The sequence below is a fragment of the Lycorma delicatula genome, chromosome 4 (assembly GCF_047948215.1).
Source record: "Lycorma delicatula isolate Av1 chromosome 4, ASM4794821v1, whole genome shotgun sequence".
Taxonomy (NCBI): domain Eukaryota; kingdom Metazoa; phylum Arthropoda; class Insecta; order Hemiptera; family Fulgoridae; genus Lycorma; species Lycorma delicatula.
The window spans coordinates 189,398,383-189,470,471 of record NC_134458.1 but is presented as its reverse complement, the minus strand read 5'-3'; the positions used below and the strand labels follow the sequence as shown (position 1 = coordinate 189,470,471).

Below are 72,089 nucleotides of genomic sequence, written 5' to 3'. Positions count from 1 at the left end.
AAACTTAAGTTGTTATTTATTGTAGAAGTAGTTATTTTATTTAACTGACTTCATATGTTTTTTATATATGATTGTAGTTTTAATTTTCTATTATGTTTGATATGTAATTTTATTTAATTGTATTATATAAAACTGATATGCAGGATCCTGCAAAAAGGCTTTTGGAATAAAAAATAAAATGTTATTTCATTTACTTTGTAATTCTTTACTTGGGTTGTTGAAGTTGGTTTTTTATTATAAAAATACCATATATTGGTACAGAAGAATATGACGTTTTACTATAATCTACAGAGTGTCCAGTCTAAAAGTACAGCTTAAAATTAAGAGAACCAGTTAACATAACTTGGCAACTTTTTTTAAAATAAACATCAACTCTCGCAATGTTTTAATGTAAATTTGTCTACTTCAGTGTATGCACCTTTTGTTGCTCTTCAGATGCCTGGAAAATAATCTAACTCCTGCCAGGTGTTGAAGAGCATCAGCTTCATTATTAGACCTACACCTTCAATTTTTTTATTTTAAATCGTCCAAATCTCAAACTTTCTTTTGTTACAACTTTTAATGAAATTTCAAGCAAAAAAGTTAGAGGAGTGATATCTGAGAGATCTAGCTGTCCATGCAGTCCCTACTTCATCAGATCTTACATCTGGGAAAGTGTTGTTCAGTTTTGATTACTGCATGGAGTTTTAAGTACATTAAATTTGACAGTGTCTTTAACTATCCTGCACATATGAAAAGTTGTCTCACCACTAAATAAGATATCTAACTATAAATAAGAGTTGTAACTTGTATTCTTGCAAACTGAGTGCTTATGGTAATGTTGTGAACAGTAGAAAGAGATATTTGCAGTCCATAACTAGGTCGCCTAATAAAGTTAATGGGACGGGCAGTGAATGCGTAGCTTATTCGATCCATAGCCTCATCACAACTGTAACCTTTGATGATTTCTGTCTCTTAAAGTCGTACCTTTGAGGACGTTAAACTTTGACGTAAAAGAATTGATATTCCATTCAGTTTGTACAAGCTGTTAAACATATGTACATGATTGAAACTCCATTAACTAAAACATGCACTGAATGGTTTTTGTGGGATCCACATCTTGATGGACTACAATCACATTGGAGTCAGCTTGTCTGCACATCATACGCATATTCTACTGACTATTGAAAGTACCCTGAACAATTCTTGGAGATTTATGCTATCATTTGAGTCTACTAAGAAGTTAGAACTGATTTCCTAAATATAGGCCATTTGTTTTGGATACCTTTAGCCCAGACAATCTGTAAAGTTTCAGCTATGTGTATAGATATGCAATAGGATAAGTAAAGTTTGTTATTACATTAAACTTTACTTGTGAATCATTAAATAGTATTCCAAACGATGTTTATTTTGAATATATGTTTAAAATACTCAGTTTTTTATCCATATTTTGCGACTTTTTACAAAATAGAATAATGTTATTGTAATGGAAATAATTTTATATTAATTCATAATTACCTTTTAATTGTTGGTTTAATTTTACAGGTTATTATTGATAAATTAACCATCAAAGGAAGTACCAAGAATAATTGTAAGAGTAGTGTAAATAATTCTAACTTTTGTCAAAAGTCTGTTATTCCAGAAAATAATTTAAAAACACAACTTATTAAGCATAACGAAGAGAAGAATTATGTTTGTACCATTTGTCAGAAGACTTTTAATCAAAGTTCTGAATTAAAATCACATTTAAACGTTCATACGAAAGAGAAAATTTATTATGTTTGCAAAATCTGCCATAAGGTTTTTAACTGTAATTTTAATTTAAAGCAACATCTTAACATTCATACAAAAGAGAAGAATTATATTTGTAACTTTTGTCAAAAGTCATTTAATCGCAAAAGCAGTTTAAAAATGCATCTTAATATTCATACAAAAGAGAAGAATTATATTTGTAACTTTTGTCAAAAGTCATTTAATCAGAAACGCAGTTTAAAATTACATCTTAATATTCATACAAAAGAGAAGAATTATATTTGTAACTTTTGTCAAAAGTCATTTAATCAGAAACGCAGTTTAAAATTACATCTTAATATTCATACAAAAGAGAAAAATTATATTTGTAACTTTTGTCAAAAGTCATTTAATCAGAAACGCAGTTTAAAATTACATCTTAATATTCATACAAAAGAGAAGAATTATATTTGTAACTTTTGTCAAAAGTCATTTAATCAGAAAGGCAGTTTAAAATTACATCTTAATATTCATACAAAAGAGAAAAATTATATTTGTAACTTTTGTCAAAAGTCATTTAATCTGAAACGCAGTTTAAAATTACATCTTAATATTCATACAAAAGAGAAGAATTATATTTGTAACTTTTGTCAAAAGTCATTTAATCAGAAACACAGTTTAAAATTACATCTTAATATTCATACAAAAGAGAAGAATTATATTTGTAACTTTTGTCAAAAGTCATTTAATCAGAAACGCAGTTTAAAATTACATCTTAATATTCATACAAAAGAGAAGAATTATATTTGTAACTTTTGTCAAAAGTCATTTAATCAGAAAGGCAGTTTAAAATTACATCTTAATATTCATACAAAAGAGAACAATTATATTTGTAACTTTTGTCAAAAGTCATTTAATCACAAAAGCAGTTTAAAAATGCATCTTAATATTCATACAAAAGAGAAGAATTATATTTGTAACTTTTGTCAAAAGTCATTTAATCGCAAAAGCAGTTTAAGAATGCATCTTAATATTCATACAAAAGAGAAGAATTATTTTTGTAACTTTTGTCAAAAGTCATTTAATCGCAAAGACAGTTTAAAATTACATCTTAATATTCATTCAAAAGAGAAAAATTATTTTTGTAAATTCTGCAAAAAGGATTTTTATTGCCTTTCTAATTTAAAGCGACATCTTAATATTCATAACTAATTTCAACCATTTCTTATGAAGTTATTTTACTTGCATACATGGTCTCAGACTCACTACAGACGTTGAGATGTTCGTTGTCATTGATTGATGGGCACATATGACATCGCCTGTGTTTTTTCTGTAGCAATTCAGGTTCGATTTTTCCTTTTTTTTTTTAATACATTTCTAATATTAAAGTCAGCGATGTTGGAAGTCTGGATTCTTCAAGTCGTCGTCTCATATGAGTTAAGGCAAATGATTTCCTTAAATATGTGTCCATATTTTCAGGGCTTATTTTTCATGAACATTTAAAAGGTGCATAGATCCTGAAAACTGATAAGCATCTTGTCTGCAATTAGATACTTGGAGGGAGAATAATTGAACTGGCAATTGAGAGGAACATTTTAAATAATTTGAAAATATGAGCAGTTTTGTCACCATCTAGTATACTGGAGTGTACTTTAGTGCCGTTAAAACTAACAGAAATACAAACCGCTGAAGGGACGTGGTTTCCCTGAATATAACACTTCCAGTTCAATCACTTTCTGTAGATTCCTCACATCTTCTTTACTAGAATTAAATATACCAAATAAATACAGTAGTCCATTAAAGCTTTTAATTCAATATTATCAGTGTGATTAACAAAGGAAGTTGTGGAGCAGTAGTTTTAGTGATAATTTAATAATTTTATGTTCTAATTAAAACAGTAATTCCCAATAATAAATTGAATTAATAGAGATTCAAGTTTTTAGCAGTTTCTTTTATTTGAGAAAGATGAGTCCTAATAACATTAGTTCAGTACTCCATTTATAACAATTTTTTTCATAGACAGACTTTCGTCTAATTTCCTCTTCAACAATTCATCTGATACACTCATCGCGTTTTTGTTTTTAATTTCACATACATTGTCAGGACTTTCTATGTCACATTCACTATAGCTATCATATTCACTAAATATAGATTCACTGTCCTACAGATCATCAGTTCATTAAGATATCTTCAATTTCATTTTCATTCAAGCTTTACTACATTCACAAGAGGTACTTTTACTCAGTAAACTCATAATTTGATAAAAATGTAAAAAATACAATGACGATTTTATTACCAAAAAAAAAAGTAACATTGCTACTATCATCGGATTGATTGTGAACACTCGTAAAAGGTAAACCAATAAGTTTCATTGTACATGGCACTATAGCTGACCTTGAAACACCCTTGGATTCAGTGGACAATGAAAATCTGGGAAGTAGCAACTGTCATTGCAACATAACCAACAAAAATATACCTCTCAGGTCAAAAATGACCAAACGGCAACAATTAAGAGTTAAATTTGTATAACTTTGCAATTATTTTGAATTTATGCTTGTAAATTTACCAAAATATTTTTCAAAATATATAATATCAGTAAATGTAAAAAAAAATTACATTTTTTTAACACCTAAAAAAATAAGAATCTTTAAGATTAGACCATACTTTGTTGCTACTGGTATATCCCGATACATCTATTTAGGAAATATATTTCAGCAACTACATTTAGCATTTCTATTTGAATCTTGCCCGATCTTTTGTAAAGACAAAAAAATCTCCTCTTTAGTATTTATTTTTTCCACACAGCATCTTCCCTTTCTAAACCACCCTGATATATTTCCCAATTTGTTTATTGATGTGCTCTTCTCTTCTTTGTATTCTCTACAAGTTTTATAAGATTTTAAATGTTACTGAAAGGAGAGACATTCCACTGTAAATTTTGTCTCCTCTTTTGTGTCAAGGATGAATTGGGGCAGAGTGGCCATTCTGGCAGGATTTTTTTTGTCTTCCAAATATTTTCTGTAATAGATCATTGATTAATTAGCTAATAATCATAATTTTAAAAATTACAAAGTTATTGGGTCCTCGCCCGGATGCTTTATTATTTTTTTGAGATCAAATTATTCTTTATTTCTTGTTTATTCAGGGGACTTGAGTTTTCTAGTTTAGATACTGGTTACAAACAGTTGATCTTTTTTCTGGATTTTTTAGCAGATTCAACAGTTTTTCAAAATTATTGACTAAAATTTTACTATCGCAAAATAATATTTTTTATTAAATTTTATATGTATTCAATTTTTTATAAAATAAATTTCTTTATGAAATAGAGTATTATTGTAATAAAAAAATTAGTTTATTATATTTCAGTTTTAGAAATGTTTATAATATATAAATTGCGATTATTATGTGATGTTAAGAAATAATATTTTGTTCACAAAGTAAAAGATTTCAGAATTATATAGTCTGATTTTACAATATGTATGTGAAATGAAAACTTAATCTTCCACTTAAATATTTAAGTGGATTAAACTATATTTATATACTCTTATTATTTAAAAATTATGTTTTTGATTAATTTTCATATGTACATTCAAAGTTATTTATTTTTTTAATCAAATAAAGTTCTACAAAAAACAGATTGCTTTTTTATTTAAAATGTACATGATTCCTTTTCGTAAGAACAGTTTGTTGTATTATATTATGACCAGATGCATTTATCCTGTACCAGTTAGATAATTAAAACTAAATTAAAGCTACCCCCTCTTTGCCTGATCTACGTTGTGAATCTGCATAGTCTTAACTTTTCCGTTTAAATTTTTTAGTGTCCCAGCCATGGGGGTTTAAATGCGGTGGCCTCACATCAAAAAGTAGATTATTTTGAGGTTGTTTCATTTATAAAAATCTCATTTTTCTACATTTAATGGTATGTCATTGTTATAATGTTAGGCAATATGGACAATGTTAATCATAATTTTTTGCAGCATTTTTTTTTTTTTTGTTTTAACTGATTTTCTCTCTCTCTTCTCCAGTCTATTTCTTTCCAGACCATCTTCTTTTTCTATTTTCCAACTCGTGATTGAAAATTAACTTTCTAAACAGATCTTGTTTTAAAAATGTTTCAACAATTCCTACGTCTTAGAGAACCTTTTTAATCGCTTCAGTCTAATTTATTTTGTTTTTCTTTCTGCAGAAATCTATTAATTTTTTACAGTATTTTATTATTACTTTTTAAATGGATGAGACAAAAGAAACAGTTGTATACCCTTTTTAATTAAATTTTACTCTGCTTCGGTTTTTTATAACTTTACTTGTTCCTATTCGGGTTAAGTTGTTTCGACTTTCTTGAACCTCTTTGTTTTTTACTCTAAATTACAGCCTCTCCTAGTTTAGTTCCTCCTAGGTTATTGTTTAAATCCTACTACAGTTTTTATAACAGAACTCTTCAGTGTTTTCTTTTTGGTGCTTTTGTGTACCCTTTTTAATTAAATTTTACTCTGTTAGATTTTCGTACAACTTTACTTGTTAAAAGTTCCTCTTCGGTTTAAGTTGTTTTTACTTTCTTCAACCTCTTTGTTTTTTACACTTAACGAGTTTTCTTTACCTTGTAGTTTTTATTTTTTTTTACGCTAAAATAAAATCTCTCCTTTTGTATATCGTTTTAGGTGCTTGTTTAAGTCGTATTAGATTCTATATAATAGAAGTCTTCGGTGTTGCCTTTTTTGTTTTTTAAAACTTAATGGATTTTTTTGTTTTTTACTGTAAAATTTTTTCTCCTTGTGTTTAACGGTTTTATTATATAGTTATTTTTTCTCTTGTACTAGTGATTTAGTGAAGCTCACTAAATACACTTAGATGTGAACCTTTTTCCTTCTCTGTTTACCCTATTTAATCTCTTACTTTTCTTAATATAGTCAATAAAGTATTTTTCTTCTATCTAATCTCTATTGATAAGTTGAGCTGTTGTTGTTTATTTTATATTAAAAAATTGATTAGCTTAAATCTTTTTATGTAAGCGTTATGATGTAGCAAAACTTAAAGTAATATACTTCTACATGAAATGCTAATAAAATTAAATTTGAAATAAATTGATCATTGTTCAGTTATTAATTAATCATTGTTAAATATAACTGACTTTTTTTAGTTTTACTGGCAGTAACTGCTAAGGTCATTAGCCCAATGGAAAATATAGCATATGAAAAATTTCATACCTGACTTCTTAATTTTTTTACATGATTTAGGTAGATTTCATAATAAAGTTAGTGATTCTAAAGGGTACAATGATTCAATTTCTGGAAAATTTCTACACATCTTCGCGTTTCACGTCCCCCCAGACCCCAAAACCACCATCAGCTCTAAAGTTTATATATATATATATTTATATCACTTTCAAATTGTTCCTTAAAAATAACTTGACAAAATCTCAGTTAAGTTCATTAATGTTCAAAATCAGAAAAGGGGGGTGCATTTTCGAAATAACAAAATATCACTATAACTTAATTATTAAGAAAAATATAGAATTCATTTATAGTTGTTACTACTCTATGGATAAGGGCCTAAAACTTATATAAGTAAAGTTTTTTGATATCGCCAACCATTGCCCCAGGGTGTGTAAAAATCTAGTTTTGAAGATAAAAAGTTATACTCTCCCTAGGCACAGTCGGCAATCGACTGTCCCTAGGCACAGTAGGCAATCGGTTTAAATTAGTTGTTAGTGCTCTAAACATTACCTAAAACTTCTGTTCTTTAACAATTTTTGATATGAACTACCCTTACGACAAGGGATGACCAAAATGCTCCTGAAGTTGTAAAAAGATAAGGGGCATGTTATATGCTAAACATGTGCAACTATTGTCATATTGAGTAAATTTGAAGTTTTTCTTAACTTTAAGGTGGAAATCTTTTTTTTAACACTGATGAAATCTACCACTGCCTTCCAGCGTGGGGAAGGGATTTTTTTTTATTCAAATATTTATTTAAACATTATAAATGGTCTGATATTTTACATTATTTATGCATGTGAAACATGCGAGGTGTTTACATGTGCAGTATTCATTCAACCCAGATGTAAGGTTTTTTGAAAACATTTTTTTTTTCAGATGGCTTAGGATTTTTTTAAATGTATTCAGGTTGTTAGGTGGATTTCCCCCAATCAGCATACTACACAATCTCTTTCTGGACATGGTGCTTCACCATGTGTAGGGCCATTGATGATGTGCACCGTGTTTTATAGTTTGATCCAGGTACAAATCTGAACATACTAAAGCAGTTAGAAAGCTTGCGAGAATAAATTTTGTTTTTGATCTGCAACTAAATTGGAAGACCAAAAGGCAGTGGAACATAGTTGCTGGCTTCCTTAGATTCTTAGCCCTGCAGAGGATGGCTGAGGGTGTCTGATGCTATTATAGAATAGCAACCTGTGTAGCTAGGGGCCTGCCTGGGTGCTTACTACCTACCAAGGTAGGTGTTTTGGCATGACGTCCCAGTAAGCTTAGATATTTGCTGTTAGGATGAGAATGGATCTTTGGATAAATGTGTGATGAAGCTGCAATATGGGAGGGTGTAGGCATTTACCCTGCTTCTGAACGCAGACCAGAGCAGAGAAAAATAGGGTAAGTTTTCATTAGAAGCTTATTAAAATTTGTGAATCTGTTTCTTGATTATTGAATAAACAAGAGGACTTTGAGTAAATTGAATTACAAGACAGAATTATTGTTGCAATCAACATTTTATTTTATAACAAAACGTAATTGGTGTGAGAGTAGTACTTTTGGTTTCTAAAGACTCAACCAAGTAATGATCTGAGTGCACATTCTAATTGAAGTTAGGTAAGGGAAGAATTTTTGTGTGAAACTTTCAGTGTTAGAGGAAGGCATGGGGATCACACTTCTGCAAATCGGTTTATATGATTTAGAGTTTAAATTATGTTAGGTGTATCATGGCTGGAAGAAAAAAAAATAAATAAATGACTGACAAATGAAACACAATATTGAAATATATATAGTAAACAGAATGGCAAACAGAGAACTAACACTTCTGTTAGCCATTAAGTCACAAGGAAAAATCAATATAATCGGTTACAGATCTTAAAATAAAATTAATCACGTACATTTAATTTGGTTTAAAAATTAATTTTATTTCATTTCTAATTTTTACATTTTTCATATGTAAAAAAAAAACTGGTAAAATAACTGTGGTGTATGAATAATAGAAACACATTTTTTGTGGAAATACAGTACTATGCTGTACATTTCTATAAATATAAATAATATTCTGATTTTTATAATAGCTGTTAAAAAACATGTAACAAAATAAATAAATGTTGCTGCAATGCACCAGTTCACATATAAACATAACATAGATTTTTAACATACATACATTTTAAAATTACCCTCTATGAATCATGAGACCTTGCCGTTGGTGAGGGGGCTTGAGTGCTCATTGATTCAGAGTAGCTGGACTGAAGGTGCAGCTGTATCGGAGAGGTATCTGTTGAGAGCCAGATTAAAGAATGATTAATGAAAGAAGGCAGCAGCTCTTTCAGTAGTTGTTAACGGCATAGGTCGGGAGGACTTACGGCCATAGCAACAACAGTTAATCTTCAGTACTGCGCAGCTGAAAGCAATGGAAAACCACAGCTGCTTTTTTTTTGCAAGAAAATGTAACTCTCTGCATATTCATATATAGTAAAGATGAAGGCGCCTACCTTAATAAAATATTAAAAAAGAACATTTTATGAGTCGTAGTGTGGAATGTTAGAAGTCTAAAAAAGGTTGGTAGGTTAGAAAATTTAAAGAGGTAAATGAATAGATTTAATGTAGATGTAGCAGGAATTAGCAAGGTTTGGTAAGAAGAGGAAAACGACTTTTGGTCAGGTGATTTTAGAATAATTAACACAGCTTCAAATAAAGGGCAGGCAAGGAGTAGGTTTAGTATTGAACAAGAAGATAGGGAAGAGAGTAGATCTGATTGAGATCCTTTTACAAATATAATTGATTTACTTCTATATTGTTTTATTGACATAAATTAATTGAACTGTCTTTGTATAGGTGAACACTAGACTGAACAATTATCAAAACTGTAACTGAGCTTGTAATTTATTAAAGGATAAAACAAACTCATACAAATCACATTTAACATTTTATTATATGTTTTTTAGTTACTTTAAAGAAACTTGTTTTTTTGTAAATTGTGTTCTTTGTAGAATCAGAAGTTTACATCCCTGAATGTAAAATTAATAGATTTCAAATTAATTCTGTTGAATTAAATATAAAAAATATACATACTGACGTTATTAATTAATTCCTTTTTTGAGCTTAGCGATCCCAAAACAAGAAGATGAATCTTTGGCATTATTTTGAATGTAAAAATGGATTTAATTTTTAAATTTCCTGATAATTTTAATTTTATGAAACTGAGTTTTAAAGGATAGAGAAATATGGTACAAATAAGAATCCAATACCTACTTGGTGAGCTCTTAATCAAAAATTTATATTGTTTTCACGTTTAATCATCTCAGTCATTCCAGAAGTTTCTACATAATGCTTCATGCATTGCCACTCAAACCCTCTTTCGTAATCTAGTACTCGAATGATGATTTAATATGAATAAATAGAGAATAATGAACTTTTATTTGCATTTGAAGTAATAAAATGATCCCATTAAATTTAAAAATAAATAAATTACAAAACATGAATTCTACTCTCAGAATGACAAAGCTCAATATTTTAAAAGAAAACAGATAAAAATTAAAATACAACTGAATATATGGAGAAAGGAATAAAGCAGACGAAATCTATTTTTAAATAAAGTAGATTGGCTACATAATAACAATAACATTAATAATTCATTTGATTGAATGAAAACACATCAACACAACCCATGCGAGGTACTCCTACTCGCCATTTTTTGCCTTTCTTCCACGCACAAAGCTTCAACCATGGCAGTTTTACTCCGCTACACTGCTTCCGAGGCAAGCATCTTAGGGACTACATTCCCGACCCTTAACTCCCCAAACTCATCCACTACTGGGCGCCTTACATCATGCCACCGCCCACACCATAGCACATGTTATGGGGAGTCAACGACCCTACAATACTGACATAGAGCAGAAGCCCAATTCCCAATCCTATGAAGATATGCCCCAAAGCACCCGTGGTTACTCAAAAACTGTGTCAGCTCATAAGAACGTCCTCCTCACCCAGACAATTATTTCTGCGATGAGGGGTATGGTCATTCACCCGTTCTCGACTCTCTCCATCTCTCCTGCCACTGGTTGATAAGCCATGTACACGCGTCACCGGCCGCCGTACCCCGCTCATCTGCTACGAGACTCAAGAGTGGAACTTCGATAATGAAAAACACCGCCTCATTGGATACAGTCCTGTATGCACAAGCAATCTGCAAGGCAAGCATTCTCTGCAGCCCATCCAGGTGCTCCCTGGCCCGCCTGGTGCTAAGGGCTGTAATCCATACGGAGCCCTATACAAACACACTTACTACGCCACAGAGGCGAGGAGTCTCCTTTTGCTGGTAGATGGGCCGCCAAGAATTCTCATTAGCTTCGCTAGGGCACTAATTCGTCTTCCTTGCTAACCACCTCCCGAGTGTGGTCAAGAAAAGTCCTCCGCCTGTCCAACCAAACACCAAGGTACTTAGCCTTGGTGGACGTCGCAACATCAGTTTCACCGACTCAGAAAACGATGGGGGTCAAGCCTTCTGCCAGCCAATACCACTGCTACCGTCTTCCGTTCTGCTAATTTAAGGCCATTTGACTCGAGCCACTTCTTTGCCATGCGAATTTCTACATTGCCACACTTCTTGTTGTACTACCAGGGCCAGGTCATCTGCAAAAACTACAGCCGTGACCCCTTTCGGATACCCGATTCTCAACACAACATCATATGCGACGTTCCATAGCAGAAGACCGAGAACTGAGCCCTGCGACACATCACCCTCCAACTTATGGGTAATTTGCATTACTTCAGAGTTGGCGACTACGTACCTACGGAACAGGTACAAATTTACGATCCGCCGGAGTACGCACTTGCACCATGTCTCTACATTTCATCATGAGTCACTCGCCAGGGCAGGCTATAGCAAGCGTTTTCAACAACCGGAATAATCCTGATACGCCAGGATCCAGCAGCAGCCTCATCGACCAGCTTCATTACTCGGTTGAGAGAATGCACTGTGAACCTACCTTTGTGAAAACCATACTACCTACCCTAACATGCAACTCGGTCGTCAATCTACCCACAAGAAGCCGCTCGAATAGCTTACCAAGTGTACTCGGTAGGCACAAAGGACGGTAGCCAGTGACATTAACATCCTTATCCCTACCCTTTTCCAATAGCACCAACCGAGCAACCTTCCAAGCATCTGGCACAAAGTCATGTGTTAAGCAGTAGTTGGCATCATCTTGTAGCTTTTGCCGGACCACATTGACCAGGACCTGGACTGCATCAATAGATGGACTAGATAGTGATGCCATCTAGTCCAGGGCCCTTCCTCTGCCTAACGCGCATGGCGGCAGCTGTTACTTCATCCCGGTTAAAGACAGGCAGTGAAACTTCCAGAGCGATTTCCCGCCAAGGCACTCTATAGCCTTTGGGAATAGTTTTTCCAAACAATCCACCAGGTACTCTCATGCCAGAACGGGGAGGGAACAACCAAACTTCTTCATTACTATCTTGTAGCTGCTGCCCCACATGTCACCATCAACCTCACTGAGCTGGTCAGCCCGCTTATCTCTCAGCCCGATTAATATCTGTCCTACACAGACGGCTGACTTCATTAAGTATCCCTCTAGCATGAAAGATGCCTGGGTGGTCACCACGTCTTAACAACCTCTGCAGTCGCCTTGTGCTCTGAGGCATCCACTATGTAGCTTCTCCACCTCCTCGCACCATCAGTAGACTCCCTTGCTTCTGGCAGTGCTTTCTGTCTGATGCTCATCAAGCACCTCCTGCATTATTGAAGTTACCTCTTCTGGCATAGTAGCATTTCTTAGCCCGTCATATGAAAAATAACTGGGACTTGAATTCAGAACCTTCCATATGAATAGGAGAGATTTTTTCTTACTGTTCTTTCTCAAATTGATAACTAAAAGAAAAGAATCAGAGTAAGAGAAAAAACGTTCAGTGAACACATGAAACAGAGAATATTATTTTTCTTAATTTTAAAACAATGACTTTATTAAAGGATTCTATTATAAATATTTTATTAAAAATTAATCCAAAGATGAAAAAATAAAAACATTAAACTTCTCAAGAATTTTTTTTAGTATATTTAATAATTATATTATTGTAACCTCAAACAGTCAGACATTAATTAACTCTTGGAACACTTTGTTTTTATCAAATAAACTCATCAGCGGTTACGCTAAAACTTAATTTACGCTTAAATATTTATTAACAACATGAATAATGTACAAAAAAACCCGTTACCTATTATTTTAAGTAAACACATAATATATTGTTATAGTTAGTGTTAATTTTTATAAATATTAGTGTAGCTAGCATGTAAATGTTAGTAGTTAGCAATTAGTATATTAATTGTTAGTAACATTTATTTTGTACGTACATATTAATGTTGCTATATTTCAGCAAGCGTTAACATAATGATAATATATGTTATTCTTTTAAGACATTATAAATTTAATCTGCTCAGAAGGTTGACATAATAATTATTATTACATATGTGCCTATCAATTAATTATAGCAAACCAAGAATGGGTTGATATAATCATAAATATTGAAAGAATTGATATGAAGACAATAAAAATATTAATTATTTAGAAAATTTCTTTTTAAATTTAATGTATATAAAGGGTTGACAGGATATTTGTTTATTAAAATATTAAATGAAACAAGAAATCTAAAGTATTGTGAAAATAAAAGTTTGTGTTATATCTGACCGTGAAATAATTAATATAAAGAAATGTAAAAATAAAATTATTGATATAAACATAAAAACGATTATTTACAATTCAGCTAAGGGTAAATAAAGAATGAAATCATATAGATGTGTATGTAAAAGACAACTTAAAAATTAATCCATGTTCCTCAAGGATATGGGGGTGGTAATCCATGAAAGGATGGTTGAAAATTTGTGTTGCTACAAAGTAAACTGCTAACGTTTCCACATTAATTTTAGGGTTGATTAGGTCAAGATAGGACAAGATTAACTTTTTAACTGTGATTTGGGTTACAGCCACCTCTGAGACAATATGGCCTGCAATAAAAAAAGGTACCAATATATATAATTTTTTTACGTTCTAATTTTTTAATAATTTTGTAAAACAAATTTTTATTAAGAGGATGAATACAAGGTGAGCGAGTAGTGGAAGTAGTTGGACTGAGGTTATCCTAGAACAGTCATTCTTTTCACGGAAGATAAAAATAATAGCAGAAAATTTTAATTGTCACACTGAGGAAGGGGAATAAAAACCAGTAATTACTAGCTGTATTTTTAGTAAATTATTTAGTATTTGTGAATAAAAAAGCAATTACTACTTCAGTTAATATTATCAGTATTTATTGAAATACTATTTACCAATACTACTAAGTAAATACTGAAATTTGGGGGAATAAAACATTTCATTTACTTAAATTTATCAGTAATTACTAGCTCGTTGACTGATAGTAGTAACCATAGCAAAAACATTTACAGTTTACTAAAATGGCCGCATTTATAAGCATTTGTAATGTAAAAACAGTAGTAAGTGGTGTAAGAACAATCACTGGTGATCAGTACAAGAAGATTTGTGTTTGTGAAAGAATCGGTTGATTTTTTGACAAGGTTCTATAAGTATCTTCCAAATTTAAAGTAAAATTACACTAACAAGTTGCTCTTCCTAACTTTTAATCTTTTTTTTATACAAGAAAAATGTACAATCTCATTATAGACATGTTTGCAGACTGAAACAAAACACAGTGACATGACAAACAAAGTTTTATTTCTAAAAACAAAGTAGGATTCTTTAAAAATAATATTTAATTTGTTTGTAATGACACACCACCACTAGTGAAATAATGAATAGGCAAATATGATGATATGGAATATCAAATGTTGGTTTCTTTCTGGATGACCTTGTAATTACAATTACTACATGCACAGCGGGCATCAAGTTAAAACCCATGAAATACCTTGGAGAAGACAGATTCAAAGATAAAGGTACAGAATGATGGTCCGGTCTTCAAGAGTTATTTGTGGGGGAGGGAGTTTAGATGATAGGAGCCTACACCATAAAAAACGACTACTAAATTCTTATAATATATCTGGAGTACGTATTTAAAAAAAAAAGATAATAAATTTGTTTCGGTTTGTTGTTACGGAAGTATGTGTTTTTAAATTAATATAATCTCTGACCGTCATCGACAAAAAGCTATGAAGTAATTAAAAATGATTACTTGTTGTTTAAGTTATTAAGGACAATGTTATTTGAACTTTTATGTTCAACTACTACATTTTCGTATTACTTTTATATATAACGAAAACATTATTATTATCTTTTCATCTCAGAGATAATTCACATCCGGAACTCCAGTACGAGAGGCCATTGAGGCCTCATTTAGTGATGTGGTACATTTAACACAGTCTGTACAATCCTACACTTCTCCAGAATTACCGATCTTTTGAAATTTTGAGTTTAGGATCCAGGGCAACCTTTTCTATCAGCTTCTTCGAATTTTTATTAATCAATCAAGTTGCTGTTATCACAACGGGAATGACTTTACTGAGTTCAGTCTGTAAATTTCCTTATACTCTATTGCCAGAGGGTTGTACTTGGTTATTTTATCTTCTCAGCCTTATTAATATTGTGATCAGTTGGATGAGTGACATCAATGAGAAGAGCAGTCTTTTCTTTAATGTTGTGGAGAACCATGTCTGGTCTCTTCGCAGCAATAATTTTATCAGTATTTACCGAGAGATCTAACACAGTCTATAGTGCTCATTTTCCAGCAAAGGCCTTATATTCATAAAAAGGACACTGCTCCCTGTCATCTACGAGTCTAATTTCAACGCCAACGCCTAATGAACAGTGTTTAATGTAAGATCGTGGTAATGCAGATTTCCTTGTCAGCCAGACTGGCGCACTCAGTTAACAAATGATCAATTGTCTCCGATAATTGGTGACACATCCGGCACTCATCACTGATGTCCTGATTTTCTATGAACTTCTTGTAATTGTTCATCGCAACGACCTGATCCTGGATGGCACGTACAAAACCTTCAGTTTCTCTAAATAGAAATTCTTCCCTCAGCTAACGCGTAAATGCGTCGTTATCAGCATTTTCGTGGGAATGGAGAAATCTACCGTGGAGCGCCTTAGATTTCCATGCTTGGATCCTATCCCTAGTTGTAATGATACAGGAGTACAAATTGATCACTAAATGTGAGTGCTATCATATCCTTATTGATGCTAGGAGACTTGAGGGGTTGGTCACCTCACTTTAATTAAAGTAATTATAATGTATTATTAAATTTAAAATTTACTATAAAATATATATATATACACACACAAACATATAATTTGAAATGTATGGCATGATGTAGAACAAAGATGTGTGTAAACAAAGATTTACAAACCAATATTATGAACCTATTTTACCGACATATAATAAAAAGAACTTCAGTGAACCTGTGCTTATTGACATTTATATATTTAAACCAGCTTGCATTGTTTTTTGAATTCTGCTATCATTAATGCTAAGTTAGTATTTTTCCCTTTTTTTGGTAACCTTTATTATTGTGGGCATGTTGAAAAAAATAAGTATTCTAAAATGGGGCGTACAAATTAGAAAAAGTTTTTAGATAACAAGAGTGTGGGCTGGTGGTTCAGCTTATAATGGGATTTATTAATATCTTTTTAGTGGGGGGTTCCTCCATTAAATCCAAAATGGCAGCTTCCAACTCGTGATGTTTTGTAGTAAACTGTAATTAAACATATTTATTAAATAAGTAATTTATAAGTAAATAAGTATTTTAGAATTACCCTCTTTTTCCCTAAGTGAAATTGGTGGAATACTTGACACCAGATGATATTCTTAGTCCTTGGAGTCTGAAGTAAAGTTAAAGTAACATCTTACAATGCCTTCTGACACAAGAACATATTTATGGTAGTTTCTAATACCATAATTTTTATGGAAGTGATACACCCAAAATGCTACAACCAGCATCCAATTGTTCAATTTTGTGATGTGGGGCAATATATTGCTCTTGGTTTTTACATTCGTGTAGATCTTTGTTCTGCTGAGAAAAAATACTTTTGAAACAGTTAACAGAAAAAGACTTTCCAGGTACTAAATTTAAATTTGGAAAAATGTGTTCTTTTAGAGCTTGCTCTAATGTTATTTGTCAAGGTTTTCTTAACTGGTTTTTTTTATGAGTTCTCAAAGGGTTGCAACAGAACTGTCAATGCAGGTGACTGAATGTTGACAAAAACATTTTCATGATATTTACAAACACTAGTGACATCTGAATTAACTTGTAAAAAAATAAGGTGATTTGTTTTCATCAGTAAATTCACAAATTTTAATGAGTTCTTTTGGCACTGTACCAGTACTATGTTTTGACACTCTTCATTTACATAAATTCCTATGGGACATTGTTCTTTCATTGTTATACTTGAAAAATAATGTAAAAGTTTAAATAATTAAAAAATTTGCTAATATAATAATGAAAACTTATTTATTTAATAAACACTTTCAAAAACAGGATAAAATTTGTGACACTTGGTAAAGATGTGAACAGGTCACTGACTAATGTCAGACACACCAGTCTGTAACTGCAAAGCTAAATGATGCAACATGCATAAATGAGCATGTTGCAGCATGAATTTTCCTGATGACTAAATGAATTCAAGCGCCTGTTATAAGATGAGCACTGCAATTGAATGGTTCAAACAAGTCTATTTCAACTGTAGTATTAAGTATAAAAATATTAAATCGCCAAGAAGACAATAAATCCCTTTTATTAAGTCAAAATTGTATTGCTTGTAGCAAGTTTTTCATGATTTTTGAGAAGTTATAATTTTTTTATTGGCACAGTACACAAGAAACTATTTTATTTTCCATAAGCATCTACAAAAACACTGCAAGCGGTGCAAATTTGAAATTTTTATTACCAGCCCGTCAAAATTATTTGAAGCCAAAACTTAAATCATGTAAAAAGATTAGTTTTCAAAAATGTAGGGTTAAGTATTATATCACTATTGATATTATTTGTGGTAAAACTACTAACAATACCTACATGTAAAAAAATAATTCAAACTGTACTACTACCCTACCACTACAATAATTATTGTAGTTAGTTATGTAGTTAATTTTATCAAATTTTAACTTTTTTTAATCCCATGTTCCTGTATTTATTTTATGTTAACCATTCATTTTTAATTGAGCACGATAGATAATTTTTATGTGTGTAAACATGTAAATTTTGCTGTTATGTGATTGTATTTTTGTTATACCGTATTGATGTTTTTATGAAAAATTTTAAGTGATTTATGTATACTATAATATGTGGTAGTTTTTCATATTTATAAAATAAGAATTAGTTTGATTATTTAATATTCCAGTCCGAAATCATATCATTGTATACAAAGAGATTTTTGTTCATCTTGTACATATGAAAAGATAATTTCTAAATTATCATGTAATCAGTACAGATTCATTAAGGTGTGAAAAAATAATTATTTAAATGAATTATCATAAATCTCTGTATGCATGCACCAAACATATTATACAAAGGTTTTACTGGTTATTTGTTTTTAGCATACACACATAATGTATACTGCAGGTTATCTTATTATTATAGATAACACTGAGATAGTATTTAAGTGTTCATGTCAAAAATTGTAATAAATATTAATTTATTGTTTTAATAATTAGTTTATGATTATAAAAAAAATATTAAAATTAATAGATTGCACCCAAGATTTTATATAGATATATATATTTACATGTGTACACATATATGTATGAATGAATTAAGTACTTCATGTTTACAAGTTATTGATAATTAAATGATTTTTTTTTTTTAATTTTCATTGTTACTGATGAGCAGTTTAAAATTTATTTAATTATAATAGTTTTGTACTGAATAAAACATGGAGATATAAATTTCTTTTTAATAATAATCAGTATACGCTGATTTTGTATGGTTTTGATGCACGAAAAAACCGAGATCCTCATCAAGTTGATTTCTCTGAGAGTAATTTTATTACACAGCCAACGTTTATCGATAAACAAAGTGATCAGTCGCTGTGTGGAATACACCTGTCTTCATTTCATTCTCCTTTGTAAAGCTGTTAATTAGATATATAGCCATTTCTAAGAATGGCTGTATTAGGTTGTTAAACAAAAATAATAGAAACTTTGGGACATATACAGAACTTTTACTTTGAGTTACTACTTAATAGATTTTAGATTCTTAAAAAATAAAAACTACATAGGGAGTAATTTAGTGACCCACTGGGTTGGTCTAGCAGGTGAACTCTTCATCGCAAATCAGCTGATTTTGAAGTTGAGCGTTCTAAGGTTCAAATCCTAGTAAAGGCAGGTTACTTTTATAAGGATTTGAATACTAGGTCATGGATATCAGTGTTCTTTGGTGGTTGGGTTTCAGTTAACCATACAAATCAGGAATGGTTGATCTTAGATTGTACAAGACTAACTTCATTTACATTCATACATATCATCCTGAGAAGTAATATCTTATGGTGGTTATGAAGACTAAACAGAAAATAATGATGGGGTAATTTAGTACCTTTCGTTGATAAACAACATAACCTTTCTACAGTAATACGGGCTGTACTACTGTACCAAACTGGCAAGACTTAATTCCAGGAACACTTGACTTTGTATCTGCTCTCACATAGAAACCTCAAGCTGGGGTCACTGTGACTTAGTCTTTTGATGGAGGCCTCCTTCTATCTGTCTCCTTAATCCTGTCTTCCTACGTCGTGTGTTATGGGGAATTGGCTTTCTCCTAACAGTCTTCCAAGCATCCATTCCTCTTCTTTGTTTGAAGAACAGTGTATATATAGCTTACAACTGCCATCCAATTTTCTCTGTAATGCAGCATCTTCTCGATAACGCCATCAGGACTGAAGCTGCCTATCATGTCTTTAAGATCTCGTCTCGTTCTGCCACTGACTGCACACAAAGAATGAGTGTTGTATATCGTCTGTTATCATTCTGTGTAAACAGGCGTGGAAGTAGCCTATTTACACAGAAATTATTTTTTTTTATTTACACAGTAGCCTATTATTATTTTTTGACAGAAATTGGATAAGGTAGAAGTTCACCTTTCCATGCTGTCGCTCAACCCATTGCTTCACCTTCTTTATCAGTTGACAGTCCATCTGCCCCTTTCGTCCTTTTTCCACCTCTGCTGCCAAAATACTCAGGTTATTTTCCAGGCTTCCGTTTTAGCCTCATTCCCTCCGGTTTCCTGCTCGGTGAGATGTTTCAGCCTTCTTTTCTTTGCTAGGAGGTCAATTGGGATTGCCCTAGATATCACAAGTATTGCAGTTTCAGAGACTGTGCAGTATGCATAGGCAATCCTTAGTGCTTCTTTTCTTTGAACTTGGGTTATACTTTTTATGTTTTTTCTGATGTCCATCATATCTCCCCATGTCTCTGCCCCATATAGGTTGATGGACTGGGCAGTCAATATAAGAAGCCTTTGCTTGGCAGGACTAGGTCCCCTGACAGTCGGCATGATTAAGCTTAGACCCACCACCCTCATCGATGCTCTGTCCACCACCAGCCTAAGATGGTTTCAAAATGTGAGCCTCCTGTCCAACATCACTCTTAGGTATTTAACTGATTGTTTCTTCTGTATTTCTGTTACAGTATTGTTTTTTCTGAATTTCTTTGTCTTGTACCTTCATGCGGATGATTGTGTCAATCTCCTTTCTTGTTAACCATACCATCTCTGTCTTGGCGGTCGTGTGCTCCAATCCATGCTTTTCCAACCAAGAGCTCTGGAAAAGCCTACTTGGTTTAGCCTCATCCGATTAAGCATTGTAGTAATTCTCCATGAATTACTACTTCATGATTTTGTCTGATGGCATATTGGTTTGTTTGAAACCTGAAAAAACTAATTATTATAGAACCCAGTGGGTTAATTTAGCTTAATTATCATAAATCCTTATTCAAATAAATACTTTAATAAATACAGTATAGTATTCAAATCACTAAAGCACAACTAAAGGTTTTTTTTGTATTCAGTTACTTTATTCAGTACAAGTCTATATTTCTATTGGTAGTTTATTATTTTATGTAATTAAGAATTGTACTACTGTAATGGAGTAATTAAGAATTAATTTTTAATTGTATATTTATGTTAAATGTAATCTGTGTTATTTGTTATTGAATAAATTATTGTTATTAATTATATAATAATTAATGTTAAATATTTGTTTACCTATTGTTAAGTAAGGCCTACTTATATATTTATATTACCAATTATGATCATTAAATCTATTTATGATATATTGTTATATTGTTTTATAATTAAAAAAAATAATAAAATTATCACAATAATTAACAAAAATAAATTATGATAATGCGTTTTAAAAATTAAATATCGATCTTTTTTCAATGTTGCTAGATGTGTATAAATTATTAGCTCACTTCTTTGGTTAGTTTTAAAAAAAAATATATATATATATAAAACTTTTTGGAAAAGTTGTAATATCATGTGTGCTTTATCAAATTTTCTTTTATGATGTTATAGATTATGTTTATGACTATTTTAAAGTGTTGTTTTTACAGCATGATATAATTTGAATTTTGTTGGATTTAATTCTCATTTTTACATTTTCATTGTTTTATCTTTTTTTTTAGTGTATTTCTATCCTCTACTAAAATAACTATTATATTAGAAAAAGTGTGCATTAATTCTATTTTTATTTATTTTTTAATTAACATGTGCCAAATAGTTAACTGGCTGTCCAGTTAGAATGAATAAACGCTTTATATTTGTTTATAATATTACAAAATCAGACGGCGTGACCTAGTTTTATGTGATGTAGACTTTAAAAATTACAGATTACAAAATTACAAAAAACAAATTTTTAGTTATAATTTTGCAAAATATAAATTTTCTTTCTTAACTTAAATAAATTTGTCTTTAATTTTAGTTATACTATGTTCTTTTTCTTGAAAGTCAGTACTATATATTCAAGAATTTTAGTGTTTGTATTTACAACCTGAACTAAATTGTGTGATAAAATATTGTTAATAAACTTATTTCAAAACGTTTTTGGTCATTTTTACGACCATTTTCTATGATTGGTGCTGCCAATCATAGAGAATGGTCGCAAAAATGGAGTTCCTTGCTGCTTTTGAAAATGAACAAAATGTTAATTTTTAACTTTTATTGTTGTTGACCAATAATCTACTTATTTATGTTAGAAGATGAAGGAGAGGGAAGTGAAAGCGATGATGATAAGGATTTGTCAGTTTTTTATATATCTAATGAAGTCCATTTCACTAATCCAAAGATGACAAGGTGAGTAAAAGCAGTAGGTTTTTTCTGTTGTTATATTCTTATAGTTAATTTGCTTTCTGAGCTATTTTTCATAATTAGACTTTTTGTTTTTAAATTGAGTGAGTATAGTTAGTAATCAACTGATTCTAATTAGATATGGTATATATTATCTTTGTTCCATTATTTTAATACATAAAGCTTTGACTTAATTTTAGTGTTATCATTTAGTAAAAATGAATATGAATGCTTTTAGATTACACCCAAAGAAGTTATGGGATTTTTTTTCAAAAACTATGAAACTAGCCTAATTTTTTGAGATAAAATTGACATGTATATATTTTTTTGTTAATCTATGTTATTTTACTTCCAATGAAAAACTTCCTTGTGTATGTAAAATAAATTCAGAAAATGGTACTTTTTTGGTTTATGCCACCCAAAAATTCTTGTCCAAATCAACTCAGAATCACTCAAAAATAATTATTATATTGAAAAAAAACAATTTTTAGGTGAGAAAAAATTAAAAAAAAATTTTTTGAAAAAGTTTTTTTTGTATTAAATAAAGGGAATATAATAATTATTTTTTTGTAAATTCCTTTGACCAGCAGTAAAAAACATAATAATAGTATTAAATGATTGTGTATCTTGTAATGATGTATTATTGCGTAAACAAATTTCTGATCGACAAGTTTGTTTTTAGCATAGCCACCTATCACGTCCATTTAAATTCAATTTCATTAGTTGTACTCATTCAATATAACCATTTACATATATCTGTAATAAAATATACTGTTTAATTACCAAATAACTTATATATAATATTACTGTGTTAATTAGCGAGCTAAGTGAGCTAACCTTGACTACTTAACATAGTAATGTTTTCAGTGTTTTAATAAATTCAATAATTTTGCTATTATTTATTATTTAAATAATCAAATCATTACTGTTAATTAGTTGAGGTTAGTGAGTGTAAGTTAAGTTTTTTTAATTTATATCTATAATTATAACAATAATGCTTAAAAAATTTTGGGTTGATCTGGGGAAGAGTTTTTGGGTGGCATAAAATGAAAAAAAAATTTTGGGTAGCATAAAACGAAAAAGTACCCAGAAAATTATGTTGATTGAATTATTTAGCAAGTTGTAATTAATAATTAATTATTTTGCAGACGATTACATATATAGTGCTTGTCTTATCTATAAAAATTCAAATTCAAAACACTCAGAAATACATTTAGGAGAATGATACCAATTATTTTGTTCAACTACCAGAACACTGGACAAGAGCCCTCATCCACCCGATACATAAAAGTGGACAAAACAGACCCTGACAACTACAAAAGGAATCCCACTCCTAAACACAACATACCATATTCTTTGAATAATTATCCTCAATATGATTGATTTACAACTTGAGAAATAACTAGAATACCAGGAAGGTTTCAGACCCTGGAGGAGCTGTCCAGATCAGAACATGAGTCTCAAACTAATAATGGATTACAACAGAAAAAGTTGCAGAGACATTGTGATAATGTTTGTAGACTTCAAGAAAGGATACAATTGCGTTCACAGAGAATCCCTATAAAAAATTCTAAGACACCTTGGATTACATCCCAAATTAATTACATGATAAAAGTGATCTTCACAAACAGAAACACAAAAGGGAAATTCAGTAGCAAACTCTCAGAACCATTTGACATCCAAAACAGGACTGCACCAAAGCGATGGACTCTCACCACTATTATTCAACTGTGCTCTAGAAATGGCAATGAGGGAATGGCTCAAAAAATGCTCCTCAAAAATAAAAACAAAGTGCCTTGGTTTTGCCGATGACTTGGCACTGCTAACAAACGACATCGACGAAGCTAAAACACAGATATTAGAACTTTAAAATATTAAAAATAAAATTGGCCTCAAAATATTTAAAAAGATAGAAATTATGCCCCAAAAACTAACACAATTAAAAGAAGTAAACGTAAATGGTAATAAAAGTCAAAATAGTAACTTAATTTAAATACCTTGGAGAAATAATAACAAACAACCTAAACGAAAAAACCTAAATCCAAACAAGAACAAACAAACTAGCTAAAACATGAAAATTAACCTACTACATCTACAGTAAAAAAATGTCTATCTTTAAATGCAAAAATAAGGCACTATAGCACAGTTATAAAACCAGAAGCCACATATGCAGCAGAAACACTTTTTCACCTGAATGAACAAGATGGGCAATGGTGGATTGTGCCCAACAAAGTCATGCACAAAGAGTTAGGACCCATCACTGATATCATGCGTAAGAAGAGACTAGGATTCTTTGGATACATCATTGAGGATGCAAGATTTGGGACTTCTGAAACACCTGGTACAGTACAATCTCAACTTGAAAAATATCAAGGCAGGATGCAGATGAATCAGAGAAATAAGAGAGGAGCTTAAGGAAATTGGCCTTATACCAGAAGACAACATAAACAAGATAAAATTAAAAGAACAAATCAGGTACAACAACACTCACTTCACACTCACAAGAAAAAAATTCACAATACAAACATTTTCAACATTACTAAGTGCATGGAAATCAAAACATATGAAAAAGCACTGGGTCTGAAGTACTGCAAGGCCTGAACAAGCCCTTAAAAGAGACTTGGATAACGGACTGATTCAAGTTATCCTATGCGATCATAAAAGATGAAAAACAAAAATTGGCATTAGTTTTTGGCATCTGCAGGAAATGTCAGATTGAGTACATTGCTCTCTCTGATAACTACAAGTGCGTACGTGAACAGTTTTATCCCTGACTGTCTGGGGAAAAATAAACTTAAATAAAAATAAGAGGGCTATTTTTTAAGTAAGTGAGTTTTTTTATTCAAACAAAATAGCAAAAATTTTGTCAAAAACATTTTTTATTTTACTTTTTATACTTTATGCTACTTTTCTACATACCTTGTAGAAAAGTCTTACAGTGTTTGTTTAAACATTTATCATAGCGTTTTACTGAATTTTTATGCCCATCCGTAGAAGACAACCGGTCTTCAACGGTTGTTTTCACTTCTGCATCAGTATCAAACTACTGACCGCCGAGAAACTCCTTCAGAGGTAGAAGAACAAGTGTTAATAGCTCGGTGCAAGGTCTGGGCTGTACAGTAGGTGGTCCATTTGCTCTCATCCAAAAGATCTGATTAGCTCTACTGTTTGAGCAGCAGATTGAGGTCGCCCATTGTTATGCAGCCTCAAAACTCTAGATGACAGTAGCTCACATTACTTCTGTATGGCATGCCAAAGCTTCATCAATGTCTCACAGTATGCAGCTGAGTTTATTGTTGTCCCTTCGAGCATAAAATCGCTAATCTTCATGAATTTTTTCATCTACTCGACTCACCAAATCATCTGTGATTTACATAAGGTAGGCCCAATTGTGGTTTATTGTGGACATTATCCTTCCTGTCCTTGAACAGACTTACCCGTTTATGCGCTTCTGTCACTCATTGAATTAAGGCTGTAAACCTCACATATCTGGTGATAAATGTTCACTGCTGACATGTATCTTGGCCAAAAATCAAATCGCAGACTATTTCACAATGGACACAAAAATTGGCCACCCAGTTATTTGAAACATTTCAAATTCACAATATAAATGTTCACAGTGATGCTACGACTGCAAGTGGTGTCTGAATTTGTGCAAGGCATGCTGGGAGCCAAGGTGCATGCAAGTTTCGACAGCCATGCAAAATTTAATAGCTACAGCCAATTGAACCTTATTTAAAAAATAGCCCTCATAAATATGACAAAATAAATCGAGGTTTGATTGGCATTTCCTATATGCTTCTTTAAAAAAATTATTTTCTTGTAATTAAATTTTGTGACTAAAAGGTCAGTAATTTTTCCCCATAGGCATCTAGCAAATATTGAAAAATATACATGTTTTCTTGTGGATAGTACACGCGTATTCTTGAAATAACATAGCCATCTTCTTTCTATCTGCTTTACAATTTTCATTTGGTATTTGAAGTTCCTTCATTGTTTGTGTGCAGTCTTTGAAAATTCATTCAGCGTTTACAAAACTAAACTGGAACGAATATGGTGTTCTGCTGAGTCTGCATATGTTGGAAACAATGAATTTTTATCACACATCATAATACGAGTAAATGTGTAATGTTAGTCGATAAACATCGACTAACATTGTATAGTTACTCACAGAATGACAGAGTGAGCAGCCAGTTTCAGTAATAATAATAATAATAGAATTCATAATTTTGTGACTGATTTGAAATCAAAACAAATTGTCTACGGCTCTGGACAGTTTATTTAAACAAGTTTATTGTACTATACCGATGATAGTACAGTACAGATATAAGTCTCTTGGAAATCCCTTTGTATCATGTATCATGTGCACCCATAAAGTTCATGTTTGTTTATATGAAAAAAGGTAAGGTGTGCATTGTGTCCAAATAAATTTTTTATGTAGAATAAGATGATAATACTTTTTATAAAAGGTTACATCCATTGTCTGATGACAGAAAATATGCAATAGTAAAAAGATATCTGGTATAAGATTTCTGATATTTACTGATTGAATTTCTCGATTTTGGTAAAGTAAATCCAAAACAAATGTCATAAACGTCATTTGAGTAAAATCATCTATAATAGAACCTGATTAAAAATATTGTAACAAAAAATTATTATAAAGTACAACACATGGAGCAGCACATTACTGATAAATGATTTTTGTATTGAATTATCTGTTGAAATATTTGCTGCAATAAATTAATAAGCTTGTTCTCATGGATCTTAATATTGAATTTGTTATTTTTTGGATAGGTCATGATATTGGGCATTAGTGAAAAAAAGGAGCAGGATATCTTTTTAAGCTATTAAATTTAAGTATTTAAATTCTAATTTTTATATTTTAAGTACTGAAAGTAGTAAGGAAGCTTATGACAATGGTATTGGTTTCAAAAGATAACCAAAGGTTACCAAAAGGTAACCAGATCATTAATGTAGAGGATTATCAATGTCTTTCTTCAGAAATGTTGATAAAAATTAATTGTGCTTGTGCTGTATCTTGTTGTGCTGGACATTGTTATACTGCATAAAGTTATTGAAAAGAAAAGAATAAACACAGCAAGACTGCATTGTATGTAACATTTTGGGCTGAAGAAAATAAATTTAAAAAAATATATATATGTCAACTTCTAATTTGTTGGGTATTGAATTATTGTTGAAATTAAAATAAAGTAATTGTGAAAATTATTATACCTAGTTTATGTTTCATACTTTTTTTTAATGTAAATTCATGTTTTTATTTTTGCAGTGTTGTCTTTGTTAAGAGAAGTAGTGTTGTAGAAGCTGATAAAAGTATGCAGTCTCAGCTGAGAGTTATGAATTTTAGTGAAGCTTATGAGACATTACATTCATTTGTTAGTAAATCAATTGCTCCATATTTTAAAAGCTATGTCAAAGAATCTGGTCGTGCTGATAGGTAAGCCAAATATTGTTTTAAATTAGCTCTGTTTGTATACAATTAACTATGAGATCTGTTAATAATAATAATTAAAAAAATTAAATATTAAAAAAAAAAAATTATATTTTTTTCAATAAAAATGTTTAATTTTATATGTTTACATTATTTATAAAAATTCTTTCACATTCTGACTACTTGAACTTAGCTGGTTACAGGTTAGCACAGTTCTTCATTTACTTAATTTTTTACTAAGAAATCTTTCCTTTAAGTAATAACAAAAAAAATTCTACCAGAGCCTTATTAACCGATGACAGTTTAGTTATCCAGAAATAGTTCAAATATAAAATTATTTTTACACAATAAAAATATTGTAACATTTTTCTTGCTAATAAAGATAAAAAAGTTATCTATGAAATGTAAAAATTAGATGCGTCTGATAAACCACAGAATTTAATCTTACTGTTTACTTTTCAGTTTTTTGAAATGTAATGTGTGAAAATTATGTGTTCAAATCGGTTGAGTTTGTTTCATCAGTTAATTTTCCTCCATTTTAAATAGGAGTATTTACATTCAAGAGAGGCTAGATTTTCAAATTTACTATTGCAGGAGGTTAGGTAAGTGTAAGAGTGTCTGTGATGAAAATTAATGGCTGCCTATTATCTCTCAGATCTTTTCTTGCTTAAATACATTCTTCTGAGTAAATGTTAATTTGGAAGTCAAACAAGATTACTGAAGCAGTGGTAGGATGCACATAACGCTGAACTGTGTGACCTAATAGTATATGAGTTTATTGGTAGGCTTCATGAAGTTGTAACCAGGTCTAAAAAAATTATAATAATGGGTGATTTTAACAGCAAGTCATTTAACGGGCAATTCCTATACTAACTGTAGAGGTGAAATACTGTCTGATTTCATTCAGTCGATCGGTTTATATTGCCTTAATGATGATACCCCGACATTTGAGGCAAGAGGGCATTCTTTTGTGCTGGATCTCACCATACTAGATGGTCACTGGAATCATTATTTATGCTCGTAGAGGGTCTTGGGCGATGAGACTGTGAGTGATCATTTTGCGTTTTTTCTGACAATTGACAATCTGGTGTTTTTTACAATTGGACTAATGTCTTTTTTGAGGTTAACACAGTGGCAGATTGATGTATATGTGGCAAATGTTTCGAGTAAGATTGCTGACAAACCTCAATCGTTGCCTGAAATGTTACAGACATTAATTGTTAGCGAAATCTCAAAGATACCACCACGGCACAGGAATTTCAGTCCAGCTTACTGGTGGCCTGACAAAATTGCCAATCTCAGATGGGTTTTTCAAAAGAATAAGCATAGAAAACAAAGGTTACGGTCGATTGGTGGGGGTTGCATATGAGGTAGCTGAACAAGCTTACCTGGCAAGCAGAAGACTGTTGTATTACGAAATAAAATGTGCAAAAAGAGAAAAGTGATGTGATTTGTACCAGGACTTAGACAATGACCTGTGAGGGCGGGGGTATCAGATAGCCATGAGGTGCTTTGGATGATGTCTGTTCATCCTCAAGGAGGAGCAAGTAACATGACAGATTGATAAGCTTTTCCCCTGCCAGGAACAGGAAGTTACTGAGGTTATCGAATATGATACCAGAAGATACACTCTGGAGGAAGTTACAGAGGTAATATTAAAATTAAAAAAAATAAAAAGAGTCCAGGATTGGACGGAGTCCCTGCAGCTGTCTTCAAGGGTCTAATAGCTAAGGTACCGTGGCAAATAGTAGACATAGCAAGCAAATTATGGAATGGAAAGGAAGATATTCCCAACTTGTTAAAAGGAGGCCAGGGTGGTATTCCTCTCGAAGAATAAGAGTGGTGATCAACAGCCTGAATACTGGCCGCTGTGTCATATCAAAAATTGTTTCAGACAAAAGTTTTAGGTAATGTTTAGAGGACCACTTTAATATGAGGGAATTACTGATTCTTTTGGTTTTTTATGTGAAGAATGCGGAATAGAATAGGTCCCAGAACCATACCTGCAGTATTTGTTGAGAAATCTGGGGTGAAAACCAATAAATAGGGGTTAAAAACCTGTTTTTTATGTTTAGTGTGCATAACTTTGTTTGATGGGTAATGAACACATAAAACATTTTAACAAAACTTGTGGAAAATTTAATTCTTAGCAGAATGGTGTAAGATAAGTTGAATAAAACCAAACAAAGTTAGAAAAAGTCAAATTTTATTCAGAGACAATACACTAGACCATAGTGGGTTATATAAACCAGTTTATAATAAGTGTTCAAAAATGAGTCCTCTATTTTCAACATATTTCTTGGCATGCTTCTTTATTGCTTTTGTTGCTCTTTTTAGTTATTCAGGGCTGTTCTTAAGTTGCTCAACCGCATCCATAATGTGGACAATTAATTCCTGACAAGAATGTATTTTTGTTTTATATACATTGTTTTTCATCCATCCCCAAACGCAAAAATGTAAAGGTGTTAGATCAGGCGATTTTGGTGGCTAGGAATGTGGACCTCCATGACTGAACCATTTCTCAGGGAAATGAATATGTAAGTGATTGATTGATTTGCATGACATTTCTCCTGCCACCACCCCATTCGGTTGCCCTAAAGCATAAGACCGAATGTCTATGCCACAAACAGCTACTGAACCTCGAATCAGTTAGCGACCAATGTCCTAACTAGCTCCTACAGCTAACCTAATTGTGTGAGCGAACTAAGCATGGTGCCACACACCACTTGCTTCATGTCCCACTGTTCACTTGTCATATATTCTAAAATGGTTAGGCGCACCCCGTCAACTACTAAAATATATATGACATTTAATAAATTAAATTTATCTTGTCAAGACAACAATTCGCTGCCATGCCTAGGTCACTGAATGCCAGCAAGTACCTGTCTAGCAATATTAAAGTGCTTGGAGCTTTAATTTGCTGATGGCCAGCCATAACTCTTGGATAGCTTCCCGCAGCAGCGAGGTAGGAGTCTTTCCCTTAAATAAACTACTGATGCTGGTTGAACAAAGCAACGGCATCAAGGAACACCCACATGGTCCGACAATGCGGCTCACGTCACTTTTAAGTTCCAGGTTGGCCTGAGTTCTGGCCCCCCCCAAGAGCTGGGCAGTCGACAATAATATGTTCATTTGACTGGACTTCCCCACAAACGCACAGCTCATCAGCTGCCAGGCGGAACCGAAACAAATATTGGTTCAAATTCACGTGGCTGAGTCCACCATTAATTTGTGTGACCTTTCAGATTCTTTATGAGTTTATTATCTAATAATTGATTAAGCAAAGATGTAAGTGAGTGGAAACGGCACAAGAGAAATGGGGAGATATGTCATCTTGCTGGAAGTATAATTTCCTTTTCAATGCAAGAGGATTATCTTCAAGCAGCTTTGGCCATTCTTCTTGAAGAGAGTGCAAGTAGACCTCAGAATTTAAACACCCAGGTAATGTGAACAGTCCAAACAGCTGGTGTGAAGAAGGCTATGCCATTTTACCATTTGCAGAACTCAAATTGAAGCGGATCATCTCCTGGGTGTAGATGAACTGGCTGTTTATGGTGAGGATAAAACTTATGTTTAAGTGTCCTGTAAACCATCGAATGTGAAACTGATATGCTTATAAAGACATCTTGTACTGATGCCTGGACTGTGCTGAACTGCATCGTTGATATTTCATCAATAACAGCATTGTGTTGAACAGAGTGTTCGTAGCTGGTGTGAATACTAGGTAGTGAACCTTTTTTCCAAATATTGTGAAAATTCATGCTAATTGTTTTGCGACCTGGAATTCTGCGATTCGGAAAATATATTTCATATTCTACTGCAGCAGCTATAGCATTACCAATACACTCACCCAAAATGTATACCATATCAACATATTGTTCTGTTGTAAATAAATAAGTATGGCATTACTTCAATGGCAAACTGATCATGTTCAAACAAAAATTCACAGAAAACCTTCGCTAATTCACAGTATCCAATATACTTACTGTTCCTTAAAAATTAATTTAAACACTACAGTATTGCGCATTGTTGATTTTATTTTATTGGCAACTTTGAAATAATAATTTTTCAAATAATTTATTGTATTTCTGTCATTATTAAGAAAATTATTTTCTAAGTAATTTTATTTTACACTTGTGTAATTTCCATTTTTTATTTTTTAACAGTCAATTTTTCTTACAAATTTTTCACATCACCAAAAAAGAATTTGGTTTTTGTTGAGTACTTGTACTTAACATAATTTTTCTGACAACTGTAATAATGTACTGTTTCTAAATAAAATAGAAATTTTTCTAACTTCTCTGTGATTTATTCATCACATCTTATACCATTTTGCTTAGAATTAAATTCTGGTCAAAAACCATAAGAAATCATTAATTCTGTCCCTTAATTAATGTCCTAAAAATTTCAATATGAGCTCATTTCACTAGTGTAGCTGAAATTCAAGTGAAATCTTTCACTAGCTGTAAATTGAAAATGAAGCATTTTAGGACATTTGTATGAAAGTTTTACATTATTTTCTGTTGTATATGGGTGTTTTAACATGTTTATTGATATGATCACAGTTCTGTGGGTAACATGAATCTTTCGTGCTTTCCTTCTCTGCAGTTCGGCAATCTTGGGAATTATTTTTTTTACTTTAGAAGGTTAGGGAAAGTTTTAAATACATGTCATTACAGTATAGCTTTCAGACTAGTCTATCCTTTATTATAGTGTAGATTTTTTATCTGTATAATTATTTTTATACAAATTTTTCAATTTTAGTGAAGAATGTTGAGATTATTTGAGTATATATATTTTTTTTAATTTCTCAATTTTTTATAATGCGATGGTCGTTTATTTATTAGTATAGGATGCATTTCCCACATTATTTTTATTTTTCAAAAATTTTGTTATGAAATAAACTTTGGAACAACAGAGATATTGTTACAGCTTGGATTTCCATTTATCTGTTGTAATATATTATATAATTTGATATCAGATTTTAAAATTAGATCCCTGGCGTGAGTAAAATAATAAGGTACTTTGGTGTATCATAACAAGTTTATACGTATTTTAGTTTTGAAATAAAATTAAACTGAAGTGTAATGAAATTAAAATCGGTGATATAAAGTTGAAGGGTTAGAGCAATACCTAAACAGTAATTTCTTTTTCTGGCAAAGTTAAGGAAGTTAAAAAGAAAAAGAAGTAAACATTTTAGGTGTAATATTATTTTATGTTTTAGTAGTAGTAAAATACTGCATTTGTTATGAAAGTAGAAGTAGACATGTTAGGAAAAGATGTAACTGTTCTTTCTTGTGATAGTGATCCTTTCTTTTATTTAGTTGGGTTTTTATGCAAATCCATCTATGGACAGAAATATATTTATACCGATATATATTTATTACCGCTAAACTAATAAGAGATTTATATTATAAAAAAAGTGTTTTTCAATTATGAAAAGTTAAAAAGAAGTAAAAAATCTTTTGTTAATTTTTTTAAAGGTTTAAAACAAGCACTTGCAACAGTTAATGATTATAATCCATTGATGAAAGATTTCCCAATAAATGATTTACTGTCGGCTACTGAACTGGACCGCATTCGTACTGCTGAACAGCTAATATTTAATCACTTACGTAAAATACGTAATACCAAGTATCCTATGCAACGTGCATTAAGATTGGTTGAAGCTATATCTCGCGATCTTTCTGCTCAGCTACTAAAGGTAAAAATTATTAAAATATTATATATTTAAGCATTTAGTATTGTGATAAGTTGGAATATTTGCATCAGTATTGGTATTTTATCATTTTAAGAAGTACAGTTTTAAAATTTATATGTTTGATTTTCACTGAGCTTTTTATTTATTTATTTATTTATTTAGATCTGTTTGTGCATGTGAATTTGAGGAAGGAGGTTCAGTCAGAGTCCTGGCTTTACCCGATAAGTATTGGTTGTTAGACAGACCCCTTATAACTTAGGTTGTACAGACTGTAGAGGTTTTAAAATTTTTAACATGGAGGGTTTAGTAGAAGTAGATGTAAACCCACAGAACTGAAAATAATTGGAAAGAAGGGGAAGGAATAAAGAAAGATTACTGTTGGAGAAAATGTAGTTTAGGAAATCTCCACCTGCAAGAAAGCCTAAGTCCTTCTCTAGGCTTAAGCTTTCTTGGTCCTATTCACAATCCTTTTTGAGATTAGTGAATTTTTTCCATATGAGAGCTATATATAACTAATCGTTGATTTTACTTTGATTAGTTTAAATATATATGCTGCAGTAGAAATTACTTTTCCTTCAGGAATTAAACAGCTGGTCAAGAACAGGTACAGGATTATTAAAGGAACAGCCTTGCCTATCACTGGAATTATGTGGCATATGAAAGTGAACTATATTCAGTCAGATCTCTACTATCTGACAATGTATCTGACTATTCATACTTCTATCCAACTAATATCCAACAAATTCTTATAGACTCAAATTTGCAAAAAGTTCTAAAGGGTTTTGCAAATTTGGGAGAATTTTTTTAGTTTTTCTCAAATTCCCAACATTTTTAGTTTTTTTTTTTTTTTAATTAATGACAAATTCTTTAGTTTTTTGTCAACTTTCAGACAAAATCTGTAGTTTTTCACAAATTTTCAAGAAGTTCCTTAGTTTTTCTCAAATTTTCGACCAATTGTTTAGTTTTCCTCAAATTTGCCAGAAATCCTGTAGTTATTCCAAATTTGTGAGAAATTCTGTAGTTTTTCTCAAATTTCTAACAAATTTGTTAGTTTTTTTCAATGTAAAAAAAATTTGGTTTTTTCTAAAATTTTAGAGAAATACTATAGTTTTTCTTGATTTTTCTCAAATTTCTGACAGTTTGTATGGTTATTTTCAAATTTCTGCCAAATTCTTAAGTTTTTCAAATTTTTGACAAATTCTTTATTTTTTTTTGTAGTTTTGTAAGAAATTCTATAAATTTTTCTCAAATTTGAGAGAAATTGTTTAGTTTTTCAAGAATTTCAGACAGCTGTTTAGTTTTTTCCCAAATGTGTCTCTGTGGTCAGTAGAACCATGTCATTCAAGAGGTTCCATGATCACGTGTGCAAAGTATTGTGTGAAACTTTTCATGAATGAGGATTTCAACCCTATTCAATTTTGTTTACACTGTGCACGGTTTGGGGATATGATGATATGATGTTGTATACTCTATGCTCAAGGACAAATGATGATGACAACACCTTACAGAGGATGAATTGCTCTAGAAGTGATCATTCCATAATCACAAATTTTGCATGAGGGAAATAATATTTTGTTTCAAATAGTAACATGTAATGAGACATGGTTCCTTCATTATACTCCCAAATCGAAATCTGCAAATATGGACTGGCATAGTTGTGGAAAATATTGCAGTATAAAGGTGAAAATGCATTTATCAGCTAGTAAAGTGTCCTCCCAACTGTCTTCTGGGACTGAAAAGTCGTGTTGCTTGTTGATATCTTCACACATTACACTGTGAATGCTGATGCAAGGGTAAGAATGTTAGGACCAATCACTTAAGATGATTCAAAGACAACTGAACATATTTTGGAAAAATTAACTTTTTTTTTTTAATAAAATTTGCTTAGTAGAGAATAAATCAGCTTATATGGTTTGGAATTAAGAATTCAGCTGTAATATTTAAATAAATATTTTTTTTATTTTGGAAAAAATAAACCAAAATTTTTGGATAACTTATAGTGTCACAAAAAACAAAATTTATGCTATATGAACTTTTTTCTTGTTTGTGTCATTGTTATCCAATTATTTTTAGAAAATCAGATATAATTATTGCAAATTTTTAATTGGCCATTATTGTATACAGTTGCTTAACATTGGGGCAATGAATATTCTACACTTTTTGACTTTAAAAAACCAACTTGCTTTGAAATGATGTTGAGAATGTCTTCAGAAATTTAACATTTTTTATGTGAAATATCATTTCTTAAATATTATGTTGTCTATGATGTCAAGATTTGTTTTTAATTGGTTCACTCAAGGTGTATAACAGCTGAGGTTTTCCACTGTACCATCAGGTTAAATATGAATAGTTTGTCATCTAGAACGACATCTAAAATTTCAGTATGCATTTTCTGTATTCTTGCTTTTTGATCAGTCAATAATCTTTGTAACCTAAGTTTCATGAATATGTTGATCAAACTGTTTTAATACACTATTAGGTGCCTGTTAGTGGTAAGAATATTGTGATTCTTCACCTTTTTATTTTGAAAACCTTTTTATTTTTATTTTAAAAGTCCTAAAATATCTCAAAATTACTAATTTAGGTTTTTGTTAATTTACTTTGTTAATTTAATATGGCGGAGTATCTGAGAAGAAAAGATTAGAAGCTTTTGAAATGTGGTGCTACAGGAGAATGTTAAAAATCAGATGGGTGGATAAAGTGACAAATGAAGAGGTATTGCGGCAAATAGATGAAGAAAGAAGCATTTGGAAAAATATAGTTAAAAGAAGAGACAGACTTATAGGCCACATACTAAGGCATCCTGGAATAGTCGCTTTAATATTGGAAGGACAGGTAGAAGGGAAAAATTGTGTAGGCAGGCCACGTTTGGAGTATGTAAAACAAATTGTTGGGGATGTAGGATGTAGAGGGTATACTGAAATGAAACGACTAGCACTAGATAGGGAATCTTGGAGAGCTGCATCAAACCAGTCAAATGACTGAAGACAAAAAAAAAAAAAAGTTAATTTACATATATTTACTTTTTTTTAGTATACCTTATAAAAATTGATTTTTATTAAATAAAATTTGTAATGTACTGTTATGAATGAATAAATTGATAAAAATATATGTATGCATTTCTGTTATTGTGATTTTTTTTTTACATTTTTTCAGGTATTAGGCACTAGACGTTTAATGCATATTCCATTTGATGAATTTGAAAAGGTTATGACACAGTGCTTCATTGTATTTGCAACATGGGATGATGAATATGATAAATTGCAGGGCCTTCTTAGGTTATTCATTTATTTACTTAAATAAAAATATTAAGGAAGGATTTATGTTTAATTTTAAAACTATATATATATATAATATTTTTTGAATATTCAAATAATTCATTAATATTCAGATTTAATTATATGAAATTTAATAAACCACCAAAACACAGTAATTAGCTTAGTTAATAATCTCCAATTACCGGTTATTGCGGTATTCCACATCTTCAGTTGGTTTTAAATTGTATATCTGTTATATTAATAAAAAAAAAAACACACACACACACATATATATATAGAAATAGAAATAATATATAGTATAAGGTTCTTATTTATAAGTGCTTTATATAAGGTCTCGTATATATTTCAGAAACCCATATGTAGATTTTATTTGAACGTTTGTGCGAGTATGAGAGTCTAAAGCAGACAGATTCATGTTCAAATTGATTGATATAGACTTAAAATTGTAGAAAAATTTTAATAGGTGGTAGAATTATATACAAAAACTTAGTTTGAGAAATGGTATATTTCATCAGAGGATGAAATGGCAAAGATATCTTGAAAAAAAATTTGCTGAAAAGTAAAATATTAATAGCAATATCTTAACATTCTTAGCGCCACGCCTAAATCAGTAAAACTGACATTTTTTATTTATTTATTTAGACCATTACGTATGCATCAAAATTATACACTTGGCCGTTTTGACATTGGTAAAAATGTATCAGATTGATACACATGGCGCTGAAAGTGCTAAAATTGCTTGGTGTTTTTTCATTTATTATTTCACATTTTTTTAAATCAATTCTTTTAATAACCATACTGCTCTGCACCAATAGAAATTAATTCATATTTAATAGATCAACCCAAGATATAAAAATCTTGTTTTGATTATAATTTTTAATTTAAATAAAGGTTTTTTTAATTTTTGTATAAGCTTCTAAATTAAAGTTAAATTTATTTATCAAAGTTTTTAATAAAATTTAATTAGTTTAAAAAGTTTTTAATATAAATGAGTAAGTGATATGATATTATGTATTGGAAGTTTGTGATGTTTTTTGAAATATAAATATAATGCAGCTGATGATGCGAATTAAGTTCATGAAAGCATTTCTGCTTATTTAATGAAATAAGGTAAGTCATCCTATTTCAATTATTCTGTACTTGGGTTGATCTATTAAATATAAATTTATATATATAATATATGTAAATCAACTTGATCCATCAAGTACAGAATTAAGAAATATTTTACCGTATTTTTCTACAAGAGTACTTTCACGGGATCCCACATCATCAGTTGTATGTAAAAAAAAACTTTTTGTATAATTACATATTAAACATAAAAAATATTAAAAAGATTGAAATTAAAAATTAAAATATGGAGTCGATTGGGTAACATGCATGTTGCCAGCCAAATACAATATTGATCAACTGATAAATTTGGACCTCCTTATTTAAAGTTTTTTTTATTTTTATTTATATTTATAATATAGTAAGTCAAGCATTACATTTATTTATACGTTGTATTAATGTAATTACACTGTGTAAAATGTGGTAAGTAATAAACTGTATTAAATTTAACTATTAGTGCTCACTTTTTGGGGCAACACCTGCATAGAGTATTTTTATTTACATTTAGTTGTTAAGGGTATATCTCTCACCATTCATAAACAATATATTGTAATTTGGTAACAGGGAAATACCTCATATTGTTAAATATTTATAAATTTTACAATATCCTTGTGTATTATGGTCAATAAAACATAGAATATGTGCAGTCAAAAATATGGTTTTTAACCATAAGAGTTTCTTACCAAATTTTATAAAATGATAGATACGAAGCTGTAAACATTTCATAAGATAAAAAAAGTGGAAATAGTAGAGGAAAGTGAATGCTTAACAATATACCTAATGAAGATTTATCATAATTGTTGGATTTATATGAATTTTTTATACACGAAAAGAAAACATAGTGAAAAAAATTGAGGACTTTAAAGGCTTAAATCAGTTAATTATGGAAACATCTCAAAAGCCAGCATATATAATTATATTTATGTACAATTGATGTGGCATGTTAATAGTCACAACCATCTTTCTTACAAACATGACATTACTGTCTTATTGATGTACGAATTAATTTTATTCTTGACGACCGACTATTATGAACGTAACAGTTTAATTTAAAAACTATTATTAATTTGAATTTAAATTAACATCTTTTAGAAAATCCCTGAAGATGGAGTAACAGCTCTGAAAGTACTAGGATTTACACTTTTAGATTGTTGGCAAGTGGAAATTTAATTTATTCAATTACATAGTAGAGGTGTTTGGAATGAATTTATTACCAAAGAAATTTTTAAACCGTACAACTTATACAAATGTTAACACATTTTAGAGATGATCTGGCTGAGTTGTTGACAAACTGTTATAGTTTTTTGTTAATGTTTATTGTTACATGTTACATCTGACATCTAATTTTCTATACTGTAAATTTATTAAATATTAAAAGACAGCTTGTTATTCAGGAGATAGGTTTCATGTACCTTTTGAACACAAAAATGGGTGTGAACCGCCAGGCATGAATCCTCACATTTGTGTTTTATAATAGTTTTTGTATTGTTTTAGGGATATTGTTAAGAAGAAACGAGATGAACAAATGAAAATGGTTTGGAGAGTTTCACCATCACATAAAAGATTACAAGTTCGTATGGAACACATGAGAAGGTTTAGACATCAGCATGAACAACTTAGAACAGTTATAGTGCGTGTATTGCACCCAGTACGACGATGCATGTTGTGGTAGGACAGGATGGTATTGCACCTGATGAACTGACTCGAACACCAGACCCTTTATCATTAGAAGCAGCTGATGCTAGTGCTATTGAAGTATGTATTTTAAATAGATATGTATTCTTAAAAATTTATTCGTAATTTTATTGAGTGTAGATTTGTTGAGAATGGTTTTTTCCATAACATAGGATGTTTCTAGTCAGTTTCGAAGTTTTAATTTTTATTTCAAGCTTAGTATCCCAATCTGATAGAAAGATAGCGATAATTTTAATCTGTAAGACTTTGCCCTGCTCAGTAATCTCTGTGTTTGGTATACAATCACTGTTGGGTAAAGTTAACAAAAAATAAAAGAACACACAGCTCGTATTTGCCAAAAGAAATTGGACTTTAATTAGAAAGAAAACAAATGAACATAAGTTAAATCCTAACCTTAAAAAATAAAAATAAATTATGAAATTAACATAACTTAATGATACTTAATAAATATCAGCTGAATCAACATATGAACAATGATATTAAATGAGAAAATACATGAATATACATTTTTCAAATACACATTTTGAAAATCTACAATTTAACAACGCCTGAAAACAAGAGAACATAAAACACGTTATTTACAATTATATACTTAGAAAAACAAAACATCAATAAACATAGTATGACTAGAAAACTATTGCATTACTGAAATGTGCTGCAATATTGAAAAATTAGCAATGAACAAATTTCATTAACTTAGAAAAATAAATTACAATAATTCCAGTATAAAAAAGAGTTAATTACAATATAATAACATTAAAATAAGTAATAATATAGAGTTCATATTAGTAGTAAGCTTTCTTGAAAATATAAAATTACAAAGAAGTCCAAAAACGTAACTTCACATCAGGAGTAATTTTCTTTAGATTAATATAAGAAGTAATATGAATATAGTTCATGAGTAGATAATAATTAATCTCGGCGATTAACAAGTTAAATTAGATTAAATGATAGAGTTAATTGCAATAAACATTTCAAGTAAAGGTAATTTACTTTGAGTAACTGACGTTTGAACACAAACTTTTGATGAACAACACAAAATATAATAATAGTTATCGATAGTAATATATGAAATATATTGCACATAAGTTTTATAATTCTGAAGTAGTGTTTAAATTAAAAGTAGATTTGATAAGAACGATAGTTTGCATTTAATAACCCATAAAATGGGCTACACATGAACAATGATAACATAAACGTTTAATATGAATAATAATGAATAATTTACACTTGCCTGTATCACACACAAATATTAGCAAGAGATGAACTCGTGAACGCAAGTACATATGAATACATACAGTAATCCTAGGCGTAGTCTGTCTGCAATGGTGTATCAGGAATACATGGGTGAAACGTGGTTTAGAGGTTGAGCAGGACGTGGCGTCTCAGATTTGTAGCAATGAGGTTGGAGAAATTCTGCATCGATAAAATTGTAGTAAGCAGCTGGAGAAGATTTGGAGTCGATGGAATTGGCTGGTTTGTAGTAGATGAAGCACTTTCAGCAGAGATGTGAAATACTGGATTTGAAAATGAACTTGTTGAAGAAACGAGGCTAGATGAAAACATAGAAATCTGCGAAATTCACTAAAGCTGACGAGAAGAGCAAGAGAGAATGACCACGACGTTTATAAGTAAGAATACGATGAAAGTAATTATCACAAAGTTTGAGAGAGAAAGTCACAGTCAACTGTACATGGTGAATGTCTGATCTACTCTGCCGAAAAGATGGCGTGAATGAAAAGAGGGGAAAACCAAACCTAGGCAGTGGACAGGAGAGTGTGTTTAAAAAACAAGAGATGTGTGCATGTATTAGTATGGGAATGAAACAAAAAGGGAGTGTATGAGGGCAGCAATAAATAATACAAGATATGAAACACGCGGTCACTAAGATGACAGAATCGCCCATCAGACTGACGCCAGGTCTCAAACAAATATAAACAAACATACAAATATGACAAGTCCAATACGAAACAGTAATAAATTTACCAAGCTTGCAACAAACAACGAGACCCAACCCTAGCTTTGAATTAATAGGAAATAACGCAACTTTACGCAATGGTGTAAACAATCACTTTATTTATAGAAGTTCCGTACAATATTATCACCGTTCTTATTATCACAATATTATCAATATTCTTATTATTGCCTTCATCTCTTAGAACTTTCATTCTTTTTTATTGCTTGGAATAATTTTCTGTACATTGGAACTTTTCTGAATGTGAGAAGTTTGGGTACTGGCTTCAGCCTTGCTGATCAATCAAAATGTAATATTAACATTAAAAAAAAATCTATCCTTGTTACTAGGGTCTGAAGAATGAGAGGAATTCCGGTAGTTAATTGTTTAAGGAGTGCAAAAAATTAACTTGTTGCCAATTTACATTTTTTAAACAGTTGACTACAATGCAATTTTGAGTAAATGTTGGATTTAAAGTAGTCACATTTTTTAAATATAAATTGTAAAATTTTGGGGTAAATTCTGTTCTGTGCTTATTTCACCTTCTATGTTAACTTTTTTGCTCTGAATTAGCAGTCTTGCATTTCCTATAATTTTGGTTTCCAGATATAAACGGAAATATGCATTTTGACCATCCCTGAATCCATTTTGGCTAGTTTCGGCGTGATGTCTGTACATGTGTTTGTATGTACGAAGTACATGTATATCACACAACTCAAAAACGATTCGCTGTAGGATGTTGAAATTTTGGATTTAGAACTGTTGTAACATCTAGTTATGCGCATCCCCTTTTGATTGCAATCAACTGAACCAAAAGTGTCCAAAAAAGCCCAAAATCTAAACAAAATTGGATTTTGGACTTTTTCTTTATTGCAGTAGTAAACCCTTATTGAGAGCTTTTCAATGATATTAAGTGTTACTTATTATTGGTTCCAGAGTTACAGCTAAATAAAATTTTATAAGGAAATTTTTCCCTTTTTTAACATTTTTTTTTAATGTATTGATTTATTAATAATTATAACCTCTCACTGAAAAAAAGTTATGATGTATAATAATTAAAAAAAAAAAAAAAACTGAAAAAATATCAGAAGATTTTAATGAAATAAAATTTTATGTACCTTTCATTTAAAAAAAAGTGTATATGTAATTTATAGGTGTACAAGGAAGTCATGTGTTGTCCACAATAGTTTTTTTTTTGAAAATAAATCTATTTTTTCAAGTTTTAAAGAAGAGTTATGTGAAAGAAAATGGGCAACTGTTATAGTATTTAATTGTTTTAGGAGTAGAAACATGAGAGTAGGTAATATTTATATATATACTTTTTGGAGGGAAAACTAATTTTTTTTTTTAATTTTGCAGGAAGTAAATCTTGCTTATGAGAATGTAAAAGAAGTGGATTGCTTGGATATGTCTCATGAAGATGCAGAAGCTTGGGAGGCAGCTGTATCACGATATGAAGAACGAATTGACCGTGTTGAAGCTCGTATTACAGCTCATTTACGTGATCAACTTGGTACAGCAAAGAATGCAAATGAAATGTTTAGAATATGTAGCAGATTTAATGCATTGTTTGTTAGACCTCATATTAGAGGTGATATTCGAGAATATCAGACACAACTTATACAGCGTGTGAAAGATGACATTGAAGCACTTCATGAGAAATTCAAGGTAAATTTATATAAATTATTTGGTCACTTAGTACTTTTGATTTTACACAGTTGTCATAATGCTCTTGAGTGTTTCTTATTTATTATTCTGGTTAAATCCTTTTGTGAAACTGTTAATTTAATGCATTTCTTATTTACTGGCATGTTTTTATCTATCCACATTAAATAATCAGACTGAATTAATTTTCTTAAATTTTTCTGTAGTTTTGATTTCTTTTTATCAGTACCTTTTTCTTGTTTTAATCCTTTAAGTCCTTTATTTAATTTCCTCAAGGTTCAGTCAAGCAGTTTCATCTTAAAATTTGTAACTGAAAAATTTATAACATACATTTTGAGTATTGTATTATTTCTAATGGCACTGACTAATGCACCTTACCTATTATGAACAAACAGTATCCATTAAATCATAGATTGTAAAATGTATACCAAAATTATTGGGTTACATCTTTTTCTGTTGGCACTTTATGCTGTTTACTCTATATTGTCCTTTTTTAATTGATTGGTCATGTTTTAACATTGAAGAAACTAAAATTTAGTTGGAGAATGAAGAACATCCTGGGATGAGGGATGACAGAGGTTTGCAATGTAGATCGATTTTAGTTTTAGTATATAATGTTTTTTTGCATGATGATGTGGTTGTGTTTTGTTTAAAGATTGCTGATGACTGTACAAAATATAAACAACTAACTCGTGCTGCATTTGAATCTGGAGGATGGCTTAATGAGGATATATTTCAATGATGAAGGCAATGTGACTTACATTGCAGGAAAGTTCTGTATAAGTAATAAAAAAACCCGTACACAATAACGCAATCACTGTATTTTATTTATTTTTAACCAATAAATGCTTACTATATTTTTACTTAATTACACGCCCGCATCTGAATATCCTGCTGGTGATTTACTTAAATAAATTGTTTTAACAATTAACAAACCAAGATTTGTTCTGCATACTGTTAAGTTTAGCGGATATATATATATATGCAGGCAAGTTGACTCATAATGCAATTGTAGTCAGTTGAGATGTGGACCCCCCTAACAGAAGGTTCAGTGCATGCTTTGGTTAGTGGAGTTTCAATCACTTACATGTGTTCAACAGCACGTATGAATGAAGTATCAGTCCTCCTATTTTCAAGTTTATTCATCAATGGAATGTGACTTAAAGAGGACTGGAGGCTTGGTTTCACAACCTGGAAATCATGAAAATGTTTGTTGGTAACAAGACTGTGGATTGTGAATGCTATGTGTTCACCAACAGTCCTGGAAAGTCAATTAGGTTGCTAGTTATGAACTGCAAAGTGCTCGTTCCACTGTTTACAGCATTATTCATAAGTGGCCCAATTTGCAGGCGTAGTTACAATTCTTTCATCATGTTAAACCAAATAATCCTTGCTTACATTATCAGTTTGCTGCAGAGGTATGCCCCTTTCTGAAAACAATTCTAATTTATGTTGTTATTTAGTGATATGGAAATATTTTTTACTTGTGGGAAAGTTAACAGATGCAATTGTCAAATTTGTGGTACTGAAAACTCCCATACAGTAATCAAAAATGAAAGGGACATACTGAAATCAATGTCTGGTTTGGACTGCACATAAATGGTGCTATCGGTCTGTTTTTTTTCTTCATGGAGCCCACAGTAACAGGACGCACGTAGCGTGACATGCTTGAGAATTTTGTTGTTCCTCAGATTTCTTTAGGATTTAGTTCCAACAAGATGGTCCTACACCATATTTTCACCTAGGTGTTTTCGTGTCTTTCCCTGGATGTTGAATCAGATGAGGAGGACCAAACTGCATGGCTATGTAGATCTCCAGATATCATTCCTTTGAACTTCTTTGCTTGGGGATTTATTAAAAGTTGTGTGTACCAAAGAAAAGTTAGAGATTTGAATAATTTAAAACAGAGAATTGTTGAAGCTGTTTGTCTAATAACACGGCAGATGCTCCTAAATACCTGGCAAGAGTTAGATTATCATCTAGATGTCTGTTGAGCTACAAAAGGTGTACACATTGAACTTGACTACCTACATTATAACTTTCTTAGTTGCTGTGTTTATTAAAAAAAATTATTAAATTATATTATCTGGTTTTCTTAATATAAGCTGTTACTTTTAGATACCTTTAGCCTGGATACCGTGTATTTATAGTAGCCAAATGGTTCAGCTTTCTTATCTTTTCTTTTAAGTATACTTATTTTTTAATAACAACGGTACAATAGATGCACTCAAAACTTTTAAACATTTTCAGGTCATTAAATTAACATTATTTGTATTTTATTATTATACTAACATTAATTGAATTTTGTTTATTATTGAAAACTGTTCTACAGTAGATACTACTGTACTACAGTAGATACTACTGTACTACAGTAGATACTACTGTACTACAGTAGATATCTACTGTATCTACTTCTAAGAGTTTCATTTTGTAGGTTATTGTATTGTTAATAACCTACATTATTGTTATTAACGCTGCATTCTGTTTAAACAGGTCCAATATCCACAAAGTAAGAGCTCGAGAATGAGTTTTGTTCGGGATTTACCACCTGTGGCTGGTTCTATTATTTGGGCAACACAGATTGACAGACAATTAACTGCTTATCTTCGTCGAGTTGAAGATGTTCTTGGTAAGAATGAGAATTAATTTTATGATGTGAAAAATTCCATCTCCATTTCCCAATTTGATGACCTAGATTGCTATTAAATATGGACCATTTTATCATAAAAATAAATTTAAAAATATTCATCATTTTATGAATATCAGTTTGTTTAATTCATGAAAAATAGTTTGTAAATATTGCATGAGACTGAGTTCTGTGTTCTGGGATGTTTACCATGTATTAGCATAGCCACCAGCTTTATGTTGCACAGCTCATTGCAGAGTATATAATGAAATGTTACTTTAGTCATAGTATTGGTAAGTTGCAAATTATGTAGTCAACATTTCTAAGCATACGGTATTCTAGTAAGAAGTATTTTGATCTTTTACTTTTTTAAATAATTAAAAAACTATCTAATAATGTACTATAAGTATATTATTTGGATGAAAATATGAGCTTTGAAATGTATACAAGATTCAAACATTTCCCGGAATTACCTTATAAAGTTTAAAACAGTAATTATAAAAAAAATTTTTGGTTTTATTTTGGCAGCATTCATAATATGAGTTATCTGCATCATGATTAGTGATGAGTTAATTGTGATTAGATCACAATTAACTGCATTTTCCCTGTTTCACATACAACAATATTGGAGAGCTGTTAGTTTTGTATCATGGAGATGTGTCATTGTGTATTTTCTATGATCCAGCTTCAGTTGTTAGAGTGGGAATCAACATTACCTTTATGGTCACAGAAATTTTGTTTAGTTAAGAGACAAAGAGAAAGTTCAGTTGGAAGTTTTCTTTTGATTTGCTGGGCATTATTCTGTACAAGTTCATTCCTGATAGGCAGACAGTGAACAAGAAAATGTATGTCGATATTCTTCTTCATTTGTGGGCAGCTTGATCTCAAATTGGGTTCCAGGAATGTTTCTAACAAATTTATAGACTTTTGAAAAGTGATGTAGCTACTGAAAGAAACTGCTTTAAAGGAAATGCTGTAAAACTTTTCCATGTAAACAATTTTTTAAAAAAAGGCAGATTCCAGGAAATGTTTTGAACATACCTCATATTTTTTACGAAATATGTTTCATTTCTGTAAATAAAACAGTTCTTGTAGTTGTATAAATTTGACCAGAGTTTGTGTAACAATGGCTTTATCTTTTCTTTTATTATATTAATGGTTATCCATTAGTAATGCAATAACTTATAAGTCACAACATATATTTAAATGATACTTGTTACACTGAATATTTTTTTTAACAGAATTTTCACATTGCTCATATTTTTTTCTTTTGTTACTTACATAACCTAACAGTTTAGAAGGATGCCATATGCAAGAACATCCTTTAAACTAGTTTTTAAAAAAAATATGTGAACAGTCTTCATTCTGTAGAGTTATGTTCTTATTGAAGTGCATCGATGACAGCACACATAATTACAGTACTCAAACCTATTTTCTTTACAATATAAATCATGAAATTTCCACAATTAACAAAAGAAACACACTAGTGTCAGCTTGGAAAAGATTTTAGCCTTTCAGCCTACCCCAAAAGCTTGGTTCGTTTCTCTGACAAGTTCAAATTCCAAATATCATTTAATTCATCTTGAGTTATCAGATGATGAAGTTCATGGAAGAGAAATCCGCTTTAAAAGTACGATCATTTTGCTCCTCAGCTTGAATTACAGTGTCTACGTCATATTCCGATTCATCTTCTAAATTTAGAAGTATTAGAGGATGTGGTACAGATAAGTCCTTACCATAAGGGACTAGCCTTATAGCAGACGACATATTTTGGGTACTGTACTGTGTGTTTGGGTTTACTACATACTCCTTTTAGCTTTGTAATGCAGAATTTACAGTCTGAAAAATGATCTTGTGGTTGACACTACACCATCAATATGAAAAACTCATGTGCTGATTATCCCTAGTCCAGTCTATCAAACATTTCACACAGCTTGAAAGCAGGTGTGAGGCGTCCAGCCCTTATTTTGATCCCTCAGCTTTATAGCCAAAATAAAGTTCATAACATTTTTTAACTAGTGTCTTCAAAATCTGTCATTGTTCTTTAAACGCCAAATCGATACACATATAACAGAAAAAATTGTCCAGATTATTTATGCACTTTCTTGGCATATTCATTCGCTAACAACGCTCTTGACACTATCACAAAACAGAATGAGGCCACACTAGAGTGCATACATAGCAAATGTTTAAAAAAATACTTATATAAATACAAAATACTTACATCTTAATTATATGATTCAGAAAACTGCTCTGTGCTGGCATGTCGATACCTACAATTAATGAATCGTCATGCATATTGCCTTCATAATGTTATATTTATACCCCATGTTTTGTTAGAAATTATTTAAAGTATTTTTTCATGTATATAAGTTATTCCTAAAAAAAATAAGTAGTTTCTGCAAAAGTAATTCTTAAAAAATGTTTTATCACACAAATCTAGAAATTTCAATTGCATTTTTGAATTCAACGTAAAATGTTACATTAGTAACAATAAAACTTTCATGTGCCAACGATTGAATTTATTAGTTAGTATAATGTATTATTGTTAAAAGTGGCAGTATGGTACCAATGGATAGATGTTACACTTTATTTAAAATATTTTGAGTATTATTTCTTAGTAATGCACAAAACTGCTGAAATATATTACTGATGTAATTAACATAAACTGTTAGTATGAAAAGCACCTGAAGTGAATAATTAGACTCTATAGAATTACTGTCTGAAGTGTAACAGTGTAGATATGTATGTTGGTTATATATATATATATATATATATATATATATATATATATATATATATATATATATATATATATATATATATCATCCAATGATAATTGTTTTAAATTTTTTTATTGTTAACAGGAAAAGGTTGGCAAAACCACATAGAAGGTCAAAAATTAAAAGCAGATGGTGACAGCTTTAGGCTAAAATTAAATACACTAGATATATTTGAAGATTGGGCTCGTAAAGTTCAGCAAAGGAATCTAGGAGTTTCTGGTCGCATATTTGCAATTGAAATTACTCGTTCACGTACTGGCAGAGGAAATGTATTAAAACTCAGAGTAAGTTATACCTTCAATTTTTTTTTTACGATGGATTCTAAATTTATATATTAAAATACTATAGTATTCACCATTGTTTATTAATTGTAAAAATAACATAAAACATTGTAAATATATTTATCTGTAATTACTTACATTTACATATTAACATGGATAGATTACTCAGAATTACTCTTTAATACCCATTGTGTATTTTCTTAAATAGGTTAAAAATTACTGAAAATTACAAAAATCATTTTGGAACTGTTGGCCAGCAAGGAAGGTTTTAAGACACAAACACAGGACAGTCATTTAGTGCAAGGTCTGGGCTGTAGAGGGGGATAATCAAACTGTTTCCAGCTAAAGATTGTGAGGAGATGTGTTGTGGTGGTAGCATATGGGCAAGCATTGTTGTGAATCAACATAATATCCTGAGTAAGCAATCCACAGTAATTGTTCTGGATTGCATGACAGTTTTTTCAGTGTTTCACTACAGACATCTTTACTGATTATAAAGCCTTGAGGCAAGGAGTTGACAAGTAAAACTTTTTTTGTCATTGTGACAAAGTGATCTTCCAGGCTGGCATTTTGTCTTTTTGTACAATAAAATTCTGGCATTTGGTCTTTCTGCACAATGAAGTTCTTATTCCAAAGATTGTGGTTTTTCTTTTAGACATTATATACATCACCATTAGTGACTATACGACTCAACAAGTCATCTTGTTCTCTGTACCTAGTCAAAAATTCCAATGTGCTGCCCATCTGTTATCGTAAGCATCTTAGATACCCAGTGATTATGTGACTCAGTACAGCCCAGCAGGCATATATTTTTCAATAATTCAATATTTTGTGTGAACATGAATGTGAAATTTCAGAAAAATTCATGGAAGAGATGAGAGGTGAATCTGTTCTCTTTGTTTTATTAATTGCGCGCATCAAATAGTCAGAAATCAAAGATGATCGCCTGCTCCATTCAACTTTGTGTGTGTTATCTCATCCTTCATTTAACAATCATACCCGTTGCACTCATTACATCTTTTCCATAAATGCCACAATCAGTTTAATGTTCCTTGCGTTTAAAATTGATCAGAGATCGAATGTGACCTAAATGTACACTAAGAAACTTACAGGGGCTAGACAGCTGAATAAAGAACGGTATCAATCATCTTCTAACATATCAGTCGACTCAGCACACACGCCTAGAATCGTGATTATAGCACTGTGGTGCCAATATTTAGAAATATGACTTTATTATTATTATTATTAGTATTATTTGTTTATATATTTAATTTCTAATTTTAGGTAAACTTTCTACCAGAAATAATTACACTATCAAAAGAAGTTTGTAATTTAAATAATCTTGGATTCCGTGTTCCACTTGCTATTGTTAACAAGGCTCACCAGGCTAATCAGTTGTATCCATTTGCTATTTCGTTAATAGAAAGCGTACGAACTTATGAACGAACTCTAGAAAAGGTATGTGTGGTTTATTTTTGTGATTAGCGATTTATTTTGGTTAATTTTTTAAATATGTTTTTTTTTTTACAAAGTTATTTTGCATAATTAGAAATTATATAGAATTATTTTGCATATGTTTTTATTCATGAATTTACATAATTACCGTGATTGTTTTTTCAAAGTTTGTTTAACTTGTATGTGTTTGACTATTCTTTTTAAGTAACTATAGTTTAGAATCTTAAAATTGAATGATTTAAAAAAAAGGACTGTGACAATATTTTTTTTATTGAGATTTTCGTGAATGTGATGTACTTTGTTTTTGATTAAAATAATCTTTTATTTGACTTTTTTGTACTAATCTCTTTGTATTCTACTTGTTATTTCAGTAGTATTTTTCTAAATTTGTGTGTGTGTGTTTGTCAATATTACTTTTCTTTGTATTTTCAGTCATAAATCAGTTTTATTTATATGTTGATTTATAAATTAAATGAATTATTTATCCGTTATTCGTTACAAATGTTTTAAGGAAGTTTGTGAATACTGAGGTAAGAAAATATAGTCTTAAATGCTGCTATCTGTGTTACTGTAATCTGGTATGATATGTTCAAATATTTTAAATATGATTTGAACCTAGTTAAGATTGATATTAGTTAATGAATGCAGTTGCATTACATTACTATTGTGTAGTACTGAAGTCTCGTATGAGTATGTAACCAAGGGTGTTGTGATAATGCTCAGGTCATTTGCTACTTTAATTGAAAAGACTCTATGAATATGTTCACCTTTCATCTAAATAAGAATTTTTCTGGAGCAAATGGATTGAGTTATGAGGTTCTTTTTTATTTTATGTAGGAGGTATTGTTTTCACTTTTTCATAGTTTCATTATTTTGATGATTATAGCATTATGATAAATATCTTAATGTCATTGTAACATTTAAAGTATTTTTTTAAGTGGATATTCAAGAAAATTAGTTGGAAAAAAGTTTTCAAACTTTCCAGAGAGTCATACCCTGTTCTGATTAGCAGTTACTTTATTGTGTTTCAATACATTCTTTTTCAGTTTTTTATCAAAATGAAAAGTTAGTTATCTTTCTGTTTCTTGTAACCAGTTTTTTTCATCTCATGGCAGTGATTTTTGGTATTTTCATTTTGATTGATTTTTCTATAACCATTATACTTCTTCTCCCAGAATTATAGTACTTATCACTCTTTCTTTCTTCCTATTTGTCTTAATTCAAATCTTTGAATTGCTTTACAGTACTTAAAACATTTTGTTGTCTCATGTATTCTTTGACTTGGATTTTTGTGAAATAAATCCATAAACTGTTCCATTAAATTTTTAGTTAAATTTATTGTATTTGATTAAACTGTCTCTATGATGATGCATTCACTTTTTTTTTGCAATATTTGTAAAACTTTTTTATTATTTAATACTCCAGTACTCTATGCTGGTTTTTAATTCATTCGGAAAGAAAACAGGATATGTCCAATTTTTCTTCTGTTTAATAAAGTCATCCTTTCATTAGTATTAGTTTATTTTAATTTTTGCACTGATGATAACATTAACATAGACAGATATTGTTAGATGTAATCTAGATTTCTAGTGAAGAAAAACGTAGAAATGAAAAATAACATTGTTAGATAAATTAATGGAATATAAATAAATGCTAATTTAAAAAGAAATAATTGTCGGAACATTCAGTGAAACTGCATCTGTGTGTGCCTAGCGTTTATTAAGTATAGCAATCAGTAAGAGAGGGATAGTTTGGTTTTACCATTAAAATTTTTGACTGTATAGTGATCCTAGAAAATTGAGCTTCTGATGAAAGTACTACTTAAGTTATTTAAATTCCAAAATTTTTAATCGGTTGAAATAGGGGTTGGGGAGTATCCAACATTATTTCTTAACAATTTTCACCTCGTATCTAAAAAATTTGTTGACTAAAGAAATTGAAATTTTCACTAAGTTTTGGGTTATATGTAGCCGTATATATCCCAGTTTTGGCCAGATTTTGACCCCATCAGACAAGAGTCATCTTATTACCCGTATATTTTTCTTGTTATATTTTTCCTCCCTACAGGCTATTCTGAAAGGCCAAATTAAGGGGCTGATTCAGAAAATCAATGGTAAACAGAAATGTTTGTTTGGACAAAACCCTTAATCTAGCTCTATTTTTCCTCTACTTGCAAATTTGTTTTTTCAATAAAAATTTATGTCTTTGGAATGGATGAAAATATTTTTATGAAATTTGGTATTTGTGAACTCAACACAAATTTTCTGCAAAATATATACATTTAAAAATTTTACCTTTGAAAATTCCAAAATAGCAGCTATTAAATTTAAAAAAAAATTAATTTAAAAAATTGAAACTAATGCATTTATATATAAAACTATTATTTATGAATTCAACTTTTTTAATCCAAAAATTATTTTATCAAATAATGTTATCAGATGAATTGTTGATTATCTAAATATTGTTGGAGAATGCATGTTTGAATTTATATTTGAGATTTGTAACTTCACATTTGTATCATTCATACTTTATCAGTTGTATCTTCACAACAAAGAGCTCTATATACCAATTTTTATGGTTAGTTGTAATTGGCTTCATTTTCTTCTCGTGTTAATTATTTTACACAGCATAGACTTTGTTATATAATCTATACAGATAATAATAGTATGATTATTGGTGTCATATTCACAAATAAAGCCCATCAGGGCTAACATCATAAGGTCATATTCACAATCATGAGACAGTTTTGTCAAAATTTTGTGGTTTACCTTGTAGGAAACAAGACTACAAAGAAAAAAATTAGTAGGTTAGAAATTATTGTCAAGTTAATTATTATTGATTGAAAAGTTGCTGCTTGTATTTTTTTAACAGATAAAAATTGATATTGACCCATACTCTTAATAATTTTGTTTCAAACTTTTTTTATAAAGGATTTAGGACATATTCAAAGAAGCCTACCTTTTTTTCTTCTATTTTTTTTCTCTAAAATTTTAATGTACGCCTTTCTTGGTTGTTACGAATCTGTTTTGGTTAGAATTTGTTTGAGTTTTATGATTATGTAAGTAGGGATAAAAGATGTATTTAGAGATTGTGTTGACGTAAACTTAATATTGCTGTGCATCTCTTTAAGTGATTCTTTGTTTTTGGAGATGATTTAGATCGGGTTTCTTTACAAGAAGAATTTGAGTTTTAATATCTACATATTAGAAATCATCTGAGAATTTTTATAGATGATGTCTGATTATATAACTTTATGATCAAGTGTTGTATCTGAAGCTTTGCTTACTTTTTTCAAGTAATGTTCTGATATTATTTATAACTTTTTATAATTATTATGATTGATTAGTTTATTATTATATCAGTGAGTAAAATTTTCTATTAATAATATTTTGATTTTAATTAAAATTATATTTAGTTAAACTTTTCTAACTCAAAAGTTGAATAAAAACATTTAAGTTAATAAAATTTCAATTTTTTATAATACTGCTAAAGTTTTTTTTTGCAAAGTTTTATAATATTGCCCAGTGATACAATATTGTTCCACAGGTCTAATTTGTAATGAGAAACTTTATATAGAGTACTATACAAGTGAAAATTTTGTATGCTAAAACTTTACTGTTCTCGTCTTTGTTGGGCAGCCAATAGATTTCTTGTGTACATGTAAAATACAGTAACACAGAAAAACACAAAAGAAAAAATGTTGTAAGTTACATTGTATTCCATAACAAATACAGTGACTATGAAGAGACTCAGCTTTAAATGATCTGTATCAGGTAAACAAATTAATGGAACTGAACTATGTGCAGTAATTTTTTGTTATACTCTGCCTATGATGATATCTTGTATTGAAAAACAAATACATAAATTTAAAAAAAATATTTGTTAAACTTAATTAGAGCAAGAAACAAGCCAGACTATACAGCATATTTTTTTCATTGCCAACTTCTCCAAAGAAGCAGCTCCCCAAGTACACAAATCCCAGCAATTAATGATACAAGGAAATCAGAATTTTTTCATAGTAAAATTAACTGTGTATTCATTTCAGAAGTTTATTGATAATATTTGTATCTTGGTAAACACTTAGATGGAATTAAATATTAAGTTTTAGTTCCAAAAAAATTTGAGTTAGCTGTTTATTATATTTATACGTAAGGAAGTTTTACTTTATAAAGAGAAGAGAGAGAAGTAAAATAGATTGAATAATCAAGGTTTGAGTTGATGAAATTTAAATTTTACATACACATACAGATACATATGTGTGCGAATACAGGCACGTGCCCGCACACATACACACACACACACACACACACCACATTCACTCATTACTCACTCACTTTGGCCTACATTATTTGAAAAGCTGATATCAATCAAAATATAAAATATACTATTATTTATAAATATCTACATTTGTATAAAATTAAATTACTTGTAAATTAGTTACGGTAGTGTAAATACAGTGAAACCTTGATAGTATTTATGAATCAATTTTTGGTTTATAATTCTTTGTTGTGTTTTATTTTGTTGGGATAATCTTTGGTTAATTTGGTTTTAATAAAATTCTTTAATTATTTGTGATTTTAATGTAGTAACTACCCTACTGGCAAAGAGATTATACATTGAAATTTAAAATAAAGTTCATCCATGATAGGCTTGGCTTACAAAATAAACTTTTTCAAAATTATTTCACTTATGTATACAAGGAAATCAAATTTATCTCTTTCAAATTAGTACATTCCATTTTTAATGGACTACTCCCAGCATTTTTCCATTCTTCATGCATTCTAGTTGTATGGAATAGCCTGCACATTCTGTAGCAGATATTTTTAATTTTATTCCATGATCTGGAAATGGCATCCTTTCATGATGGTTTTCATTTTTGGGAATGGAAAGATGTCTGCAGGTGGTAAATCAGGCAAATACAAGGCAGTAAGATGTGACAGTTCTGTTATGGTTTGCCAAAAACTCCAAACTAAAGAGCAGTTAGTGCACAATAACATTTTTATTTTTCAACATCTATGCTTTGTTTCTCTATGCTTTAGGCCTCTTCTTTTTCACTGATTTTCTCTAATTTCACATTACTTTGAAACAAAATTCTTTAATGATGTTTTGACCACATAGAATGCACACTGGAAGAAAATGTGTCACATTGGCAAAATATAATAAAAGAAATGACTGAGAAATTTTTTTCTGAATTGTTAACTGGTTATTGGAAGCAGTCCTGTGAGAACATAACTTAGAAATAGAACAGAATTATTACGAGATTGACAGAGTTGTTGACATACAAAACTAAAAGATTTATGATAATGAAAACAATGATGGTAGCACCAGTCAGTGTCAGTTATCAGTGACAATGATATTGACATAGATAGGAGTGAGAGGCTAAATTAAAATAAAAAAAACCTTACAGTGGTCTCATGTGCATGTAATGTGCATTTTTGTTGGAATTCCTTGTATCTATCCACTGATCCAACAATCCATCTCCAGCCAGCGCGTCAACTTAGCTTTCTAAACTTTGATGAATAAAAGGATGTTTTTCTTGTGTGCAAAATATTACCTTTTAGTTTAAACCATGTTATAACAACCTGTTATATATATTTTGAATTGTGTACCTTTTATTTGTTTTGTAAATTTTCTAATAATTTTTATGTATACTAATTGTAATATTTTCTGTGATAGTTTATACGTTGTATTTGCATGTGTGTATAAGTATAGTCATATGTTTATATGTAAAGATTTTGGTGGTGATGTGAAATTTGTGTGGGTTTGCTATTTTTATGTGAAAAAGTGAATGGTTATGTTATCAATATTATAAAACTTTAAGATGTTGGTAGTTAATGTATTTTTAACAGCATTATTTCTGATTGATCCTTACTTAGTCATCTTAAAGCTTTCTAGCTGTAAGAAATGCCTACACAAAGCAAACTCAGTTAGGATATTTTATAATTAAAGTTTGGGTTGGTAGATTTACAAAGATGTAACAGGCTTTTTGCCTAATATATATTGATAGCAAAGGTCTAATTTTATGTTCTTTAAGTTTAGTTATTAATGTGTTTTGTATTATTATTAAACACTTTGTAATTAATCATTTGATTAGTGCACTGCATGTTGACATTTTTTATCTAATATGCAAGTTGCTCAGAATTTGTTTCCATAAAAAAATGCAGTGTGTCATGATAATATTTTAGTTGTAAGCAGATCTATGTTATGATAATAGTAATGGTGTAAATAATGGTAAAAAAAAGTTAGTAGTTTTCTGTTTTTATTATAATATTTGTAGACTCTTAACATGAATGATTGATTATATTAGGTCCAAAATATTATTATTTTATTTTTAATTATTAAAAGCTGCAAATAAACAATTTATAAATAAGCTGTTTTTTCATTAAAATTTAAAATTTTTGTATGGGAAAGTTATAGACTAATTCTTGACAAATTTATTATTTTTCTTTGTGAAATGAAGAATACATATTTCAATCATAATAATATTATCTTTATATTTTAAATATCTTCAGATGGGTGTCATTATAACCATACTGCAATAAATTTTGATTTATATACATATACAGGCGTATAATTTTTATCTCTTTTAATAATGTGTCTGTCTCACCCTGATTCTTATATATGCAACATAAGTTTCTTGCCTTATAAACGCATTGTTGTTTTGACAGAGATGTGTTTTTTATAAATAAAGTTTATTTTTCTTAAGTCCTTCAAATGTTTTCCTTTTTTTCCAAACTATTTTATTTAATTTAATGTTTGTTTATTTATAACTTAGGAAAGAATTAAATATTTGTTCTTTTGCAGTGCTTGTGTAAATACAATTGTTTATAGTGGTCGCCATGAAATATGAAGTTTGTGTTTAAACTATTCTATCTTGGTTAAAACAAAATTACACAATAAAAATGAAGGTATCATTGGAAATTGCAATTATTTTTGTGTTAACTGCCCGGCTGATTTTAGTTACCATCATTCATTTGAAAATTAGGGATGTACAACATTTGTAGCAACACATGATTGTTTCTCGATAATTATAATTAAGATTTAGCCCAAAACTATTATTATTTATTGTACAGGTTTCAAGTAAATTCATCATATTCCTTCACAGTATTTTTCATAAAAAATTTATTTACCATTTTACCAGGATTTAATGAAAATCGAAATATAATATTGTAGATTAAATATTTTTTATTTATAAAAAAATAAGTTTGCTATTAAAAAAGCATTGCGAGTGAAGCTACATTTATATTGTGGGCGAAGTCACGACGAGGTACGCTAGTCTTTTATAAAGTGATAAATTTTTTGTAAAACAGCGGTAAATTTCTTTTATAAAGTAGCTATATGTTGTACATATAAATACTGGTTACAAAGTTTATAAATTATGTATATGTAATTTTTACATATGCAGAAACAAAATACATATTGAACATAAATAACAGTTCAGGAGCATGTAAATAAAATTACAGAGATTGCACTAAATGTCAGACAGATTCACTTTCAGTTTATTCGATGTAGCATTATACAAAGCAATATTACAAAGTATAAATTACCTCAAATATAGAACACACATGTTGTCAGTCATTAACCACAAAATTTTCATTTTGTGGTTAATGGTCGACAACAAAACCGTAAAGCATAAAAATCAAGGTTCAAAAATAATTGGATTATGTAATTAATGAACTGAAAATCTGACTAAAACAACATATTAAATGAATGAATAAAGGTAAGTTGAATATATCATTCAATTACAATATTAAAAGGTTGGGGAAAAAGGCCATTATTTTGAAAGTGAGTAAGGTAATATTTAATAATTTTAAATTACATAAAGTTATGTTATGCTGTTCAGTGAATTGGGAAAGTCAACAATTAGCTGTAGGAGTTTTTACATGTTAAATTATATGCGAGTTGCAATATTAAGGAACTATGTAATTACATTATTGAATTCTGAATCGAAAGGTTTCATGTTAAATGGAACCTTTAACAATTAAAGATTTCATAAAAACTGGAAAAAATGAAGAACTGATATGTGTGACAATTTTAATACCCTGTTTTGTATAAATAACAATAATAATGATAATTTAATATCACTTTAATTTAAACAGTACAACTAACATAATTACAAGAAACAATTTTCACATACATATTTTAATAGTAATATATAATAATTACTTACTATTTTTATTATTATAATAAATTAATAAGCAACATGTAAGGCACAAGTTATACACATACAAATATACACATACACATTTATTTACTTATTTTTAGAAACAAATTTTGACTAGAATATAAAATATGTAACCATTAAGATTTAATTTTGGTAATTATTTATATTATACTCTATGCTTATACACTTTTTTAACTAATATATATATAATCAATGTATATGTATATATGTAAAAATCAAGCAGTTATTTATAAAAAGAAGATAAATAAATTCAAATATCAACATTAATTTAAACAAATAAAATAAAGTCAAACAATCAAAACTCAAACTTTCTTAAAATTACCTTCCCTGAACTTAACACGATAAACAGTTAGATAAATATTATAGTTTTTGAAATATAACAAAGAATATATAAATTATAATTCTGCTTACCAATCAATGTAGGTTGGTAAGAGGAATTATAATATATATATTTGTATGTTATATATACAAACAGGCCAGGCTAAATAAAATTACAGTGAAGAATGTTAAAAATTAGGTAATTTTATTTAAGATAAAAAGAGGTTTTTGAAGTGAATCAAAGAAAAAATCAAGGTGTAGAAAATTAGTAATAAAGTAAATACTGAATTAATTTGGCAATTTAAAGAAAAGTAGAATGTGAAAACTATGAGTATTCCCATGCACAGAAGTTTGTGTATGGGAATATGAGAGTGAAATTTGTAGCATGTGTAAAATTCCATGCCTGGGCGGGATTCTAACCTAGGATCTCAGGATGAAAGAATCTGCCATGGTATAAGAAGTAAAATATGAATTGGGTGATATTTAGCACCATTAGTGATCATTACTGTAAGCTATTCTATGATAAAGAAAGATATGGATTTAATCCAATATATTTTCATTTTATGAATACTTAAGTAAATAGAGTACTTTGATAATTAAATGTAATTATTATTATTGATGGCCAGCCAATGATACTGACTGATCTGATAAAAAAATTACAAAAATAAAAGATGATACAGAAAAATGAAATTACATCATGATTAAAATCATGATAAAGGGACAAATGAGAATATAAGTCTGTTTTTATACAGATTAATATGGACAGGACAGAAAATGTTCTGTATCTATAAGGTAATATGAAATGTAGTAATTTGTTAGTAGCTGTCCTATGATGGGAGGAGAATATTCTGGCTGGAGAGTTTATAGTTTACTTTGATACTTTCGCAAGTCATACAAATGGAAATAAGGAAAAAAATCCTATCACCTTTATAAAACCTTTCCTATCAAAGAATTCTGACCCTGTTGTCAATAGGTTTTTTTAGAATTTGTTAGAAAGGCAATTTGTTGTAGGATATTTTAAGCTGATAATTGTAAAATACTGATCACTTACGTGCACCTTCAATGAGGGAGGGATAGACATCCCCTCCTTGGAATAAATATATGGTCAACGACCTTTTTTGGGTGAGGTTGTTTGTCTTTGTTTCATGGATCCTTTGTAATTGGATAAGTAATTATACTTATACTAACATCTAATTTTCATACGTTCTTCTGCCTAACTGCTTTCTAAGAATTTAGGCTGCATCTTTTGGAATCCATGAAAGGATGTAGAGACCTTTAATATTAGTGTGTGCTTGGTGCTTGGGGGGGGGGGGGTGGGGGTGGGGGAGAATTCTATTTGGGGATTCTGTCTGCTGTTGCACCTTAGCTTAGACTGGGGCTAAGATGCTCAGTTAAATCTGAGATTTTAAAACCCTTTTAATATTAATAATGTGTCCGAGAACTGTATCTAAACTTTTTGTAAAGCTCTATAGAGTTGGAGTGAAGGACACCATTTTTTAGAGTTGGCAATAATTTACCAAAATTCAAAAATGTTTTTTATGTTGCAAAAAATATAAACACATTAAAAAAAAACATATACAACAACAGTTATGTAAGAAAACACAATAAACAAAAGAAATGTTGTTCACAGTTTATATAAATGCTTTGGCTTTATTTTTTATTTCCCTCCATAATTTATCAATTTTTATTTTTTAAAGAAACTTCTAATAAGAAAATAACAAAGAAATGTATTTAACAGTTAAATATTTTCTTTGTTTACACTATTTTAAGTATTTGGCTAATATGTTTTCAGTCCCACACATATTGTAATGTATTTATTTTAATTCTAAAACATCTGTTTTCCATTTTATTGATAAATGTTCTTGTAATACAAGCCACAATTTGTTCCCACCAATTTTTATTGAATGTTATGCCAACCTTGTGAAACACTGAATATGGTATAGTTAACTACACAATTCTTTCAAAATTCTTATACTTTCATTGATTTTATTCTCTTTGTATTGTTTTGAGCCATCATTGCTGAATCAAACACAAGTATGGTTAAAAAAAATATATATCATGGTGGTGTTTTTTATGTTGCAATATAATATATATATATATATATATATATATATACATACACACACACACACACACACACACACACACACATCTTAAGTTAAATCACTGTTTTACCTGCATACATAAGACTTGTTGTTAAAGTGTTACATATAGGTATATATCTAGCCTCAAATATCATATTTTGAAACAATTCATTAACCACTTACTACTGAATTCATTATACTATTTATGATCAACCCCTATACTGTTATAATTTATTACTGATTTATAATAAACAACTCATTTTTAGAACAAAACGAAAAGTTTTCCAATTTTTAATTAAATATATTTTAAAATTAATAAAATAAAAATAAACAGAATATAAAGTAAATACATCAACATTTAAATTCAATGCTTTAACAAGCAGAATACAGAATAGTTTACAGAAAATGCTAGTCCATATTAATTTAATATTGTTTGAGGAACTAGGTAATTTTTTTATTTTCTTTCTTCTGTTTTCCTGTTCTGGAGTATGGCGAGAGTGATGTGACAAGATTTTTGGACCAATGCTTTTCTCGACATTAAACTATTACAGGAATGAAGTTTAGAAATTTTTTATTTGAGAAAACATGTCATGAACTAAAATCTATCTACAATTAAATTAACACACAAGTGAGCATCTCAACTATATGTATTTTGAAATACATGAGACTGAATAAAAGTAAAGTGTACAGGAAAGAAAAAATGCATAAGAGAATGATTTAAGATGTAACATCTTAAACTTGAAACCTTCTGGATAAAAGCTAAAAGTGCTGCAACTCTTTCACAGTGGTTGGTCGAAAATTTTTGACAATAAAATAAAGCAGAACAATTAAAAAAAACTATTTTTTGCAATTTCTTTTATTATTTTCTTCAGTTGTAGTGAACACTAGTGAAAAGGTATTATAAATAATTTATAAATTCTTTTGAATTCTTTATTGAGCATTTAACATTATTGCTTTAATCCTATTAGAGGAACATAAACATTTTTTTTTTTGCAATTACAATGGAACAAACAATCTGTTGACAATTATGTTAAAATTCTCTGAATACAATTCTTAGCTGTATGCTAATATTAGGATATTTCTCAGAAAACAAATTTATCTACTTTCTTACATAACAGTACTAGGTCTTCAGTATGAAATCATTGTTTGCGCACCAAACAAAACAGTATTTTTCAATCATTTCAAATGTTAGAATGGTTTTTAGATTAAGATAAATGAGTTCAGGAGGAATAGTTATTTTGAAGTCACTACCAGCTAAAGAAGAAAGGTTTAATTCCACTCATATTTTTCATTAATTATGTTTTACATAAAAGTTAATATGGTATTTATTTTTAAGTGAATAATGAATATAATAAATTAAATCTAAAAAAATTAAGGAAACCGGATAAGCTATTAAAAAGATAATAATATAATAAATAATAACAGCATTCATTGTGCCTGAATGCATGAAATTTAGAGCACTTAATTTTTTTTCTTTTTACTGATTTTTTTAATTGTACAAGTAAATATATAATACAAATGAGTCAATCACTTACTTAGCAAGTTATCATTTATCATTCAGTTAAAATATGTAAATTACATTTTTTATGTTTGTAGGAGTAGTTTAGAGAGTTCACCCTTGCTTTTCAGTATGGGAAATAAACAACTTAAGTGCTGTCTAAACTAGTTATATTTTAATACTGGCTGCTTTTCAGTATTATCTCCTGGCCATCATCCTGTTGTTGGGTTTTAAGTAACACCACATCCTGGCCTTGCACTCCACAGATGTAACAAGTTACAAGTATTGTGCTACTACAAAAAATAAGGAATTCAGCTATCAATACTCCCTGAAATAAGAAAGCTGCATTGGATATAAGAATTCTGGAGTGTCACACAAATCATTAAATAAATTTATCTGATTTGCTATTCATTTTTATAAAGATTAAACATTTTTTTTTTTTAAGTTTCTAAGGAACATTTTATAATCAGAGAAGTGTTAAAAGGAATAACTAAAGGGATCATTTGAGTAAAATATAATAAACTAAAATCTGTCTATAATTAAATGAACACACAAGTGAGCATCTCAACTATATGTATTTTTAAATACATGATAATGCAATAAAGGTAAATTGTACAGGCAAGAAAAAATCCATATCTCACAACCTGATAGTTTCAAATTATCTGGAACATCTCACAGAATAACATGCTTGAAGTTGAATATGAAATAAGAAAAATGTTACACCCGAAGTTGATTGAAATTAACGCATACAGATCACTGAAGATAAAAAGAATACTGGATATATGAGTATTTCATTCAAAGATGTTACTATTTCTAGAGACAAGAGTTAGTTAGAGTTTGTATGACTAATGTCAATGCAACATTAAAAAAATAAAAAATAATAAAGGTTAGTTCCAGCAGTAAAGAGTATCACTACCAGAAAATGAGGAAAACATAAATTGTTTTGTAAATGATTATTAAGCAACACTGTATGCAGTTATACTTTGTATAGTTAAAATGTATTCTATTTGGCAGAGACAGTTGAAATTAAAATCAGTAAAACAGTCACAATAACATCGATAACAGCCACGATAAAATGGTTACAAATAGAATCAACTCAATAAATTAATAAAAAATATATGTATATATCATGTTTTTTTTTTTAAGAATGACTTGGTTTATATTGAAAAAAATTCTTGTTACAAGCTTGGCCAACATCTCATTTATTTCCTTTTATACAAACACTGATCACTGTATTTTATTGATATAAAAAACACAATACATAAATGCATTCATTAATTTTTTAAAAAAATAAAGTGATATATAATAAGTTTGATTTAAAAATATAAAATTTGAACAATAGTAATAAATTAATCATTTAATTTCCACCAATAGAAATTAATAATATTAGCAAAATATTTTAAAGTATTCTTGTAGTAAATTTTTTTTACCCTGGAAAGAAGACTTTCTGAATCAAAATATATCTCATTATAGGAAATGGAGTACATAATGTTTAACTAACCTGGTTAATCAAAATCCCTTAGACAATTCATTCCTCATGAAAAAACTGGTAAAAGGATTTAGTTTATCAATAGTTTATTTTAATAAGGGTATGTGAAAAAATAAAGTACTGGTACAGTAATGTAATAATGAGAGGAGAGTTGGTTTGAAATTAATACTGTTCCACTGAAACAGGTGTGCAAAATTACATGTGTGGGGATAGTATTTACAGAAGATGGCAAGATAGTCACAGGTGTGCGATTTCAAAAGGTAATTTTACAAAGTATAAAGAGTCTGGCACAGGAGTACGAGAGTGTTAGTTAGTGTACTTCATAAGATTTACTGTCTATCAATTCTCAAACATATGGAAATTTGAGTGTTGAAGAAATAAAGTGCAAGCTGAATTAAATGTCTGAGAAGTATATAGGAGAGGGGAAATATGAGTAGATGAGGGGAAAATATAAATCTGGATAGAATGCTAGACAGAGTTGGTAAAGAGAAACTAAAATAGTTTGTTGTACAAAAGGAAGGGAGAGACCTACAGAAAAATCCAGAAATAGGTAGTCTGATTTTGTAATGGTGTGATGAGGGAAACTGGAAGAGTAATGAAATGAAGAAATCCATAGAAGAGTAATGGTTTTTGGAGGGGGTATTGGGGAGATGTATGATGAATGGCACATCTGGAAATTGAAAACAGAAGTAATCAGATATTAAATGAATCAGTAAATGATTTGAATTCTTTTGAATTATAACAATTGTTTTTCTTTTCCAGTTGCTTCACTAAATGAATAGGCAACTATTATTATGATGCAGGTATTAATAACCTATATTGGCATAAAACAATAGAAAAATGTTGTTCTAGTTTTTTTCACGCCAAGATTTAGTACACTATTCAAAAAAAAGAATTAAGAAAAAAGTGTTACAAAATAATAAAATTTTGAAAAAAAAATGATTAAAACTGCTGGTTGACTATCATAATGGTAACTAAAGTTATAAAAGTTTGATCATTAAAAGTTTTCTTTTCAGGATATGATTTAGTTTTGATTGCATAAAACTAAATGCAAGCCTTTATTAAGAAAAAACAAACAAAAATTTATTGCACATTGGAACAAAATATATTATCTATAAAAATAATTAAAAAGTTGCAATAAATATTGGTTAACAACGGTTAATTTTATTATTTTGATATTGTAATACTTTTGTACAACAATATGTAAAAGTTAATTAATGCTAATTAAATAACAATTAATAATAATATCATAATCATATATTAACATATGTCCTAATACATTTTAACATAAATAAATCTAAATAAAATAACATCTTTATAAAAAAAAAAATAAAATAACAATATTATATAACTAAAGTTGCACTATAAAGGGTAGCCAGATATAACATACTATATGAATATAATTTTGAACTATTAACGATAAAACAAAACCATTTAATTCTAGTTATACAAGGTGTGGCTGTTTAAAGACCCAACTTCACATTAACAATATTTGTTTCATTTTTGTTTACGTTAGGAGGTAAGTTCTTTTGAGCCTTTTTGTGTTGTCATATTTTGTCTCCCGTTAAAAACCAACAGGACAAGGAATGGGGGAATGGGGGAGGTGGTGTGGTAACCGGAACGTCACTAGGCAGGTGTCTTACCCTACGGGGTTGGGATGTCATATTTTGTCATTCATTGTTGTAAAAATGATTATTAGGTCTTAGGTATTGATAAAGAGCATCTTTCATAAAAACCATTCTCTGACAGAAATCTTCAAGGTTGATTGTTTAAGTTTCTTATACACAAATGCTTTAGTCAAATTTAAGAAAACGTTAAGATCCAGGTTACCCAAGCACATTCAAAACTGATGCAAACATTCTATAAATACAAGAATCATTCAGAAATTCTTAGCATCAGACTTAGCATTCTTAGCAAATGACAACAATTAGACAAACTGAACATTTTTCCACATTTGTAAGAAGATGGCAGATAATAGATCCTGATTTTAGAATATTTTTGTATAATACATCATATAATAGTTGTGATTAATTTTATTTACTAAAATCAAAAGTGCCCTGAAAGATCTATTTACAGTACACTAAAAGCCAAATCAGTAAACTCTGAAAGAACTTTCCATCAATCAGCTAAAGTAAATTCTAACAGAAAAAATTTTAATTAGCAGTCTGCAGAAAGAGAAGTATCTTTTTCGAATATTTTAATGAAGGGAGGTAGGAAAGAAAGGAAAAAAATTGCATTTATTAAGTTCATTTTTAAAAAGTCACACCTACTCTCTACTAAATATTTTTACTTTTCCATTACCTCAAATGTAATTAGTTTTTTTTAATGAAAAATGTACTGAAGAAGGGCAGTGGTAATTTTTTTTCAGAAAATAGATAAAGTTCAGAAAGAAACTTCATACAAAAAAAATTGGTGGTTTTTTGAAAATTAACATGTGCTACATGGCACGACTAGAATACAGTCTTTGGTGATAATATATTTATATATAAAATCAGATTTCTTTATGATGCCTAAACTAAATACAAAAGATACAATAATAAATAAGGGAGTTGTAGCCGAAATTCACAAAAATTTGTACTTTAAAATAAATCTGAAAAATCTGTTCTATGGTATATTGAGGTAATGGAAAGCAGTTTAAGCAGTTTTTCTTTTGTGTTTTTTTCTTATTTTTCCTATTTAATAATACATCAATAAAATTAGTGAGTAAATAATTAAGTTCAGTATAATGTCATATAATGAATAAGGGTGTTCTTTAAAATTCAATATGTTTCTAATTTCTTTTTCTCATTACATTTTATTAAATACCAGTTAAATTTAAAATCATAAAATATTCAAAAGATAGTTTACATGCATGAAGATTTATCTTAAAACTGAAGCTTTGTTATTATAATTTAAAAAAAATTATTTATTTCATTAACACAGAAGTATTAATATGAATAGAATAATATAATTCCACTTATTTTAAAATTGATTGAATGAAACCAGGATTAGCTTATATGATTGATGAAAAGTATAAATGTTAATCAGTTTTTAAAAGAAAATGAAAGCCACTGCTTCAAAAAAATTACATTTAGGTAGTATGGTTAAAAAGTTTTTCTTTTTGTAAAGGGGATAAAATTCCTTTTTGTATAGGACAAAGAAATAAAACAATTGCATTATGTTCTTAATAAAAATAGTCTGTAAAAAAACTATTACAGAATTTTATTTATATTTTGTAGATTGTATCAGACCTTTATATGGTCTTAATTCCTGTTCTGTAAATAGATGGTTGAATTACTGAAATTATACAACCACTGTTCAGTCTGAACAAGCCTACAAATATAAATGCCATGTCCAAGGAAATAACTTCTTCACCACCGACTAGATGATACCAGTATGAAGTTATGAGATCAGTAGGCTGGATGATGCAATCTCTTTGTTCTTATCTAGGGGAAAAAAATTCAAGGTCAATGAAAAGAGGACTGGGTAAGAAGGGATACCAACACCCAAAGAAATTAACATAAGTCACAGACATGTTTTATAAATGAATATAAAAATTGAACTGATGTTGCAGCTTAGTGAATACATAATTTATTAATTTTTTCTTATGTATAAAATTAAATAAAGCTGTTTTTTATTTAACTTTTCATACATTTGTTGAGTACATTCTTAATTTTATTTTCATGTACAGATAACTGAGAATATAGGTTGTAATAATTGCTTGAGAAGTTGAAAGATTTGTACAGAACAAAATGAAATGGAGAATAAGAAAATGACATCAAACTATTCAAATATATAGTAACAAAAAAAAACTTCTTAGACTAACTACAAAGTTCAAATTAAAGTAATTACAAATGTCAAATAATATGAGCAATGTGAATAATAAATTAAAAATTATTTTTTTCAAAGAATTTTTTTGAATCATCAGCACCTTCTTCAATGTAATATTGTTATTAATGTGGCTGCCTTAAAAACATTACAAAACTCTCTAAAATTAGTAATCAGATAGTATTTAATCTATTACATGTCAAGTTTTTTTCTTTATTGTATCATTTGTCAAAAACAGTATAAGTTTTTGACAAAGTAACACATAATGAACAACATAAAAAAAAAAATTCTTTCAAAATTAAAAAAAAAACATACCCACATCAAAAGGAAAATTAAAAATACACAAAATCTACACACTACTTAAATCTGTAATCAACTACATTACAGTCTTCAAACAAATATTAGCTAAATGGGCAAAATGATTGGACCATATTTAAAATTTGAAAACAACACCAATATAAAACAACTTTCAACAAAATTAAAGATGTATTATATATATATATATATATATATATATATATATATATATAATGATAAATTTGATTAAATCTGGTGATTATGTATAATTACCAGTTAATTTGATTACTTGCCTGTAACATATATAATTTGTATATTTAACGTTAATTAGAAGAGATTAGCAAGCAAAGCAAATGCAGGTTGTTTATGTTATGTTGATGTAGGTACAATTAATCAGCACACAGAATCAACAAAATCTAACCAAACATAACCTACGCTTGCTAACCTCGACTAACAGTAATGTCTTGATTATTTAAATAATAAATTCAATTAATTACTGATAACAGTAGAGTTGTTATTTTAATATGTTAATATGGAAAATATAAAAAAGTGACTGGTATGTTTAATAAATTGCTAATAAATTCTCCACTATTGGAAGTGATTAATCAATTTAACCAGTAATTTTGCAAAATCACTAGATTAATCAAATTTACTGTAACATATACTTTACTAATATTCTTGTACAGCAAACTATTGATATATGTTGAGTCGCTAAACAACAACACATAATAGAAACTGAAACCTTAATATAAGCCACAACCACTGGTGTGCTGTGAGAAGGAGTAGAAGGGACAGGCTGCCGCCACAAACTCCAACTGGGAGGCTCCAAACAAGGGACTTTTTTGCAAATTTTAAATCTTTTATTTATGAGATCTGAATAGTCAAATTTACAGTATAGTATTTATTGCTTCATGAAAGACTTTTCACAAGAAAACAATTTTTGTGAAAGTAAGTAGGTTACATAGACAATGAGGTATACTGTTAAAACTTGGGATGTAAACAATACAGTTGTTTACAATTAGTTTATGACTAATAATACTGTATCATATATCAGTGCAGTGGATGTTTTGATCCAGTGATGTACAACTTATTACATGATGCATTGTACACTTAATCGTGCATACTTTTCATAAAACTACAAGTAGTTATTTTGTGTGCAATGATTTATTTTGATTTTCTAGAGTCCTTTCTTAGCATGTCTGATTTTCATTATTCATAAAGGTAAGTTTCAAATCATGGTTTACTGGTTATTCTTGCAAGTAAAAAAATAAAGTGAAAAAATAGATTCTTCTAACACGTGTCAATGGCCAGATATTTAAGATTGAAGAAGTCTCTAAGAAATAATTAATTTGATTTTTTCCAAGTGTTTTTGCATAAAAAATTGTTTTCAATAAATAATCTTCAAAAAATTTTGTAACAAGGCAGATAGCAGGCGCTCAAATCCATGAATATAAATTAAATTCATCAGTCATTTCTGAAAACTGCGATGAAATCCCAAAAATATCAACAAAGTAATGCTTGTAAATTGAAAGGCAGCTTGCATACAGTAATCATAATCCAATACAGAAGCAAATTTCAATAGAGGATTAATAAAAATAAAATGAAAACACAACTAAAACAGAATATAGAAATGAATAAATGCAAGAAATATTATAACTTCCCATTAATCATAGGAGTTTCCATAGGGTTTTTTGATAATCTATGATGCTTTTAATTTGATTTATGATGTGGGGTTTTAATTTGATGTGTGTTCAGATATACTACAATGAAGCACTCACCATCATCCTAATGGAATCCAAAAAAAAAAGCTAAGAGAACAATAAAATAAACAATATGCAGATCAATATTGAAATCTGTGCATCAGTATTCAAAACCAGGAGACCGGGAAGAATGTAATACTTCTGCTGGTAATACCTTAGAGTCAAACAAGAAGAGAAACAAGAAGAGCTTAGAGCTTCTCAACAAGAAAAGGAAAATTTGAAAGTTAGTCAACTAGACTCAGGAAAGACTATCAACACATCTATCCAGCAAACTGGTAAACTAGATGAAGGCCCAGCTGAAGGATTGCACAAGAGAGGAGACTATAATTTATTAAATGAAGTTGATATACTGCTTCTTGATTCTGATATGAGAAACTGACTAATCCCTTTGTGATGGCCTTAGAATTGACATAATAAAAAGAGGAAGTGAATATTTATAAAACAAGGAGGGTCCAGTTGAAACAATGCAAAAATCAGCAGAAAAACTGAAAGTTCAGATTGCTAATTAACCAAAAATTTCCATTTTACAAACACCATCCAAATGGCAAAAACATTCTAAGGAAATGGATGATTTATTCGTCATCCAAGAAAAACTTATTTGTTTTTGTTGCACACTTTTCAATGTAGACAAGGAGCTAGTGCATCAAAATTTATTACAGAATTCCAAAATTGGCCCTGAACCCTAAGATATCTCAGCATGAGGATTCTGACCAATCTTGAAAAATGGGAAACTTTAGGGGGCAACTAATGTACAATAAAAAAAATTTCACAGAATTTATATAAACTAAATTTGGTAAAAACATCATATTATTTGAATACTAACCAAGCAGTTTCCAAACCTTACACTACTAATAACAATACACTATTAATAAAATTCTATTGAAGAAGATAGCTTGAAGATGTAAGATATTTTGAAGATTAGCTTCAAAAGATCATTAAAAGAAAGAGTTTCATTAATCTGAAAGTGAGTTTTTTTTAAACATTTAATAATTTTAATGTTATTGTGTTTCATCAGGCTATCAATGAAATGGTAAACTAAAATTTTTATTTCATATATAAAAATTACAACTATAACTTTAGAATAACCAAAATAGTTGATCTACTTTAATACAAATACATATTCAGTTAATTAAAAGAGGTAGAGTAAAATATTCTTTAATATAAATAATTAATCATACGTGGAATATTTCTTGAGACATATTCAAATAAATATTTAAAAAATAATACTTCAAATTAAATAAATATTAATAATGTACAAAATATACTATTATTTAATTAAATAAAATGTATTTAATAACAGTAATTAAATTAATATAACATATAGCTAAATATTATTATACTTAATTCTACTAGTTTATTAAACATAAAATTGAATCTGAAATGAGATCAAAATACAAAGTGAAACTTAAGCTAAATGCAACAGTATACAATGGTACTTGATACAAAATTAAAACAATTTCTAAACAAAAAATTATTATATATATTGTATTAAAGTTTGATTAATATTAATATTGATTAATTTATTGATAAAAGAAAATAAAAAATATATATTTTTAAAAAACAATTCGTTCTAATAACAATTAATTATTCCTGGTTTTCATAAAGGACTCAAGTAGGGTAACAGATGTGTGAGGCGAGTCTCTAATGGTGGCAAAATTTGGAAGTAAAGGAAAGTCATGAAAGAGGTAAAGAAATATGAAAATATAAAAAAAAGAAATACAAAGAATACATTTCATGATTAAAATAAGAAATTAAAGAAATAAGCATTAATCCTATTCTGCAAAATTATACCGTAAAATAAAAATTGAAATAAAAATTATGTATTTATCTTCTTAATAAATTGTTAGTAATGAGAAGTAAAAATTATAACAATAGAACATTTTAATGATTTTATTTTCAACAATGGTTGACAATGAATATTACATAAAATGATCATTTTTTAAAGCACAGCAGAAGTTTTCAGAGCTAAAAAAAAAAAAAAAAAAAAAAAAAAAAAAAAAAAAAAAAAAAATTTAGGACATAATGTGCTGGATAAACAGTTTAAAATAGAACAACAAACCTAATTTCTTTTTTCAGTTAAAAAATTGCTGTACTTTTATCTATTTATTTAAAATAAAATGTACTTTTTTATAATTAATTAAACAATCTTTATAGTTAATTTAAAATTTTGTTTACTGTACATTGCAAGTGTAAAGATAATTTTTTTCAACAGAGCTGTTCAACATATAAAAAGCAAATATCTTCATATACAGAATACTATAAATAAACAAAAACTTTTACAGATTTGCTTAGTTTTTTATCAAAGCAAGAATGTTTTCAATACATTCCTGGTCTTAGAAGAGCACATCCTTTAAACAATTAGTTAAAATTTATCATTCTTATTCAGTATTTATGGAGAATTTTCCGTAATGTTATTTTATAATGCAGAATTGT

General features: G+C 29.5%; 1 protein-coding gene and 1 pseudogene across 1 annotated transcript in view; both read left to right on the top strand.

Annotated features, from left to right (window-relative positions):
- The window catches only part of LOC142322773 (uncharacterized), a 12,394-nt gene extending 11,227 nt beyond the window's left edge, over positions 1-1,167 (top strand). The window contains exon 6 of the mRNA XM_075361849.1: positions 1,015-1,167. Coding sequence (XP_075217964.1) covers positions 1,015-1,167 — 153 coding nt within the window. The remainder of the gene's footprint in view (positions 1-1,014) is intronic.
- A 20,959-nt stretch (positions 1,168-22,126) lies between these two features.
- Positions 22,127-53,119, top strand: LOC142322772 (dynein heavy chain, cytoplasmic-like; annotated as a pseudogene).
- Positions 53,120-72,089: the final 18,970 nt, after the last annotated feature.